Raw genomic sequence first — 72089 nt, 5'->3', positions numbered from 1 at the left:
AAAAGGGGCCTATGTAACATGGCAGGTAAGGAATGATAAAGAGGATGCAAATTGTCAATGCGCAAGTTCATTCACAATGGAGTAAAGCTTGAAGCTACAAGTCTAAGATGGAAATGCCATGGTAGCGAGATCATGAACATGCAAAAACATACGCGAATAGGCTATTGAGGTCCACAAATACCAAGTATGTAAAGAAAAATCAAAGAAACCCAACACAAAAGAAGAATTTTTATGGGAAGACATGGGGATTCCAAGCATAAAGGACATTCCATGAATTCTATAGCCTGTTAAACACAAATCAAGCATAATGCATCACAATGGAATCATTAATTGGAGGAAAGGAGCAAGAAACGAAGAAATCCCCAAATTTGAGAAAAACTAGGGCACGATTGGGTTTTTCTCAAAATGGAGAGATAAATCCTAACAAACTAGAAATAACCACAAGAGAAACATCACCATCACATGGCAACACTATTCTATGGAAAAAAATATGGAAAAAGAACCTAGATTAAAGTCTAGACATGGATTCTACCCCCCAAAATACAAATTCTGAGAAAAAGGGAAGAAAAACTTACTTGGAAGTGGGAGATTTGAATCTTCTCAAAAAGCGCCGAGTTGATGAGTGGAGTCGCGAGTGGAAGCGTCACAGAGCCCTCCAAAATCGCCTGGAAGAGATAGAGAGAGAGAGAGAGAGGAGAATGGAAGGAAATAGGACAGAACAAGGTTTAATGCCCTATTCACGATTTATCACTTGGGTAGGACCGGTGGGCCGACCGGAGGGCCACCCTGCCCGTCGGTGTCACCTACCGATTGAGGATTTGGACCGACGGGCCGACCGGTGGGCCACCTGCCCGCCGGTGCAGCCCACCAGTTGAGGAAACTGAGGAAAATGGAAATTTTTTTGTGTTATTAATATTATTAATATAATTTATTGATTTTGTCATTATTTTTTATAATTGTGTGTTATGGTCAAGTGGGACCATTGACATACTTGTCGGAGCACCGGTCTTGTATCTTGGAATTAAGTTGCGGTTAGTTGTAGACTATCATACACTACAATACCCTATGTGATGGCATATACTTGTGTGCCGAAATCAATTCTACGGTGTTTAACCAATGTGGTGCATGATATATTCCAGGTATAGGGATACGATGGTACGTACTAGATCCGGTAGCAATGCCCGAGGTACCTCGCGTGGTCCTCGTCCGGTCGGTCGATCACCAAATCCCAGGAGGTCCCGCTCTGTGGGGCAAACCTCACCTCCACCACCTCCAGAGACCCTTGGTCAGGGTGGGGCACATGGGGACCCACCTATGACTACACTCCCGGACCCTCCACCGGTTATTACTCCGAGAGATGTTGCTACCATAATTTAACAGTCACAATAGGCTTTTCAGCAACAAATGCTTCAGCAACAGCAAGCATTTATGACTGCTATTCAGCAACAATTGGACCTTTCTCAATCGGGTCAACCTCCCCGGATACTTACTCCACAGGACCCGCCTGTAGGGTCAGGAACGGGACCACAAGTGGGAGGTACACCTCCAATTCTACCATTAAGTGTTCTTCAGTATGGGGTGCCTCCTCCATACTCTTACTATCCGGCTTATGCTCCTAACTTCCTGCCAACGAATAATACGTCAAAGGTAGTGGAGTCATTCAAGAGGAACTTACCACCTGTATTCTCTAAGGTGGGGAGTGATCCTCTGGAACCGAACTAATGGATCCAAGAACTAGAGAAAATATTTGAGGTGATTGAGTGCACAGATGCACAGAAACTCATTTGTCCAGGGTTGCAACTCAAGAAGGAGGCCAAGTCTTGGTGGCAAGCCTCCAAGCCCATATTGTTGGCTGCCCATCTAGAACCCACCTGGGAACAATTCAAGGAGTTGTTCCTGGACAATCATTACCCACGCAGCTTCAGAGACCGCAAGGAGACTGAGTTTATGGCTTTAACTCAAGGAGGTAAGACTATTCTTGAGTACCAACAACAATTTGAGAGCTTGGTCCATTTTTCCCCAAGGCATATGCGGACGGCTAAGGAAAAGGCTACGAGATTTCTAAAAGGCCTAAAAGCATCCATTGGGTCTGTACTTGAGGTCTTGGATTTGACTGACTATGGCCAGATTGTGCAGAAGGCCAAGACCATGGAGGATAAGCAAAAGGGAGAACAGTCCCTCACCCCTGGACTGTGGAAGAGAACAAACCCATTTCCGGATATGGGTAACTCCTCCAAGGCATACCACGGATCGTACAGTTCTGGGCCTATGTATAGGCAGCCCTATAGGCCATCTGGCTACCCTCCTAGACCAGCTGGTGGTTCGGGCTCCACATCCTTTCGCCCGAACACTAGTGCGTCACCTACAGTTCCAAGGCCACCCCGACCTCCATCTGTAACGGGTCAAGTGCAGAGGGGCCCCGCCCCATTTCCGACATCTCAAATTCGTTGCTTTAAGTGCCATCATATGGGCACTATGCAAAAGACTGTCGGGTTAGACCAGCCTTGCCCTCCAGTCAGCCCTCGGCGTACCGACCTCCCTTAACTCGGGGAAATCAACCGTAGGGAAGGATGTATGCTCTATTAGCTGAGGAAGCTGAGGCCAGTACAGAAGTAGTAGCAGATACATTTAAATTAAGAATTTCCTTATGTTAAATATTGATGACCTGCTGAAATTATATGCATTGTTACACTAGGTGTCCTACCCATATCAGGCATACCAGCCTATGTTTTATTCGATTCAGGAGCTACTCATTCATTTGCATCTAAGAGATTTGCCAAGAAACTTGGGATGCCACCCAGGATCCTAGATCACGGAATGATTGTTAGTATGCCTACTGGTAAAGTTACACAGTTGAAGGAGGTGTATGGGCCATGCCCAGTGGAAATTAGTGGGAAGAACTTTGATGCACAACTCATTAAGTTCAATATACAGAATTTTGATGTTATATTGGGCATAGATTGGTTGTCGGCTCATCGAGCTAATGTGATGTGTGCTGAGAAGCTGATTAGGGTGACAGATGATGAAGGAAGAGAATTGGTATACCGAGCAGATAAAACGAAACGAGTGAGGAAGGTCCTTGTCTCCTCTCTTCAAGCGGTAAAATTGTTAGAAAGTGGATGTCAGGGCTACTTAGCATCGGTGCTTGATGTTGATGCAATGATTACACCTCTAGAAGAGGTAAAGGTGGTTAAAGAGTTTCCCGATGTCTTCCCAGATGATCTGATGCATTTACCACCTGATAGAGAGTTGGTGTTTGCCATAGATTTGACTCCTGGAGCAGCTCCAGTATCTAAGGCTCCATGCAGGATGGCACCAGCTGAATTGAAGGAGTTGCAGATGCAGTTGCAGGAATTATTGGAAAAGGGGGTTTATTCGCCCAAGTGTTTCACCTTGGGGAGCCCCAGTGTTGTTTGTCAAGAAGAAAGATGGTAGCTTGCGTATGTGCATCGATTACCAGGAATTGAATAAGCTAACCATTAAGAACCGGTATCCATTGCCACGCATTGATGATTTATTTGACCAGTTGCAGGGAGCCAGGGTATTTTCAAAGATAGACCTTCGGTCAGGCTATTATCAGCTCAAGATAAAGAGCAGCGACATACCCAAGACAGCATTTAGGACTCGGTATGGTCACTATGAGTTCCTAGTGTTATCTTTTGGGTTAACCAATGCACCGGCAGCATTCATGGATTTAATGAATCGAGTATTTCACGATGTCCTCGATAAATGGGTAATTATTTTTATTGATGACATCTTGATCTACTCTAAGACAGAAGAGGAGCACACTCAACACTTGAAAATGGTGTTACAGAGGTTGAGAGAACAACGATTGTTTGCCAAATACAGCAAATGTGAATTTTGGCTTGAGCAAGTTGGATTCCTGGGGCACATAGTGTCTAAGGTCGGAATCGAGGTAGATCCTGATATGATGAAAGCAGTAGTAGAATGGGAAAGCCCCAAGAATGTCACTGAAATTAGAAGCTTCTTGGGTTTGGCTGGATATTACCGGCGCTTCATTGAGAATTTCGCCCGAATCTCAGCACCAATGACTAAATTAACCAAAAAGGGTGTGAAATTTGACTGGGTAGAGGAATGTGAGAAGAGTTTCCAGGAATTGAAGAAGAGGTTGGTGTCGGCCCCTGTGTTGACCATCCCTGAAGGCACAGGTGGAATGACAGTCTACACTGATGCTTTCAAAGTTGGTTTGGGTTGTGTTCTCATGCAATGCAGTAAGGTAATAGCGTATGCATCTCGACAACTAAAGGAGTATGAGAAGAACTACCTCACTCATGACTTAGAATTAGCCGCAGTCATTTTTACCCTTAAGATTTGGTGACATTATTTGTATGGGGAGAAGTGTGAGATAAACAGTGATCACAAAAGCCTGAAGTACTTCTTCACCCAGAAGGATTTGAACATGAGACAGAGGAGATGGCTTGAGCTCATGAAGGATTATGACTGCGACATTCAGTATCATCCCGGCAAGGCAAATGTAGTGGCAGATGCATTGAGTCGAAAGGCACAGACTGTGTCACTCTCATGCTTAGCAGTCAGCCCACCACTCGTGCAAGAGGCGATGCTAATGGACGAAGCTCTCTTATATAAAGGAGCAACCTTAGAATTGGAACGTCAACCAGAAAACCTTAAATGGTTGACTGTATCCTTGACGGCTCTACAGGTGCATCCGACTATTAGGCAAGAGGTAATAATGAAACAACCTTTGGATCCTGAATTGCAGCGGATCAGAGTTAAGGTTCAAGATCAAACGATGAACGACCCAGATTTTGTTTTAGCCAGCGATGGGGCATTGATGTTTCGAGGCAGATTGTGTGTACCTGATGATTTGGATATACAAGACAAGATAGTGCGAGAAGCACATAGCTCCGAGTACTCACTCCACCCAGGAAGTACAAAGATGTACAAAGACCTCAAACAAAATTACTGGTGGCCAAGTATGAAAGTCACAATAGCTCTGTATGTGGCGACTTGTCTTACATGTCAGAAGGTAAAAGCTGAGAGGCATCGACCTTATGGTACTCTTCAACCACTCCCAGTACCAGAATGGAAGTGGGATAGGATTACAATGGACTTCATCACCGGACTACCATGTAGACCTAAGGGGATGGACGCGATATGGGGTGATCGTTGATCGGCTCACTAAGACTGCTCATTTCATTCCCATCAAGACCAAGTTCTCTATGGCCAAATTAGCACAACTTCACATGGATAACATAGTGCGCTTGCATGGAGTGCCAGTGAGCATTGTATCAGATAGGGACCCAAGGTTCACTTCCAGATTTTGGAAAAGCTTCCAGCGTGCCTTGGGATCACAGTTGAATTTGAGTACTGCTTTCCACCCACAGACCGATGGTCAGTCGGAGCGAACCATACAGATATTAGAGGACATGCTCAGGGTATGTACAATGGAAATGTGTGGTAGTTGGGAAGAATATATACCTCTTATGGAGTTTGCCTATAACAACAGTTACCAAGCTACAATTGGGATGGCTCCGTATGAGGCATTATATGGCAGGAAGTACCGAACTCCTTTGTATTGGGATGAGGGAGGTGAACGTCAAATGTTAGGACCTGAGATGATGCAGATGACTTGTGACAAAGTCGACATTATTCGAGAGCGGATTAAAGTAGCCCAGTCCCGTCAAAAGAGCTATACGGACACCCGCAGAAAAGACATTGAATTTCAGCCAGGAGAAAAGGTATTTCTCAAGATCTCTCCTACCAAAGGGTTGCAAAGGTTTCACAGAAAGGGGAAGTTGAGCCCAAGATACATTGGACCATTTGAGATCTTAGCCCGGATTGGCTCAGTAGCCTACAAGCTTGCTCTGCCACCTTCACTCGGGGACGTCCATAATGTATTCCATGTATCCATGTTGAAGCGATACGTTCATGAGCCCTCTCATGTATTACCTGTGGAGCTAGAATACCTTGAAGCTGACATAACCTATACAGAGCAGCCAGCTGAAATTTTGGACCAAAAGGTGAAGACCCTTCGCAACCGCTCCATTTCCTATCTAAAGGTGCGATGGGCTAATCATTCACTTGAAGAAGCATCTTGGGAGAAAGAGGATGAAATGCGAGCCAAGTACCCTCATCTTTTTTATCAACCAGGTACGCAATTTCGAGGATGAAATTTTTCAGAAGGGGGGGAAATGTAATACCCTACTTCTTAAACCCGGTCTGATTACACGGTTGACCCGATTTAACTATGCAGGACCCGAACCGGGGAGAGTTAGAGCGGGTTCCTTATGGACTATGATGGCAAGGGTGACCTTAAACACCAACTGGCCCGACAAGTCCGAGCCAGTGCCAGAAGAGACGGGAATACCCAAGCCGTGTACATGCACCTATCATAAGGCTATATATGGATAAAGTAGGTACGTAGCCGTATATTAAGGTGCATACATATATTACATCGTATGCCAAGGGTGAGGTTCGCGCTGAGGGCCGAATTCTGTCAAAATCCCAAGTTTTGGCCCTCAGGTGGGCGGACAGGTGGGCGCATCCACCCACCTGAGTGACCCACCCATGTGAATTACTTAGTATTTTAAAGAAGTATATATAGCATTTATACTTTTCTTTTCTTTTCTCATTTATGACACTCGTACGTTGGTGAGAGGAGTAAAGAGGAGAGAGAAAAGAAAGGGAAGAAGAAGAGAAGAGAAGGAAGAGAAAGAAGAGATGGATGTCAGCGGCGCCGAGGCTTGATCTTCCCATTCCGGCGCCGGAAGAGTGATCTTCAACACTAGATCTACATTTAGAGGTAAGCAAAGTTTGGGTTCCTTAAACCTTCACCATACCCAAGTAAAACCCTTGGTTGGGTAGGGTTTCTTGAGATCTTGTAAATCCCCCTTGAAATGATGAATCTAAGGTTTAATAGATGATTTATGTGTTGATCTTGAAGGATTTGAAGAAGTATTTACAAGGTTGGAGAAGCATTGTGGATTTGAAGTGATTTTGGGGTTTTGAAGGTGTTCTTGAGCAAAGAAGGTAAGATGGCTTCCAATTCCTTAAATCTAACCTAGATCTAGGTTAGAACCATCCTATAAGACTTTGAAAGTGTGAAGAATGGGTTTGGAAAAGCCTCATTTGAATCCCCAAAGAATGGACGAAGTTGGGAAGAAACAGCAGGTTTCCCGCCAAGACCGGTGGGCCATCTGGCCCGCCTGTGGGCACCTGCCTGAGAGGGTAGGGCCCTCGGGCACAACCGGAGGGCCAGACCGACGGGCTAACCAGTGGGCCACCCTGCCCGCCGATCTTAGCAGACCCCCTGGCCCAACCGACGGGCCAGACCGGTGGGCCAACCGGTGGGCCAGACCGGTGGGCCAGACAGGTGGGCTGTTTGACCCACTTAAAAGACTCTGAATGTGATTTTTCCGTCCGATTGGGCCCAAATCGGACGTGTGACCTTCTTTTAGGATTATAAACATGATCTTGTCATTGGATCATGTTAATTTTGATTCTAAAATGGTGAAATTCTAACCCCGCTCACTCATGTTAGGTTCACCAAATCCTACGCTTCTCGCACCGGATCTCACCCGTACCGAGCAGGAATCCTTGTACACTACAGGTAAGTGGGGAGAGGACGTTTGGCCTTGTTTCAAGGTATTGTTTGGCATTCATTTAATTGTATCTAGTCTAGTCATGCCCTCATGAAAATGCTATGTAGATTAGTCATCCTCACATTGTTATGCATGTGTGCTATGTTTACTTTCTAAATGCCAAGTGATGAGATGCTTATGTGATGAATGTTGACATCATTATGCATGATGCATTACTAGACTAGATGCCATCGTCGGCTTGGAAACGAGTGCATTGGTGGCCCGTGGTATAGGACGCGGTGGCACTATGCAATCGTACTATTGTCATATAGGAGCATGCAGTTTAGGATTTTCACCATCTCGTGCTACAACCCTTCCCAACAGGGGTTAAGGTGTTGGGTTACCATTTGGGGGAAGCAGTGGTCGCGGTTGTTGGGTCACTGTGACGGTTAGACATAACACCCGACGGGTCATTAGGACAATCGGCAACCCCGGTGGTATATTCAAGAGGGCCAATCATACTGCTTTTAAATTGCTGGAGTCAGCACCTTTAATTTTAGTCATTTACTTTTCTGTTGAGAGCCGATGGTCGGCATGTTTTTACTTTTCCAAGTACTCATGGTGGGCCTTCTCCGACAGCCCTATGGGCGTATCATGGGATGGAGTTCGCGGCTCGTACCTGGAGTATACGCGCATTGTGGCTGTAGTAGCACTAAACCAAAGACTTAGTAATGTTGCTTAGGTGGATGTGATTTAAAATGTATTGCATAGTATGTAGTGCATATGATTGTGTTTTGTTTTGTGGACTGCTGTGTGGTCCATCTTTCCACTTACTGAGCTAGTGAGCTCATCCCACTTGTGCACCCCTTTTTAGATGATTTTACAGATCATCCATCTGAAGAGCACGGGTCGGGCCCCACGGTTGAGTTCCCTGAAGAGGACTGGTGGGCCCCTGAGGAGTTAGAGCACGGCACTGATTGCCCGTGCGAGAGTTGTGCTGCGGGACCACAGTTCTAATGCTGAGCTGAGCTCCATTTTGCTGTCGAGCCGTGCTCTACCTTGTGAAGCCGAGCTGGGCTCAACCTTTGATACCGAGCTGAGCTCTAGGTTCTGATACCGAGCCGAGCAGTATACTCTGATTTTGATGATTTCTTTTATGTACTTGATATGTGAATTGTACTTTCATTGTGTAAATATCATGCCTTCAGGCCCACATGTATATAACTATTGTATCACAATTCGGGTATCAAGTATTATGGGGATATTCATAGGTAAACCAAGTCTTCCGCTGATCTGATAAGCTTTTATTAGTTGTGTGTATGCTATGGTGGAATACAGTATCAGATGATCCTGGAAGGTGGGGGTTAACCGGTGTTAACCCGGTCACTGACCCGGTTCGGTGTGAACGGGGTGTGACACTAGTACTCCCCTATCTACACACTTTTCTTTGTTCCCCTTTGTAATTTCCTATCCATAGTTTGAGTAATCCGCAACAACACAAATGCACACACACAACTCCGTAGTATGTTGCTGCCTACATATGAGACAACGGGTTCAACTTGTTTTCATCTCGAGATTTCCCCCCTACTAGGAGCTCAGGCATTAATTGGGGGCAGACAACAACTCATACATCTTCCCTACACCAAATTTCTAATTAACTCCTATAGTGGTTTTACCAGGATTTTGTTTGTAAAAGATCACAAGCAACTTTCGGAGTAGCATATATTCACAGCTTATCTGCTATTGCCAAACAAAATTGTTGATTACTGCAAACATTTTCGTCCAACTTTACACACACACAAAAGAGGAATAGTAAAAGGAAAGCTTCAGCCAGCTTCTAATGACCATACCCAGGAGTAGAACCATCAAATCTAAGCAATTTAATTAATTCCAACAATCAGAAACCTTTATAACTAGAAAAGGTGTCATCTAAATTGAGCAATTTTACATCAAATCTCTAACCCCCCCCCATCTCTTTCCCTCCAACAGTCCCCCAGGGAACAAGTCCATGATCACGTTCGTTGATTCCAATCCCAGTTGCAATTAGAAAGTATCATTACAGTTTCTCATGTGGAGACAAATGCTTCAAATGAGTTTGAATTTTCATTATAATTCGTTTGAGCAAGATTCAAGGAATTTCCTCTTCGTCTCAACATCGCTTGGCTTCTTCTTTTAATCCACCACAGGAAAAAAATAAATTTTCTCAGGCTTTAATCAGAACCCACATCGCTGCCTCTTCGTTTCAAGAATTCTTTGGCTTCTGCTATGTCCTGCATAACAGAATCTATAGTTCTAAGTTTCAAGTATACCGTAGCTTAAAAGTAATGGATAAATTACAAAGCCAAGAAAGGCCTATAACTGTCCTGGTTGCACATAAGGGACAAAAGTATAGTGGAAGCTTCCACCAACCAATGAAGCTTGTCATGGAGATCTCTTAAGAAAATAATGATGCAACTGCTAATTACGACAGCCATTTATCTAGAATTATTTAGGATGATTAGGAAACCGTAATATCATACTAAAAAGGCTCCAACCCCAAGGGGGTAGCCGAGTTGGTAAGGTAACTTCGCCTCAGGAAGCATGTGGTTCTAAGTTTGACTCCTCTTACCTCCTTGGGGCACTCACACGAGGGTGTTATAGCTTTGGTGAAAGTTGAACAGTTCTCATTCAACCCTGGTATGACCCAGTCCATGCGGCTGTGGAGTCAGTATGGACCCACGGGACTAGGCAAGCCGAAGGCTTGGATACCCGTCGTTAGCATTAGTTAAAAAAAATGGTTCTCATTCAACCCCGGTATGACCCGGTCCAAGGCTTGGATACCCGTCGTTATCATTAATTTAAAAAAAAAAAAGGTAATAAAAAGAGGTCATCAAGGGTCTCCTGTTAGGTTTACATTAGAATTCTGAAAGGAAACCATAAAAATGAGTCCTGCATCTGCATTGTATTTTATTTTTTTACTATTTTTTTTTGTTGGGGGGTGGTGGTGTGGTGGGGGGGATGTTTTGCAAAAAATATGTAAGCAAGCAGATATATACTACAGTAGTGGAACATAAGTGCAGACCCTGCACTAGCACCATGGAAGGCCAGATTAACATAGTTAATCTAAAGAAGAGTTGCAATAGAGTCAGTGCACACCACCACCACCACTAAACTCAAGAGGGGGGGGGGGGAAGAGAGAAAAAGAAAATACATAACAGTAATAAAATCAGAATTTGTTTATGGAAGTGAATGTTGATCTGAACAAGCAGTGAATAAACTAATGAGCGAATATATAGGAAAATTAATCATTTCAAATGCATAGAAACAAATACAATCATAGGCTCTGATACAAGATTTGGAGATGGATTCAAAAGTAACAAATTTAATGAGCCAACTAAATATAAAAGGCTTTCATATTTGCTATGGCACTACAGTTCCTAGTGTTTTACCCCTTTATGCTACAAGTATGGTAGTGAAATCATACAATGTTGATAACACTGAGATGGTTAAATTTCCTATGGTCCATATTAATTCTCAACACAACACATGATCTTGCTCTGGTTTTTCACAAACAAATCACCTCACAACAAAACCATCTATGAAACACAATGAAACCCAAAATCATCTATTTTATTAAAAAAACCAAGAAAACAAGACAATCAAACATATAAATTATAATAAATTGTCCGAAACTCTATTAGCTGACCATTTCAACATTCTAATTTGATGTAAGGAAATTAAATGGATGCAAACCAGAACTATAAAGTAGATTTCTGTCCTTAAGTATAGAGGCATGTGTGCACCCAAATTCCAATTAAAAAAAAAAACTTTTTTCAGTTAGAGGACAGAACCCTTCCAAAGGGAGAAAAACAAAGAAAGGGGAAAAGGTTAGGGGAGGAAAGCCCTTAGAACTTGATCAATCAGGAAACCTTAGAATAGGAAACTCTTGAGTTAATTGTCCAGAAAAATGCAAATTTGGAAGGATAACTGGTGTTGTGTGCAGCACAATTTGTTCTTCTTCCACTCTTATCTGGGGTTGAGGTTAATTTACGGTTCCTCTTATACAAGTCAACTCAACTCAACTCGGCCTTATCCCAACTAAATGGGACCAGCCACATGGATCCTTTTTCTCCAATCAGCTCTATCCAAAGCCATACTTGTTACAAGTCCTAAACTGTGCTCGTCTTTCCTCACCAGTTCTACTAGAGGCTTTTAGGACTATGCCTAGTTCTTTTATCTCTTTCCATCTGAATCAAATCACCCCTCTATACTAGATCATTAAAAGACCTTGGTTGCACATGTCCATGCCACCTCAAATGACTTTCTTGCAACTTCTCATGTGTTGGAGCTACTCCTAAATTAGTTCTAATTTGTTCATTCCTTATTGTATCCTTTCGAGTTTTACCACTCATCCTTCTCAACATCCTCATTTTAGTTACACTAAGTTTATTTATATGTTAATTCTTTCCCGCCCAACATTCAATTCCATACATCATTGGTGGTTGTATATCTATCCTATAAAAATTTTCCTTTGACTTTTAAAGGAATATTTCTATTTCACAACTCCGAACACACCACTCACTTTCAGTTTTATTGTTACTAAATTTACGCACCATATGCTTTGTTTTTGATCTACTTATCTTAAAACCTTTTGATACCAAGGTTGATCTCCATAATACCAATTTGGAATTTATTCATGCTTTTGTTTCATCCACCAAAACATTATCATAAAAAGAAAAACATAAGCCAAGAGATTTGATCTTGAATCTCTCTCGTCAACTCATCTATGATTAATGCAAAATGTTGAATAATGGATTATTGTAATAATGGGTTCTATCCAACCAGACCCTTAAGCACTTTTTGGGTTTTATTTTATTATATATAGAGGAGGACTATGCTCATTAAGGCACAAGTCCTAATTCCCCAATTCTTCATGGTATCAGAGCAGGTCTGATCACCAAACCTGAAACCCAAACTCAAATCTACTCCATCATCATCTTCTTCTTCTTCCTCTGACCTACGGTCTCTATCACCATCCACCACCAGCCCGCTGTTGCGCCCCTTCCTGTGCAAGACTCACCTTGCAAGAACCAATTGCATAGGCCCTCCCAGCGCTATTACCACCTGCGATCTCCACCACCAGCCACTGCTGCCTCTCCTATCATAAGATCAACTTGCGATCTCCCCTCCCACTGAAAACCTCCTATCATAAGTCTCACCTAAACCTAAACCTGTGCAACACCCTTCTTCTCCCTAACCTAAACCTAAACCTAAACCTAACCTCACCCAAAAAACTCCACCGCTAACCTAAAACCTAACCCTAAAGCTGCGCTACCCCTTTTCTCCCTCCCTTTTTGCGATAAACCTCCCATTCCCATCCTAAACCTCTACGTACTAAACCCTATTCTGCCCAAACCCTAAATCAAAACCTAATCCTAGCCTATCCCATCACCCTTCCTCTCTCCACTTTCGTCCCACGATTTCTCTTTAAGGGGTGATTTTGCCTGTGTTAGGCTCTCTCCCTTAGTGGTGAGTGTTCTCCCACCAAGGGCTCTTACATGGTTTTTCTCATGATTCAGATCCAAATGATTGTTTAGATCTAGAATGCTGGTTTTCCTTGTGGCTCTGTCATTGATCCACCAAATCCCTATGCTTGTTTAGATATGGATTGGTGGTTTTTCTTGTGATTGATTACTGAATCTGCACTCATAGCGTCTGAAGATTCTAGGGCATCAATTACTCAGGAAGGAGGGGGTCGTTCTTTTAATCATGACTACCCTCTCTTCCTTACTAGTACCATCAAGTTGGATGGGAGCAATTATCTGATATGGTCTCGGTCTTAATACCTATCGATTGCTGGTTGTGGTTATGTCAGATTTCTCACAAGTGATTCAATGCACCCTACTACTGCTGGTTTTTGTCAAGACAAATGGGACAGCGATAGGCTCGAACATCGCACCTTAAATAGCAAGCAAGTAGCTGAATCTGGGTTAGGGCTGAAGAAGGAATCAATGAGGCGAATTGAGCTAGGTTACACTACTTAGAGGAGAAATCCCTTACTGATTGACTGTGCTTTTGAATGTGCTAAGGATGTGGGTAAGGAAATTCCAACTTCCGTAGAGCACATTGTGGACCTGTCGCTTCCTTTATTAGTTTAGCAATGTCAGGGGAGATGTTGTACTTGGCATGGACTAAGAAATCATTCTGTATTCATAAGAAGGAGACAAGAGGTTACCAAAAACTTAGTGTACTCAGTTTAGAACTCTAAAACAAAAAGCAATATGCTTTTCGAAGATGATAATTGGATGGTAATGTCCTACCTTATTAATTCTATGTCTCCTTCTATTGCTTGGACATATCTATTACTTGATTTTGCTGCTAAGATCTGAAAGGCTACTAAGGCCACTTATTCTTATATGGGAAAACATACGCAGTGTTTTGAACTGAGAAAAAAGGTCCATTGGGCTACTCAGAAGGAGCTTTCTGCGGCTCAATATTACTCTGATCTGCAGGGTATGTGGAATGAGATAGATTATTATGAGACCTATCAACCTATTTGTGAGACTAATGTTGTTGGTTTTAAGAAACGTGATGAGGAGCTTCGTGTTTATGATTTTCTAGCAGGTCTCAATGTGGAATATGATCATATTAGGGCTAATATGCTCAATCGTGATTCTTCACCCACCCTTGAGGAGGCCTATTCTATAATTCAGACTAAGGAACAAAGTCGATTGAGATGCTACAACCTATTTCTCAAGATCGATCTGCTCTTGTTTCTGCTACTGGTACATGTTCTCGGGTTACTACTTCATCCTCTCCTGATAAACTGATTGTCAAATGTGACTATTGTGGCAAGGAGCATCATACCAGGGAGACTTGTTGGAAACTCCATGGACATCTCGCCAACTCTCATGGGCGTGGGAAGAACACTCAAGCAAATTAGTCTGAGACTACAACTAATTTTGATGGCTCCACTTCTGTACGATCCTCTTTCTCTACTGACGAAATGGCATACTTCGTCGTATGCTAAATCAGATGGGATCCTCCACTGTTGCTATTGATGCTGCCTCTTATCTACTAACAATCACTACCTCCCACTCAACCCAATCATGTACTATATTTTTTGGTCATAGTGCATCTGTTGCCTCCTAGACTTTGATAATTGACTTTGGGGATATTGATCACATGACTGGTTTGCACACCCTTTTTTTTCCTACCTATTATCCTTTTTCATATAATACCAAAGTTTATGATGCTAATGGTTCCCTTTTGCCTTTTGCTGGGTTGGTTTCGATTCAGTGCTCTCCTTCATTGTCATTGTCCATTGTGTTACATGCTCCTCAGTTTTCTACTAACTTATTTATCTATAGGTAGTCTTGCTAAGGGTTTGAAATGTAAAGTTACTTTCTTTCCTACGCACTGTGTTTTTCAGGACTTAGTGTTGGGAGCAACGATTGGATATGGTAGAATGAGTGGTGGTCTCTATTACCTGGACACTGGTCTTTCATGGGCTCTACACACTTCATCTTATTTGGCACTCTCAGGGCTTTTGGGACGGCATCGTCATCTAGGTCACTACTTAATTTTTCGTGGGGCCAGGAGGGAATATTCTAGGAATATTATAGACGCCAATCTAGCTGTTCACAGCATTTCAGACTTCCAGAGATGATTACGGGAGATTTGGTGGTCCAATTTTAGTGTACCATACATCGTCGAAATCGTGGTTCTGAGCACCATCTTTCCTATGGTTACTTGGATTTGATTCCTCAATATATAATATGCTATAATTGAACCCCTCTTCCCATAGGCTTGGTTTAGGGTTTAGGTTTCTAGGTCTAGGGTTTAGTCTAGGGTTTTTTCGAGCCAAATCTAGATTGCCTTAGAAAGTCCTCTTCTGTTGATTGAAAACAATGATCGTTTCCACAATTTGTGAGTCATCATAACCGGCGGAGGGTGACAAAATTGGGTGTTTACACCTATATGCTGCCGGAAGCATCAGTTAACAGTAGCTCAATGGCGGGTTCTTCTTTATCATACTATGGTGGTGACACATACTCTCAAATAGATTACATTCAGTATGTAGATGACTCAATCTTTTTGGTAGTTGTGGAGGATTACATCCGATTCTTCTCTCACAATATGACGTGGTATGCATTTGTGGTGTAGTTAGAGGAAAATGCACGTTGACTCCATCATACTGGGCGTGGAATCCAGACAAGCCATCACAGTTCTTTCCAGTACATAGTCATTATGATTAATATTGTATAAATAATATGTTTGGGATTTCGGTTATTGCCATTTGGGACTTTGGGACTTCAGATTAAGACAGGAGTGGAGGACTTTAGTTGGGACTTGGGAGTTGCATACAATATTACTCTTGTACTCTAATATTAGTTAATTAATGTTAAAGTATGTTTAGATCATGGCAAGGGTGCAATATTATGTCTTCTAATAATATTTCATAAAATCTCTAGAACAATTCAATGGCATAGTCACACCTTCCTTTGTCTCATCCCCAAGTATGAGGGAGCTATCACTATGAATGATTTTAGGCCAATTTCTTTATACAGTCTTCTATACAAGTTTATTCCCATGATTCTTGGCAATAGCCTAAAGAAAGTGATTGATTCTCTTGTTAGTGATAGCCAATCAACGTTCATCCTAGGAAGAAGCATAGGAGACAACATTCTCCTTTGTAATGAGATTGTTAGAGGCTTTGATAGGAAGGGACACCCCCTGCTACTCTCATGAAGATTGATATCCACAAGGCTTTCGATTCTCTGAGATAAGACTTCATTATTTCAGTTCTCAATAAGATAGGGTTCCCTCCCACTTTTACAAACTAGATTTTTCACTACATTGCTTCCCCCAGATTCTCAGTTTTTGTTAATGGCAACTCAGCTGGGTTCTCTCCTTCAGTAGGAATTAGGTAGGGATGCCTTTTTCTCCTTATATTTTGCCTTGCTATGGAAGTTCTCTTTAGAAGCGTACAAGCTGCCTCGAATCAAAATCTTATTGCTCTCATCCAAAATGCAAAGCCTTAAGGCTCACCGACCTTGCTTTTGTTGATGACCTGATGATCTTCTCCAAAGCAGATGACCTCCCTATTGATACTATTATGCTTTGTCTCGATGTCTGGCCTTCGTATCAACCCGAGGAAATCTCTCATCTTCATGTCTGGGGCTTCAGATGGTGCTAAGGCCTCCCTCCTTGAGAAGACTGGTTTCGAATATGGGCCTCTTCCAGCCAAGTATCTGGGGTTGCCTTTAATTCCAGCAAGGTTCATTGCTCACCACTGCTCTCTTATGTTGGATCTCATAAAAAAAACGCCTTCAGTTATGGGAAGGCAAGATTTTATCCTTTACTGGGTGCCTTGAACGTATTAGATCTATTCTCTAAGCTTCCTACATCTACTAGTCTGGTGTCTATGGGTTGCCCAAGTCCATCTCTTCAAAATTGGAATCCATCTTTGTTGCCTTCCTTTGGAAAGGGTGCGAATTCACTAGATTTCTTTGTCCTCTTAGCTAGGGCACGATTGTCTTCTTAAAAAGGAAGGGGGATTTGGTTTGAGGCGTATCAGGATATTAACTGTGCGGGAACAAGTTGATCTAGAAAGTGGTTTCTAAGAAGAAAAGCATCTGGGTGGATTGGAATTACTCTAATATGTTCAAGCAGGACATCATTTGGACTGTGGGCATCCCCTCGGATGCCTTTTTGGTGTGGCGTAACATGATCTCCCTCGGAATAATGGCTTCTAGAGTTATATCCACTCAGATAGGAGATAACTCCTCTACTTTCCTCTGGCTTGACCGTTGGCACCCTGTGGGGCTCTTATCCCATGTTCTCAGTGCCCGGAGCATCTATAATTCTGGTCTCCCAAAAGGTTCACCAAGGTTGTTGACATATTATCTTCTGGATCTTGCTCCCCAACATTCGCTTCTCTCCTCAGATGGAAGAAATTTAGAATGCTTTTCCTGCTATTCCTTCTACTGGACACTCGAGGAGTGACACTCTTCTTTGGAACCATTCCCCCCATCTGGGGATTTTTGCTGCTAAGGCTGCTTGGGAATTTGTCTGATCTCATGACCCCTCCTTCCCTTGGCACAAGCTCATCTGGTTCAAGCACCATATTCCTAGGCACTTCACGGCCTGGAGAATCTTCACAAAAATGCCTCCCCACTAAATCTTTCCTCATTCAGTGAAGGATTCCCATCTCCCCAGTTTGTTATCTCTGTGGCTTTGAGCCGGAGGACATTGAGCCTCTTCTTTACCTGCACTGTCTCCTCCTCCATTTGGAATTTAGTCCTCTCCAAGTGCTACCCAACATCGAGAAGTCCTTTTCCACGGGGAATGGATCTGGATGAATATGACTTTCTACGGGAAGACCAATTGTGACTTTGAGGGTAAGCTTGCCTTCTGTGTTGCCATCAGCCAAATATGGATGGAGAGGAATCATAGAAAATGGACGTCCAACTCTCGGCCTCTTGGAAAGATTTAGAGCTCAATTTTTTTTACGTCAAAGCTAAGATCTCAAAGTTTCCTCCTCTTGTCCCCCTTCCCCAAGAAATTCTCATATTATAGCATCCTGGGAGCTCCCTAACTTTGTGATTAGGAGCCCGGATCCTCATTGAGATCCTTGTTTTGCCTCTTTTCTACCCCCTCCCCTCTTTAGGGGCTTGAATGTATTTTTTTCTCCTTCAGTAATGAATTAAACTAGTCACCCAAAAAAAAAAAAATTCAAACAATGTCAAATGGTTTTGATTATCGAGTCATATTCAAACTGATTAGGAACCACCACCTGAAGCATAATAAGGAGGGGATCGATAATCATTTATGGGTAGAAATTATTCCAGGTTTGAGTGGGAATGTGCACTAGGGAATATAAGAATTTTTTTCAGAGAGATAGGTAAAGTTTCCCTGCCTGGTCTTGCACTTCGTTTGGTTATATTCGTTTCAAAGTACACAAACTCTATATTGTTCGCTTTCCTCATACATAAGACAACACAAGTTTAAAGCTTTGAAGGAAAGCAACCAAATGGTTAAAGAGGGAAAATTACAGAGTACCTTTTGTAGCAGCCGTGCTCCATGAGGATATGTTGGGAATCTCATCAAACCAACTCCAACCATTAGAAGACCATAGCATCCTAGTGACACAATTAAGTAGATCGGTAGCTGGGAGAAATGGAGAAAGGAAATGTAAGCTTTCAAGTAAAAAAGTGAAAGGATTTTTTTTCCTTTTAATTTTTATTTTTATGTGCATGAATATATAAAAAAGTGAAAGGATTTTTTTTCCTTTTAATTTTTATTTTTATGTGCATGAATATAAGAGAACAAAACCTACTTAAAATGCAAAATGATGTCAAGTAGAAACTTACCAACCAACCATAATTACGTGGAACCACTGATGCCGCCAAGAGGCCAATCCAAAAGGCAGCGATGGCTACTACCAATGACATAATCTTTACAATATGCTTCATTCTGCCTTGACAAGATTGTTCCTAATTCCTATCTGTTCAAGACAAGGATCTATCATGATTCTAAACTGGAAGGGAAAACAAAATCTCATACTCCATTTTATACATGACAACTAAAATTCAAAGAATTCACATAAAATTTCAACGTGTAGTGGCTAGTTATTTTTTGATCTAAAAGTTACATTCAACCTAAAGGCAAAGAATCAGCTTCAATAAAAATGACTATCAAATATGTAAATGAAGACCAGACTCTGAAAATTCTCTATGGGGAGTAATTATTTATTGAAAAAATATCTGTTTTATACTTAAATTGCATATGATTAATTTAGAAAACAAAAACAGTAGGGATAGTGGGATACAATCAAGACTTTTAAGGACTTATCCATCTTTGACCAGAAGCACAAAAAAAAAAAAAAAAAGGGGGGGGGGCACTAGCACTTGATGTGTTTACTGTCATTACTGAAAGGTAAGCAATTAATAAAAATCAATTTTAAGTTATAATGGGATTTGGCGGACAATATAATTTGGGTATGTTGGGAGGATAGAGGATATAGGTAAATTTAAAAGAAAAGTATTCCTCCAAGTCCATCTAATCACAAAGAACTAACATTAAATGAAAAATCTCACAGTGGGCTTTGCCTCCAATAGTAGAAGTTGTCAAACCTCAAGTTAATTGAGAGAATGGTATGGTTCTTTACTTCCTGATATTAAAGCCAGTAGTTATCCACACAATGATGTAGCGATTGGGCTACATTTTGACTAGTGTTCTAACGGTTTTATGGGTCCAAAGAGTATGGACTGCCTCCTCCTCGAATATATTGAAAATGAAATTTACATTACCAGGATCAAACACCTATAGTCCCTTTGACAAAGTCGAAGTTCTAACCGTCCTAAAAATGCCACTTTTTCTTTTGATTAGTAATATTGCCGAAGTCCATAAAATGGGGGATGTGGAATAAAAGAATGTAAACAGAAGTGTCAAAGTAGGAACACGAATTAGCGTATCCTAGCCCAATAAAAAGTCCACAAAGCTAACATTTCATGACCCCAACTGGTTCAGGGCGTATTTTGACATGTTTCCATCATTCACATTGCTTCCAACACATTGGTTTTAAAGATTATCCACATTTTCAAATTATAAATTAGAATGTGAACTTTTGGAGAGAACCTCAACCAGGGTTTACCACCACATGGTGGAGGTGACAACCCAAATAATTGGGTTGTAATCGTTTGCAAATCCGATCTCGTATAATTCCATGAAATACCATCTCCAGAGGGTGACACGTGTATTAATACTAATGCAATGGTTCAGATCTGGTACAACTAATAAAACCTTAAATCAGTGAAGAGTCATTTAAATCAGATCTGAACCATTGCATTGGTATCAATACACGTGTCACCCCTTGAATGTGGTATTTCACGAAATTGTACGAGATCGAAATTACAAACGATTTCAACCCCAAATAATTAGGAAGAGAATGCACCACCAAAATAGTGGGCCGCTGTCAGATGTGGTAGAGCGTTACAGACAATAGTGGTTATCCTATTTTCACATGTTGCAATCAGTCCCACAGCTATTGGGATATGTGTTTAGGTTCTTATCAACTCAGTGAGTAGAGAGGGCTAACTTAGAAAATGATAATCAAATCTCTTCCAACCTCCCCAACTATATAAACTAAAACTTTTCAAAGACCTCCACCTTGCCATAACGGTGGAACAAATGCAAGTTTAATATACCTCGAATCAGCAAAAGGGAGCTTCGAAAAGTATTCGAAAAGTCATCCACATAATTAATTCTAATCAGGGTTCTCTCCAAGTTTAGTATCCCTCCAAAAGCAGCAGCAAAAAGAGAAGAAAATAATACGAAAAATCATCCACATAATTAAGGAAAATTCTAGCCATTGTCCTATAAAAGAATGCATCTTTTTCTCTAATTCCTCTACGATGTCAGACAATGTAGCAAAGAATTTAACTAAATTGAGGCAATTTATAAGAATAATTAGCAGATTTGCATTGAAATTCCATTACAATGCTTTCCTTCACCAGCGGATCGAACAGATTTTGACGAGAGTTGAACAGCCTAAAATAAGCGAAATCAAGTGAGTTCCGAAATGCATACCTTGAAACAGAGAGAGAGAGAGAGAGAGAGAGAGAGAGAGAGGAACGTCAAGCGATTACAAAAGGAACAAATACCCAGAGAAGTAGTGAGGGTGACGGAAGAGTCGTCTTCCGGAAGAACCAAAAGACCAGAAGGCTGAGGCCCTGATTCGAACAAATAGAACCGGGCTCAGATAATTTGGTCCAAGCCGGTCCGTACCAGTTGCATAGACCCATTTATGATTTAACAGTCTACATGAACCCTGATTTTCCTCCAACTTTGTGAGTTGATCTCCCCTCTCTGCTTCCATAGTTCCATTCTTCCAGCTTCATTTCTGCGTTCTCTTTGTATTCTAAATTTTCCAGCTTCTGATTTGGTCGGAGCATTGAGGGTCTCTGGGTAACTATTTTGGCATTATCTCTTTCTTCCTTCACTTTTTCTTTCCTCTGGCTTTGAGTGGAAGTTCTGGGCTCCGTAAAGTGAAGTGGGTCTCATTCGCGAAAGGAAACAGAAAGAATGACTGGGAAGAGTTCAGTAAGAAATTCGAACTAACTATTCTTCGTTTTTCTCCACTTGCGTGTAGTAACACTTGTCATGTTTTGGTGTTTTGACAATGGTGATCCATTTCAAGAAATTCTGAAATTTTGCATTCTGATGAGGGAAGAGTTCAATAAATAAGAGGAAAATAGAATTTTTTGTAGAGCAGTTCTTTCTTCAGTATTGTGGACTTCTTATTTCATTTTTTTTAAGTTGGAAAGATATAAATCATAACAGAACTGATTTAAACTGGGTATGCTTCATTTATTGAGTATGGAAGTCCTTGGATGCTATTTTGACCCTGGATAGCAACTTGTTCTCAGACGTTTTTCATATTTTCTAATTATAGTTAAATGGTGTTTTTTCTATGATGAATATTTATTTTTCTTATTTTCTTCTTTTTCTTCATTTGGGGGATGGGTTGGTATAATCTATAGTCTAAAAAGATGTGCCGAATAAGAGTTTAATGTAAATTTTAATCAGAACTAGATAGCTGCCAATATAAGCCCCCCCAACCCCACCCTTTTTTTTTTCAGTTCTGTCATCTGAAGTGTTCACTATCTCTCAACAGCTGGGAATGCTTAGTCTCTTTACACTATGTTTCATTTCACCTTCTCCATCTAAAGAAATTTTTAATATATCTTACTTGGGAATCAGAGAAGAAGAATTAAGAAACTTATACTCTGGAAGTTCATTCAGTATTACGTTTCCCCCTACCCTCTCACTAGTTATTGGGATATTATATCTCCTTTTAAGCTCCACCACCTTAACTTACGGAAAATATACTCCCCTAACTTATGATTCTACGAAATAAGATACATATCCATGACCATCAGTCTATGTTGAGTGGTTAGTCTCTCCCCAGGTATAACCTTACAATCCTTACAATACACTCTATCGTACCTTCTAGTTAGAAAGAAATCTATTTGGCTGATATGATGCCCACTTTTGTAGGGGAACTAAATGCTCATCTCTCTTATCAAAGAAAGTGTTCACAATGGATAAATCATAAGACATAGAAAAATCTAAAACTGAGATCCCCTTTTGATTCCTCTCTCCAAAACCATAACCTCTATGTACACCGTCATAGTCTCTAAAATCTCCCCTCGCATGTCTATTCATATTACTCCCTGTAATAACATTTTCCCCTTTACTAAAAACACACATTAATCCATCCAGACTTTGATGTAGATATGGCTGCCAAGAGGAGAGCTCGAGCTAACAAGATCATGGTCCAACTCTGCCCTATATCTGGCCTTAGTTCAGTCCATCAAATCAGGCCAGGTGGCATGCTGATCTGGCCCTCTTATTGCCCCATCTAACTGTAGAAACGTAACCCTAAAACGATGCAGAAGATAATGGAAAAACAAAACAAACAATGCACACGGATTTTATGAGGTTCGGCAAGGTTGCCTACGTCCTCGGTGAGATGAGATCCTGCTTCACTATCAATGGAGAATAGGGTTACAGCGCTCGTTCTCACACCTCTCAGTATTGCTTGCATTATAAAGAAAGAAACCCTTGCTACAAATATATAGCGAAAAAACCTTAATCCGGAAAGTACACAATTGCCCTCAAATAAAAAATTTGAGCGGGGGGCTGCGCCCCCTACACCCTCTGCTATGTAAGGAGGCCTCCTGTTCCCCTTGCAACCCCCACGGCCCGTTAATCGGCTAGCAGGACCGCCGTCCTGCCTATCTAGGTGCTGCACCAGTACTCCCTGGATTAAACTGCGACGGAATACAAGACATCATACACCAACACTAACTCGCCCAAAAGCTGGAAAACATTGTTGACGAGTTACTGTTCCTGCAATTCTGCGTCAAAAGAATCTTCTAGAAGACCCCTCCAGCTGTCCCTTACTGTTGAAAAATTAAAGTCAAAGGAGAAGTTCAAACAACCATTGATTGCAGCTACAAGGGAGGAGACTAGCAACCATCCAGTTAGCCAATTGGAGTTTAATTAGTTGCCTTTTTTACTTCTAATTCCTTTTGTCTTATTGACAACTAAGTTTGTTAATTAGATAGTCAGTTAGTTTCCTTTTATTTATCTATTGTTTGACAAAGTAATTAGTAAGTTTCCTAGTTGGTTTCTAAGTTGTTAGTCAGTTTCCTAATTGGTTAGTATGTTGTAATAATGGGTTTTATGGGTTTTAATTACCAAATGGACCCTAAGAGGTTTAATGGTCTTTGTAATTCTCTAGAACCTTCTCTCCATTGTTATAAATAAATAAGGCTGATGTCATTTTAGACATTAGTCATTACCCCATTCAACATGGTATCAAAGCCTTAGGATCCGAAACCCTAAGGGCTCTCCCTCTTCTCCATCTCTTTACCTCTTTGTCATTTCTCTCTCTCTCTCTCTCTCTCTTCCAACGCCTCCTTCATCTGTGCCTCCCTCTATCTCTCCTCATCTGCTTCTCTCTTTTGGTGGGAGCTTCTTAAACCACCAAGAGGGTGTCTAGCCTCCACCCATCCTTCCCTGGGCTTTCAGACTCTCTTCTATAATGATCTGAGAGACCTAGAACCTTTTTTTCCATCACTTTTTCAAGGTTTTATCCCTGAGAACGTTTTTTCATTGCCAGGATGCTTTTTCCCCTCTTGATGCTCTGATCTTCTTGATGTTTGTTGAGATTGGTGTCTCTTATCCTTATGGTGGTGATGCAGTACCGACAAAGGTTTACACAAGAAGAACCAAGACCAAGGTCGACCCAAGTGGCTGACTGGGTCGACCCAGATCTGGTCCAAGTCAGCCCATGATTTGGGCTGCTGATGGGGTTACTAATTAGTTATTTAATTTCTATTTTGAAGTCCGAAATTAGTTTCTAATTTATGTCAATACTAGTTTCTATTTTCATTAGATTCCAATTTTCAGTTTTTAGTAACTTCTTGTAATCAGTTTTTAGTAACTCTGAGTTACTATTATTTGTAAACCCTCCCCATCATTATAAATAAATGATGTGGCTCTTTTTTATGAGCCACGATTTTGACTAATAAGAAATAACTCTCTTGTTGCTGCCGCTGGGTATCCATGGCTATTTTCTTATGTTAGATCGAGGAAGAAGGGTGGGTGTTCGATCCAATGACTCCTTGCGGCGTGAAGTCCAGAAGGGCCCTACAAGTAACTCCATACTGCTCTTTAATTACTCTCAAGTTTTGTTTTCATAGATCTGCTACTGCTTAGAACAGATATGTTAATTTTTTCTACCCAGAAATTCTGAAAAGTACCTCTCGGCCTCTTTTACTGGAGCTAGTTCCAGCCCTCGTTTAGGCCTCAAATTGAGGTCGATTGTTCCTTTGACCTTGTGGATCGACCTTAAGGAGGACTGGTTCTGAGTTGTCATTTGGAAGATATTCAAAATCTCCAGATTTTCGTCTTTTAGTGAACTTAAGTTTTTATTTTCTGCGTTCTGGTTCTGCTGGTTTGAATAGTTTTCTGGACTGCTGTTCTTAGTATTCTGTTAACTTAAATCTGAACGGACTCCCATCTGTTCTTGGTTTAGTTCTAAGAATCATTGTTGGATTGGACTCTGCTGTTATTCTCTTGAGATCGATAACCTGCTGTACTGCTGAGTATTTGTTCTGATTTCTGAAGACTGTTAGCACTTTAATAGTCACTTTATTAGTTCTAAATTGCTACTGGTTTGTTTAATCCCTGTGTTGCTGTTCTGTGGGTTCGGTATTGTTTCTGGGTTGTTGCTGAAGTTAATTTCTGATACATGGATGGGTCTGGTTTGGTTGTCAAATCCATACCTACTGATATTCTTAAACTTGTGGTCTGATTCTGTATTGCTGGAATATAAATCTGCTGTGGATTATTGTGGATATTTTTTTTGGTTGTTCTTGGGTTCAAAGTTCCTGCAGATTGAGACTCGGTTAGACCTCTACCCTAGTCTACATTAGGTGGTATGTACCGACCACTTTTTCGTTTGAGGTCTCTATTTTAGAGCTATCCTAAATTCATTTTCTCAGGGTTTTACCCTTTATCGATTTTTGGGTTTTCTAGCTTTTCCTAGTTATTTGGGTGCTTTCTCTATCTCCGGCTAGTGTCTCTTCTAATTTGCATAGCCCCCGTGAGTAGCAACCATATCTACCATCTCATTTGCTTCTACTGGCAGAGACACCATGACTCTTCCTACCTTTCTTCCTTATGCTATCAAGCTTAATGGCACAAACTACCTTATGTGGTCACGCTCAGTCTGCATCTCCATCAAGTCTCGTGGCTATTACGGGTACCTCATTGGAACCACGAAGCGTCCAACCATCAGTACTAAGATTGACAAGTGGGAGTGTGCCAACTCTCTGGTTATGGCCTTCCTTGTCAACTCTAAGTTGCCACAGCTTTTGCATGGTTATCTCTTCCTTGACTCCTCTACGAAGATCTAGAAGTCTGTACAGGATATCTATTCCCAGGCAGGGAATGATGCTTAGGTCTTTGAGCTTCGCCAGACGGTTCGTGATCTGGGGCAGAGAGGGCTTACTCTGTCACAGTACTACTATGAGTTGCAGTCACTATAGACTGAGTTGGATTTCTATGAGGAGTATACTCCTTCCACTGCTAAAGATTTCACCAAGTTTCAGAGGCGAGAGGACAAAATCAGGGTCTATGACTTTTTGACAGGTTTAAATGTGGAGTTTGATCAGTTGCGGTCCCAGGTTTTGAGTCGTGACCCCTTTCCTAACTTGGATCAAGCCTATGTTGTGATCCAACTTGAGGACAGTCGACGTAGCACTATGCTTCCACAATAAGCTGCCACTCCTACTGAGAGATCTGCACTTCTTTCTGGCACGTAGTCCCTCAGTGTAGCCCCACAGTCTGGTGGCTCCTCTATTAGGACTCCAGTGAAGTACGATTACTGTGAGAAGGAGAGTCACACCAAGGAGCACTACTGGAAGCTTCATGGTCGTCCAGCTGATACATCTGCAAAAGGGCAAGGGAAGGGTCGTGCTGGTACTTCTGGGCAGGCCAATCATACTGAGAGCTCTGACTTTGACTCTGCTCTTAGCTCCTCATTAGCCTCGCTATCATTTGACGAGCTTACTACCCTCCGGCTCCTCTTGACATGTTCAGACTCTCCTTCACCTGCCACTGCAAGCTCTGCTCATTCCACCCCTTTTGGATCAGGTATCTCTTTTTGTGGCCATACTATGTCTATCCCTTCTACCCTTTAGATTATAGACTCTGGGGCTTCTGATCATATGACAGGCCGTTTGTTTCTTTTTTCACAATACATTACTTGTCCTGATAATGGTAAGGTCAAATTGGCTAATGAGACTTACTCTACTATTCTGGGGAAGGGCTCTGTTGGCTGCACCTCCTCTTTATCCCTTTCTACTGTATTGCATGTTCCTTCTTTTCCCACTAACCTTTTGTTTATTAGTAGTCTTACTTTCAGTCTTAATTGCAAAGTCACTTTTTCTCGTCTCATTGTGTTTTTCAGGATCTAGTGACAGGGGCAACAATTGGCTCTAGTAGGGTACGTAGTGGTTTGTATCTGCTTGATGACTCGGCGTTGGTCTCTGGTCAGGCTCTTCAGACATCTTCTATGTCACCTCCCATCTTCGAGTTACTACAGTGGCATTGTCGGTTGGGACATCCCCCTTTGGGAACTTTAGCTAGAGTTTTTCCTTTAAAAATTATAATTCGAGTCAGTTTTTTTGTGAGCCATGTGTTTTGGCCAAACAAATTCGAGTCACTTATTTTGTTTCTGGAAATAAAAATGCCACTCCTTTTTTCATTGATACATTCTGGTATTTGGGGTCCATCCCGCTATGTGTCTGTCAATGGTTATCGGTGGTTTGTCTCTTTTATTAATTGTCATTCTCGAACTACTTGGGTTTATATGATGCGAACTAAGGGTGAGACCTTTTATTGCTTTTAGCAGTTTCACCGTATGGTTCAGACTCAGTTCGGTGCTACCATTAAGATCCTTCGAAGCGACAATGGCCGGGAATACTATGAAGGGTCTTTTCAAGCTTACTTTTCCGATTATGGGATGATTTATCAGACTAATTGTGTGGATACTCCGGCTCAGAATGGGGTTGCTGAGCGAAAGAATCACCACCTTTGTGAGGTAGCACGCTCTCTTATGTTTGAGATGCATGTTCCTCCCTAGTACTGGAGTGACGCAATTCTCACTGCTGCCTATCTTATTAACCGAATGCCTTCTCGGGTCCATGCCTTCCACTCCCCTTTGGATCTTCTCCAAGGTTCTGTTGCTTTTCCTATTCCTCCTAAGGTATTCGGTAATGTTTGTTATGCTCGCGATCATCATCCTTATAGAAAGTTTGATCCTTGTGGTCTCCGATGCATTTTTTTGGGGTATGCTCCTACTCAAAAGGCTATCGGTATTTTCATCCTCCTACTCGCTGTTGGTTTGTGACTATGGATGTTGTCTTTCATGAATCTGCATTATACTACACTGCGACACCTCTTCACAAGGAGTCTTCTTCCATTGTGGAAGATGTGCCGTCGTCTCTTGAAATTGCTATCCCTGTTAGTATCCCATTTTAGGGGGAGAGTGACACTCTTACTTCTACTGCACCTTGGCCAAAGATACGAGTGTATAGTCGCAGAGCGCAGACTCAGACCACTACACATCCAGCATCTACCCTACCATGCCAGTCGTCTCCTCTCGAGCTTGATCTTGTCCCCTTGGACCCTGGTAATTCTCCTTCTCCTTCTGTTGATCAGTCTCTTGAGTTGCCTATTGCTGTTCGTAAAGGCATTAGGTCTTGTACTTTACATCCTATTACTAAAATTATTTCTTATAACTCACTCTCTCCTTCCTACTATAGTTTTGTGTCTTCTTTTTCCTCTGTTTCCATTCCTCATACCTGGCAGGAAGTGAGTGCAGACTCACAATGGCAGGTAGCTATGAATCAATGATTGAAGAGATGCAGGCTCTGAAGAAGAATGACACATGGGATCTGGTGTCTTCCCTCACAAAAGAAGATAGTTGGGTGCAAATAGGTCTTCACAGTAAAACAGAAGGCTGATGGTACAGTGGATCGGTACAAGGCCAGACTTGTTGCCAAAGGCTTGACACAGACTTATGGGATTGACTGCGAGGAGACTTTTGCTCTAGTTGCTAGGATGAACACAATTCGTGTTATCTTGGCTTGTGCCGCCAACTTAGATTGGGATCTCCAGCAGTTAGATGTGAAGAATGCCTTCCTTCATGGGGAACTTGAGGAGGAAGTGTATATGGACATTCCTTCTGGGTTCACTTGCTCCAAAACCCAAGGGAAGGTATGCAAGCTGAAGCGTGCTCTGTATGGGCTGAAGCAATCCCCTCGTGCTTGGTTCGGACGTTTCCATAAGGCTATAGTTGCTGCAGGTTACTCTCAATGCCGACCACACTATATTTATCGAGGGATCTGGTGGGAAGATTGCTATTCTAATAGCTTATGTAGATGATATTGTTGTTACTGGTGATGATCTGGAAAAAATCTCTCGCCTCAAGAGATACTTGAGTGAAGAATTCGAGATCAATGACCTAGGACAACTTCGATACTTCCTCAGCATTAAAGTTGCCAGGTCTTCGTGTGGGATCTACTTGTCTCAGTGGAAGTATATACTTGATCTTCTCTTTGAGACAGGAATGTTAGGGTGCAAGCCGGCACACATTCCTATTGAAGCTAATGGTCACCTGAGTAGCAAGGAAGGTGATCAGGTAGATAAGGGGAGATATCAGAGATTAGTGAGGCAGTTGATCTATCTCTCATACACGCCCTGACATAGCATTTGCCGTCAACTTGGTTAGTCAGTACATGCATGATCCCTACTCGACTCACATGGAAGTTGTGCTACGTATTCTCCGGTACTTGAAATCTGCCCCAAGACGTGACATCCCTTTTTCTCCTCATGATCACCTTAGGATGGAGGCCTTCATAGATGCGGATTGGGCAAGTTCCCTTGATGACTGTAGGTTTACTACTGGTTATTGCACCTTTGTTGGTGGTAACCTTGTTACATGGCGTAGCAAGATGCAAGCCGTGGTTGCCCATTCAAGTGCTGAAGCAGAGTTCCGTGCTATGGCACATGGCATTTGTGAGCTCTTATGACTTCATGGTCTTCTCACTGATTTGGTTGTTCCTGCTACCCTTCCTATGAAGTTTTTTTGTGACAGTAAATCTGCCATTAGCATTACTCACAACCCTGTCTAGCATGATCGAACTAAGCATGTGAAGATCAATCGACACTTCATCAAAGAGAAGCTGGATATAGGCCTTATCACTGTGCCTTTTGTTCCCAGTAATGAACAACTGGCTGATGTATTTACTAAAAGTCTTAGTAGTAAGATGTTTCATCCTATTATCTGCAAGTTGGGCATATGTGATATCAATGCACCAACTTGAGGGGGAATGTTGTAATAATGGATTTTATGAGTTTTAGGGAAAGTGTTAGTTACCAAACGGACCCTAAGGGGTTTAATGGTCTTTATAATTCTTTAGAACCTTCTCTCCATTGTTATAAATAAAGAGGGTTGGTGTCATATTAGACACAAGTCATTACCCCATTCAACAGTTTCCTTTTTTCATTCAACTTTGTGACTAATGCCTATAAAGAGGCGGATCGAGATCTTCTATAGTTCTCATATGGTGTAGTGCGATGCAGTGCTGCCTGCAGATTTTGACACCTGTCCCATATTACTTGGAGGGTGAGGATGAGGAGAGAAAAAGAGACATGCATCCATTCTACCAGACCCGGTTTTTGATCCAGGTCCATTTTGGTGAAACCTTCTTCTCCGGCTACGGTTGCACGTAATATTGGCTGCTTTACCTTCTTCTCAGGCAGTTCCAGAGTTGCAGGTTCAATCTTTTCACTGTCTCCATCTCTCTATCTTCTCCAGCCCATTCCAAAGGTGATAGACTTCCCTTCCCTTGAGTTCCTTTCCTTCAATTTACTCACGGGGACCAAGAGAGTGAGTGTCAAATTAATAAATCCAGACAGATGATTTGAGCCACATAAACACCCACTGGAGCCGACGATCTCACTGAACTAAACACCACCGGATTCCGGCAGATATAACAAACAAGTGAAACAAGCACTGGAATTCCAATGTCTGAGAAAGTAATGAAGATAAAAGAAAAGAAAAAAGATTTGTTTTTGACGCACCTCTTCTGGGCTTAACAGTGGCTTAAGTGGTGGTAAGAGTATTGTTTTGAACCAATTTCGTATCAGATTTTGTCTTTTCTTCAATGGGGAACAAAACACCATCCGTACCCTGAACTGAAATTCGACTGTCGGAGTGGATATCGAGATTGAACAGATAAGCCAATTGATCTCCAAATTTCACAAACTTATTGACTTCTTTGGTCACAACCTTGTGAGGAACCTTCTCACTGCATTTATATACTCTCCTCCGTTTGATACTCCAGGACGAGATGGTAATATATGATCTGCTCCGGATCACGTGGTTCACTCAACTGGTCCATTAACAGCTTCGACATAGCTTCATTGTTTGGATCCAAAACAATTAGAATGTAACCATCAGGCACTAAGGCATCATTTGACAACGTTCCGTTTCTGCCGTTTCTGTGTTTTCTTGTTCCCAGAAACGGAGAAACAGCCCAAAAGACGTTTGATAAAGTTGCTCCTTTTCACCCGTTTCTAGAAACATAAATCAAAATTTATGCCTATTTACAATTCTAGAAACGACTTTGACGAAACAAGTCGGACTTGTTTCGTCGTTTCTAGAAACGAATTTGAGAGAAAAAAAAAGGCTGTTGTGCCCCGATAAATCTCTCAACTATTTAAACCTAAAAAGAGGCAACCGAACCCTCTCTCCCTTTTGGGCATCCGATAATATCATTGGGTATTTTAGTGGCATTATGTCTGCAAAAAACGTTTCGAGAAACAAGTTTTTCAAACACCAAAAAATCTGTTTTTGTTTCCGGAAATGTGAAAAGCCATTTCTGCTGTTTCTAGACACAGAAACAGCAGAAACGTTGTCAAATGGTGCCTAAGAGATAGATAGAGAGAGAGAAGCTTAAATCTGGAACCGCCTGCGAAGGTGTAGCAGCCGAGCAATGACCTAAGTTCCCTCCTTCCTTTTTCGGTTTCACGATTTGAGATGTAAAAGGGGATAGATCACCGAACAGACCTGAGCAAAAAACCGAGTCGGGTAGAGAGGATACAAGTCTCTTTCTCTCTTCTCATCCTCAACCTCAACCTCCATGTGGCATGGGATAGGTGTCCAGCGATGCAGGTAGCACTGCACCATCTAAGAATTGTAGAGGATCTGAATCCATAAAGAGGCCATTGATTGAATAGAATAAAAAAAAGTTGATTTCAGACAGATTGAGTGTTAATTCCTAGGCTGAGAAAGCTGTCACTTGGGAGGTGGGATGCCTAACATAGAGGGGTGAGATACCCATTCCAACCACCTCCATTCCCCCTTTTAATCTTCCATCGAATTGTCATTTTTGTTACTCAATTAGAGGTTGTTGAGGTTGTTACAAAGTACAGCCAAATGTGTTTGAAGAACAGCTTCCATTAAAGGCTCTAGATCAAGCAAGAACTCTAACATCAGTTTCAAAAATCAGGGTTTCTGGGCAGGAATCGATCACAAGGATCTCCCCCATCTGAACTCAACTCAATCAGCCCCTTTGGGGTTTTGTTCCTATCCTCAAGGGAAACAGTCAACCAGGGTTTGATGTTTAGCAGCAGCTTACATCTATTCCAGAAGATCAACTTCAGTTTCCTGTTTTAGGTCAGAACCTTTGGATCTCAGCTTTCAGAAACCTGATTGAAGATCACTTTTGGGGTTTTATTGGACATCCTAAATGATGGATTTGACCGGAAGAAGGGCCCCATCTGTTGCTGGATTCTCCTCTACAGGTTCTTCTTTAAGTTTCCTATTTTAAACTTCTGAAATCAAGAATCCTTGCATCTCCCAATCTGACCATCAACTTCCAAAGATATTTGGGGGTTTCCATTAGCATCCTAGGGCTGACGATCGCTTTGGGGCTTACCATCCAGGTGGGTCAACAGTCCCAACTCCTTTTGTCCGCAGATTGCTGCTGCTTGATGATTCAAGGATGGGAAAGTGGGTGTATAGGGTCGGGGGTAAGGAAAGAGAGTCAGGGGTGGGAAGAAAGAGCATAGAGAGGCAGGGATGGGGCGAGGAAGATTCAGAGATGGGGAAAGTGAGCGAGAGAGAATCGGGATGTGGGAGGTGTGTGGGAGGGTGTCAGGGCTGGGGGAGGTGAGCGAGAGAGTGTCGGCTATGGGGAAATGGGGCAAGAGTGGATTGGGGATGGGGGAGAGAGAGTTGGGGATGTGGACTGATATTTGTCGATGGAGAAAGTGAGCACGAGAGAAATCCATTTCTGTTTCTTGTTGTCTATCCGTTGTATTGAGTCTTGACAAGGTTATTGATGAATATGAAAAAAAAAATAAAAAATCAATAAGGTCATGTAGAACGTAACTGGTCAGTATAGAATATCTTTGTTTAGATTATTTATTTATTATATTATTATTATTGTTGTTATTATGCTTTCTCATTTGTTTGTGTGTGTATTTGAGAACGATTCAGTTTAGAACTCTGTCTGCCTGCATCACAAAGTTCTGAAAATAGTTTAATTATAATAAGTAAAAGGGAAGAATCTCTCCTCCCCTCCCCCCCCCAAAAAAAAAAAAAAAAAAAAAAAAAATTAGAAAGGGTAAACGAAAGAATTTTCTTTGAAATTTGTGAACTTATTCATTTTTTAAGTTCATTGTGATTATTATGACTAATGGGAAAAAAAAAATTCTATGCAGCCACATTTATCTGTTGAGACAAAAAGTGACGATGGCTATTCATTAGTTTTTAAACTCTCTGAGGATGATCCTTTGGTTGAGAAGAAGAAGGTAAGATTACATATGGTTGCTGTATTTTGTTTTATGCATCCAAATTTTCTAGATTATAGATGTAGTTCTATAAACTGTTATGATAAATTAACCACTTAAAATGTATGGGATTTTTCTTAAAATGTATGGAGTTAAAAGCTAATGTGTTTGCAGGAAATGTTCCACTGTCAACTTATTGTACAATATTGTTATGCAATGAATGATGAATCAAGCATTTATGGTTGGACAACATTTGTACAATGGATGGGAAGGATGACTTCCCCTTTCTTAATTGTCTCTCATCATGAAAATTCAACTCGAGATAAATGGTTATATCATAAATGACCATGTAACCAGGGTAATCAGTAAATGTATCAGGCATGAAACTCCTTCCAGGCTTAATCAGCAATCTTGGCTTGTGTTTTCGTTCTTCTTTTCCTAATTTAACATATCTTTTCCCATATATATAATGTTCAAAGAAGTAATGTTTATGTCTCCTTTTTTACTTTCTAATAAATTCTTTTAGTTCTCTTTACTCCAACCAATTGGTTTTTTCTTGTCTTTTAACTGCAGCTAAACCTTGCATTTTCTATCTGTCGACAGAGATTACTACCAAAGAATGGTTATGAATCTGAGATAAGGGTATTCCTTTCAAGGTTCGAATCATCAGAATGGGCAAAATATACATTGCAAGAAGCTCTTCGGTTTGCAAGAATCATACACTTGGATGAGGTAGACTGCAGTCTTCTGCTACCGCATGTGGTTTTAGACACTAGAGACATGTTCTGAAACTGTCTACAAGCCTGGGTCCATTATATAAAATTTGTATGCCATTGTGTTAGTAAGTTTCACTGTTGTTGCAGACTGAACTTTACTTTGGTAGAGTTGATCAACCACTGGAATATTACAGCCCTAAGAATGAGCTGGAGTCACTCAACTCAATCCTCTCACAAATTGATAACTTACTTTCAAGTTCTGCGCATAAGAGAACTGGTAATCTCCATGAATTACATGATGTAACTGTTGATATGATAAGAGATTTTGGGGACAAGAACTGTGAAGAAGTAAAGACTGAAAAGTGTAGCTGTGGTCCCGAGGAGACATTATTAGAGTGGGGTAAAAAAAATGGTGCGAGAACGAGGTTGCAGATTGCTCGTAAGTTTTCACCTGGATATTTGTCAATGTAAATTTTCTTCTTTTCTTGTTTGTGTGAGTACTTGGCCTTTTAAGGTGGCACTGTTATTATTTCTCTGTTTAAGTGGGCTGGAAAATAATAGGGGAAAGAGAATGTAATTATTGATCACTTGTGTTTCCTTGATTCATTTGTAATATAGATGTTGAAGGAGCGGGAAGAGGAGTGGTAGCATCAGAAGATCTAAAAATTGGTGATTCTTCTTTAGAAATCCCTGAATCTATGATCATCTGTGAGGAGGTTGTTTATGAATCTGACATGGTATGTTCCAAATTTCAGAAGCCAATTTAATAGTATTCACCTATTCCTTTACCTTAATCTTTGAACAAACTTAAAACACTTAAGTTTTTTCCCTTTTGAATGTATTATCTGAATGAGACTCTAAGTGGTACAGTCATCAACAAAAGGAGATGAAATAATTTGTGTTACCAAGTCTCGTCTTGTTTCAATTAAATATTTTCCAGGATTTAGTGCAAACTGATTAAAATTTGTACAAGGATTAAAAAAGGGGAAAATATTTTACTGAAATCCAATACAAAAAGTTAGAAAACAACTTCCACTTCTAAATTCTAAGATATTGTTTTCCCAAAAAGGTGGATATCTTGTTCATTGACAGATATGGCCAGTAGCAGTGTAGCACCGATGGAGGACTTTGCCCCCATAATATGACTGGATTCTTTCCCTCACTCAACCATACCTAAACATGCTTATGCTTCCTTGTCACGGCCAAAAAAATGGCAAATGGCTAAAATATATAAAATAAATAATTTTCCAGTAAAGCATTTTTTGATAAACAAAACAAGCCTCAAGGATCATTCCTGGGGCAGAAGGATGTATCTCTGAGCATATCAAAAAGAGAAAAACTCAATCCCAAACCATAAGCCATTGTTATCTATTCTACAATCTTCAGTGGATCAGCAGGCTGGATCTTTGGCACATGTGGCCTTGCACCTGGTTGATACTGTTTGGAAAACTGGCCAAGATATTTGCTTTGAGGCCAAAAGGTTTTGTAGAAGGCGCTTATTGCAAACAAGTTCACCAACCTATTAATTGGAAGCCTTGTTCCCAAGATTCTATGCTAGGTCAGTTCGTCACTCTGAACTTTGAGCAATTTGGATTACATGCCTAATACTCATAAAGTACAGAAATTAGGTTCTATGCTGCAATTCTTCAGTGTATTTCTTTTTGTTGGTTTATTGATACACGGATGTCTTACTTTAGGAGCTAGTGAGGTTTCCATTAATATGAACATCCGTCACCTTCTCTCTTCTTCATCATGCTTGAGGTCCTTAGGAGGTTGGTTGTAGGGCAGTGGAAAGTGGTATATTGGAGGCTTTGATTAATTTTAGTTGGCACATGAACTCTCAGTTTATTTATGCTTTCTCCCCATTCAGTTTGCAAATGGCCTTTTGTTTTTTCTCGGCATATTGTCTAGATGCACAATGGCTGCTCCAAGGTGGCATCTTTTTTTTTTTTGGATGAATAATAAATTCATTATCGCAAAGAAGAAGAATATACAAAAGAGGAAGGGGGGAGCCTAGAGGAACAAACCCAAAAGGGAAAAAGCCCTGGAAGGAAAAAAGAAACATCAAAAAGGTGGAGGGGGGGGGGAGGAAACTAGAAAGCAAAAAAGGGGGAAACATCATCAGGGGGGAATCAAGTATCAAGTAGAGGAAGGTAAGCCCTAGGAGACAACAATGAGTCTGTTCCTTAGGGAGTCTCACTTAACAGTGCTTAAGAGAGGCAAGTTTGGGCTTGACGTAAAAGTAGATGGCTTTCCAAATCATATCATCAGATCGGGAGTTAAGCAGATTTTGCTCCATCTAGATGTGGTTGATAGTAGCACAAAAACCAAGTTTTCCGGTAGTGTCAGAGATGGTAGAACCCCCAAAAGTCATCAATCCAAATCCAATCTCTACTGAATGGAAGGCAGTTCTAGCGGAAGGCCAACAAATATAGAGCACCCTCTTCCAAATGGAGGCTGAAAAGCGACAAGCAAAGAATTGGCGGTTGATGTCTTCAGTTCCATTCCAACAGAGACAATAGATGGAGGTACTTGAATGTGTCGGTCGATAAGGAAGGACTAAGTAGGAAGGTAGTCGGAGATGGTACGTCAAGCAGTGAAACACTGTGGCAAGGAATGTGACCTTTGAACCAAATAATGTTACACCAAGGAACAAAGGGGGCTAAAGGATCGAACAAAATCCCAAGCAGAGGTAGAGGAGAAAGAACCAATAGGAGGGGAGCCAAGTGATCTTGTCATCTCTACCACCGTGGCCAGGAGGAAGGGGAGGAAGAGAGGACCAGATGTCAAGTAAGGGGGGAGGGGGAGACTAGGAGTAACTAGAGATAATAGAGGAAACCATAGTTGCTTTACCCAACCTAGAGGAATAAGTGATCCTAGGACTAAGAACGGAGAGAACACCTGGGGTTTGCTAGGGATCAAGCCAAAGAGAGGTCAAAAAGCCATTCCCTATTAAATTAGTAATGGCTCCAAGGGCTTGAGATCTGAAGGAAAGGATATTGCACCAAACTTAGGATGAATCAAAGGTAGGAGTGGCAGACCAAAGGGTGTCATTCTTGAGAGGGGAGGAATAGACCCAAGAAACCCAAATGCTATTGTGTTTGGATGCAATCTTCCAAATGAGTTTGAGAATGCCAAGTTGCCAACTGAATCAACTTTTTAATTATTCTTAGACCAAGACCGTCTGATTTGGGCTGGCAGACTGAAGCCCATTTGATGGGATACAAGAATTTGGACGCATCGGATGCTTTCCAGAGGAAGGAACAGAGGAGGGATTCAACAGCTTTGATAATAGACATAGGGATGACAAAGATGCCTGCCCAGTATAGGTACATAGATTGGAGTACAGATCTGGTGAGTTATAGATGACCAGCATAGGAGAGGAGCTTGCCTTTCCAAATTTGGAGCATTTTCTTCATGAGGTCAAGAACTAGGGTGCATTGATGAGCAGTAAGCCTAGCAGTGATGAGGGGGAGACCCAGATACTTAACAGGAAAGGAACTAGGGGAGAATCCAGTAAACTGAAGGAGGTGGACTTTGGAAGACTCAGAGACTTCCGAGAGGAAGATGTAAGACTTTAGAAGGTTGATGTGGAGGCCAAAGAGGTTATCAAAGAGGTTTAGAGAAGACATAATGGAGGAAATGGAGAGGGGGTCTGCCTTGGAGAAGATCATAGGGTCATCCGTAAAGGCTATTTAGGTAAGATTGAGGGACTTGCATTTGGGAATGGGTACATAGTTATTAATGCGGTGAGGCGATGGAGGCGTTTGAGTCTTTCGGAGCGCCTTAGCAATAAAGCCGGCATAAGGCATCGCCTTATTGACTAAAACGTTCCTGTGTAATTTTTTTATAAAACCATTCTATTTGACTCAATTCCTAGTTGAATCCTACTACTCATATGTTGAATCCTATTAAATAAATACCAGCAAACATAAGTAAAAATTGATATCAAAATTGGGCAGATTAAGAACAAAATGCAATTCAGCAACTGTCCAACTGATGACCAACTTAATGGAAATCTAACAGAATAAACTAGGTAGTAATAAACTAATATATAGCTGCATATGAGAGGCTATAAGCATATTGAAATATTGAATTAATTAATTAAAAACAGAACCACAGCCCACAGGAATAACAAAAGAAAATGAAAAAAAAAAAAAAAAAAAAAGGAAGGTATCGTATGTAGAAGTTGCAGAATAGAAGAAGAATGAAGATCATAATAAGAAAGAGAAATAAGGGAGAAGGGAGAAGAAAGAAGAAGGGAAAAAAAGAAGAAAAAAGAGATAGGAACAAAAAAATTAGGGTACAGAGCTCAATAGCTCATCCGCTCAGTGAAGAACAGAAGAAAATGAAGAAGAAAGAAGAAAAAAAAAATCAGGTGAATTGTGTTTCACTGTTTTGGTTTTTTTGTGGAGTAACTTTAGTTGCTAGAAGCCAATCCCATGCATCTCAAGTGTTAACAAGACGATACACCAACTAATGAAAAATCTATACTTAGAATCTACTTAAAGTAATTTTTAAGAAGTATAAAATTATAAAATGATTATAAGGCGTCGCCTTATAGCGCCTTATCTCATAAGGCGGCAGCCTTACGTGATACACTTAAGGCGTACTACTGCCTTACGGCTTTTGGACCGCCTCAACGCTTGGGCGTCGCCTCAACAACGTCTTACCAACGCCATAATAACTATGAATGGGTGAGATAAGTTGTTGGTCAGTGGAGGATTGGATGAGTCAAGGGAGGACTTTCATGGATAGGGTAAAGTGAAAAGGGGATAGAGGTCAGCTTTGGTGAATGCCAATAGAGGAGGGAAAGTATCCTGCCGGGCTACAATTGATAAGAACAGAGAACTGAGGAGATGATATATAAGAATGAATCCAGTCGACAAAAATGGGAGGGAAAGACATCTAAAGCTGGACTCCGGAGATTAAGTCTCACTTGATAGTGTCAAAGGCTTTATAGATGTCAATCTTGAGAAGGGCAGCAGAGGGATGGGATTTTCTGTCAAATCCACAAATGATCTCATGACATAAGATGATATTATTGGCTATGATTCTCCCTGCAATAAAGGCCGATTGGTTTGGGCTGACTAGGTTACCAACAACCAATTGGATCCGGTTAGCAAGGATCTTAGCAATAAATTCATACAGAAGATTGCAAAGAGAGATAAGTCTGAAGTCTGACATGGAAGAAGCCCCATCAGTCTTGGTGATGGGGCAAAGGAAGATATGGTTGAGCCTTTTTATTTGGCTAGGGTTAAAGAAGAAGATTCTAATGGCAGAGATGAGATCAACATGAATGATGCTCTAGCAAGAGGAGAAAAAACACATGCTAAGGCCATCAAGCCAAGGGGCCTTAATGGCTTTGTGGGATAAGATGGCAAACAAGATCTCATCCTCAAAAGGGATGACTTGGAGAGCAAGAAGGAGATGATTAGGGATGAATTTGTTGAGGAGGCTAGGGGGAAGGGGGTCCAAAAAGGAGAGGGATGGAGGATAGAAGAAATCAGAGAAATAAGAGACAACTTCTGCTTTGGTGGCCTCAGGGTTAAGAAGCATAGATCCAACTCTGGAGGCGAGAGAGGGAATGGAGTTGATGTTGTTTCTGGCTTTGAGGGAACGATGGAAAAAAAATTATGTTGGAATCTCCAAGCTCAAGCCATTTAATTTTGGATTTTTGCCCAAGGAAGCTCTCTTCCTGGGCAAAAAGGGAAGATAGTTTAGAAGAAGCCATCTTCTCATCTTAAGCAAGGGAAAGATTATGAATGTCAGATTAGAGCCTGAGCTGAATGATTTCCAGCTTTTCTTTGTTGGATACTCTGGAAGAGATTTTCCCAAAGGAAGAGAAATTCCATCTTTTTAAGGCAGTTTTTTACATTCTCGAGCTTCTTGGCGAAGGCAATGAGTGGGGAGGAGAATTCCTAGACCGAAATGTTTCATGCATCAGTGACAATAAGGGAGAAGTCCTGATGGAGCGTCCACATGTCAAAGAACTTGAACGGCTTAGGACTGAAAGAAATAAGTCAGCGGACATGGAGGGAGATGGGGCTATGGTCGGAGATACAAGGGAGGTTGAAATTGGAATTGGGAGGAAGGGAAGGAGGACAGCCAAGCTTCATTGACTAGGGCTCTGTCGAGATTACAAAATCACGGTAGGGACCACAACGGGGTTATGCCAAGTGAGTTTTACGCTCAACCATCTTAAATCATTCATGCCAATATCATCAATGCAAAGTGTAAACGTTGCAAGACTCAACAGATGAAAGGTTAATGTGCTCACCACCCTTTTTTTAGTGGCTAGATTTGAAGACATTAAAATCCCCTGCCAAAGCCTAAGGGAGAGCCAGCCATGGGGGTAAAAAAGAGTGGAGATCATACTAGAGAGAGCCTATCATGTGCACGGTTAAAGGCATAACTGGTAGAGAAGAAACAAGGGTTGGATCCAGAGGGATCCGAGATTGAGAGATGGATGGCTTGGGAAGTGAAAGAGATGGCAACTACATGGAGCTTTTGAGGGGGTTCCAGAGGATCCAAATATGCCCATTGGGGCAATGGGATTAGTTGGAGGAAAAAGACCAATTTGGGGTAATGGAAGCCACTATGTGAGAATCATTGGGCTTGAGAACTCTTGTTTCCGAAAGGCAGCAAAATTATGCATGGGAGGAGACAATGCAGAAGCAAATGACACTGCTTGGCTGAGGAGTTCAAGCCTCGAACATTCCAAATGGTCCAAGTGATTATTGAGAATGGGGGGTGTGACACTGAGAGCTCTTGGGAGCTGGAAGAGCATTTGCATTTTTTCCAGTGATGATACTCCCAAAGGGGGGAAGCTGAGGCATATTTGGAAGACGGGACTTTTTTTGTGGAGCTCTTGGCCAGGGGAGCAGAGCTTCTGGTCTTGATTACGGAAGAGCTACTTTAGGTGGAAGAAGCTTCTTGGAAGATGGCTTGGCATAGCTAGAAACAAGGGCAGAACCAGAATGGTTAGGAGCAGCAACAGTTATTCCTGAGAAAATCTGAGTTGTGGCAGAGAACATCAGTTGTGGAGGAGGCGTTATGGCAGTAAACTGCAACAAATAGAACTCATCAAGAGCGGGAAGACAGTGGGCAAGAGGGGCCTGCACTGACCTAAGAGCCAAAGAGGAGCCATCCAAGATGGCGGAAACATCTAAAGAGCAGTGCACAGGAGGGACTTGCACGAACCCTAGAGGAGGAGCACCTTTCAAGGTATCGAGAGGTGGAGATGTCCCTATGGATGGAGGGGCAAGGGACCCGATACCATCAGGAGGTCCAAGCCCAAGCGAGAGGCCTGGAGAAGACAGGTGTGAGACAGAAGAGAAACAGTGGGAGCTGACAGAGTGGACGATGGTGGAGCAGACAAGTGAAGGGGATTAACTAGGTGGGTTCAAGAGGGAATCCCCAGAAGAAAATGGGTCAGGTAAGTGGGATGTGGATTGAGGGGTTTGGTTAAGAGGAAAGGTCAGGTTAGGCGTCGGGTTACAGTGAGGATGGATGGATGGGTTGCAATGAAGCTGAGCCGGGTTAGTTTGGTGGATGGAGTGGGTGGTGGAGGATGGTTCAGAGGGCCGGTTTAGTTGGGCCAGGAGAGAAGAGTCCATGCTAGAGGAGGTAGGACGAGATGGGGCCAGGCCGAGAGAAGTTCTCTGAAGGAGGGCGGCATCCTTCTTAGAAGTAACCTCAATCAAAGCAATTCCTTGTGGTAATCTAGGTGAACATGCCAAATCATTATATTTATTGACTTTCTGATTAAGATGGGGAAGCTTTCTACATCTTCTCTATGACTTTAGGATAATCCTATTGGGTTAAGGCTGCTAGGCTATAGGGGGAATATTTTGAGAAAAGACTCACTGCATGGGAAATAAATCAATCTCTCTAAGAGGGGAATAATCACTCTCTTTCAGGGAGCCCTTTTTTTAAATAATTTACTTGTTAATTTCCTCTAGCTATCTCTTTTTTGAGGAGGGCACAGTGGGGGTGGGGGAGGGGAGATATAGAAGCTTTACAAGTCATGATAATTCAGCTCCCTCTGTATCAACAAACCAGATATTTTATTTATTTATTTATTTATATAAATAGTCACATTGCTATTGCATTCTTTGTGTTTTCCTATCATTACATGTTGAGTTTATAAGTTAATAGTGTAATGGATCAAGTCCTACCATCAAAATTGCAAGCATTAGAAGTTGTTTTTAAGTGGCATGTTGGATGGTCACATTGCTAAAAATACTGTATTAGGTTGAGTGTTTGTATCTCTGTTCTAGAATAAAGACTTGTATGCATGCATATTAGATACATGTACATGTATTTGGTTTCTGCGAGTGGCATATGTTAGTCAAAAATCTGCTTCCTCTCAGACCCACGGGACAAGGTTTTTTACTCTAGGCAGGAGTTGAGTTATCCTTCTGCCTGGCAAGCGCTTACGGGACAGTTTGATTGGTGGGTGACATCGTAATTGGTGCATAGTCCAAGAATGAAAAGGCCTGATCCGTGTTTTCCTTCCTTTCAGTTTCATATATTGAAAAACATCGACAACATCACAACTGAGAAAATGTTATTGTTGTGGAGCATGAAGGAGAGGTACTATTCTGATTCCAAATTCAAGATATATTTTGAGACATTACCTGGAGCATTTAATACAGGTATGACATTTTGCTATGATCCCTAGCTCCCCCCCCCCCCCCCCACATTGCTCCTCTCTCCAGACACCTCAACTGCTAAATTTGGCTTCAGAATATTATAAATCAAGGCTTGACTGACCTCTTTGGTCATCCAAGCATTCTTCCGTAGTTTTGCTGTTAACACATATAGAAATTCAAACAAAAACTCAAATTCAAAAAAGGTAAGGCCTAAACCAATCATCCTGAACTGATAAGGTAACTTGAATTAACTAAATCAATGTAATAATAATGAAAAGATACTAAAATAAGGCTGGACTTTTAGGCTACGTTTGGTTGCACTCCCACTTCTTGGGAATCAATCTTAAATAGAATTAATATTTCTTGATTCTGTTTCGATAGAATGAGAAACAGCATGTGGTCAACCTATTCTAGGATCAATTTCGGAACATAAAAAGAGCGGAAATGGCATTTGGAAGGCCTTTTAACAGAATCAATTTGAGATTTCCAGCAAGTCACATAGCAGTAGGACTCTACCATAACAGCACACAGAATTGTATCCGACTACAAATATGAAATCAGCTTTGGAATCACAGGAGGAAACAATGAAGATTTTGAAATTCCTGCAATTATGGTATGCACAAGAAGAGGATAGAAACCAAAATACTGATCTGATTCGATAGTGAACAAGATGAAGAAGAATTGAATACAAGTAGAAGAATATGGACCAAGCATCTCACAGAACATATGGAGGCAAATCCCAACTTTATTCAACTAGCAAAACTGTGAGGCTTATGAAACCTTACAATACTTTTATTGACTTTGGAATTGGTAGCTCTATCCAAAGTAGGAATTGGTGTCCCACATGACTAAAACTGTATCTTTATCTACTTACTTAGAGTAGGTGTCCCACACAACTAAAACTCTATCCATACTAGGAGAAAGAGTTCTATTCAGGCAATACTCTATCTAAACTTTGCAAGTACGAACAAGATAAGCACTAAGATAATGAAATAAAAAAAACCCAAACTAAACTAAGAAATTAAATACCATATTCCTACCATAGTTGTCACGGCATCTAGGCCAAGGCGTTGATGGGGGTCCAAACTTAAGGCAACACCAACAAGGGCGCCCACCTAGGCAACCAAGGCGTCGCCTTGAAAACTAAGATACCTACCACCCATATTTTAGGCCCATTAAAGTGGTTTATTGCAAAGAAAACCCATTGGACTAAAGGTCCAGCCCATATATAACCTCCCATGTGATTTCGGCATCTCTTAAAAGCAGAAGATTCTTTCATCTTTTCAAGGCCATGTCCCCCTTTACAAAGTTGTTTGTTGCTTAGTTCCGTCTCTCTTCTATATATAGCTAGGTTGTTTCCTCATCTAGGATCATCAATTGTTCAGTTTACAATTCTAGAGTGTGAGATTGTTGAGTGTTTTGAGTACTGTTTGAGTGTTCAAGTCTACTGTTTGTGTTTAAGTCTATGTGATCTTTGCCTGTATTATGTAAGTGCTATTTACTAGATCCAAATAAAACATCAAGGTTGCATAGTTTGTATCAAGTTTGTTAGTTTGTATCTCTTTCGATTTTGCTATTATTGATCCCACTATTTGGTTGGTTAAGGGTATTTTGTGTAATGACCTTATGTCAGGGGTGTTCTTGTCTTATTTTGCTTTCATAAATTCGAAATATACTATAGAGCTCATGGTTAGAATGTTCGGCCAAACTGTGAGCCTAGTTATTCTTCAAGGCTTGTGGCACCTTTCTTTCTCTTCTCTCTATCTCTTGAATAAGGCTGATAACCTGCCTTTGATATTGTTTCAAGATTTAAAATAAGTAACCCAAACAAAGTCAACTAGAAGTAGTCTCACTCTAGTTGGGTCCATGATTTCCTGTTTTCAAGTGCTCTGCTATTTTTTCCTTTATGTGCATGTACTTTTGTTGCTTTTGATCTCTATCCTTGGGCGAATGAATCCCATGCATGATTCCAGCCTGCGAATGGATAATCAGGAAAGAAATTGGGTGGTTTTCTTTCCAATTGTTGGGATTCTCAACTTGTTGGTTATGATGCTTCCAGCAATGTTCCATTGCCAGGTGCTTTTTTAGTCAATGATGTTGGTTCCTAGTTATTTTCCATAAATATAACTTTTGATGTTGCTCTCAATCTGTTGGAATACTAAGACTATTGAATTCTCACCATTTGGAAACAAAAGAACAAAAGATCATTTCTTTTCATTATTTTCTACATATAGCAACTTGTTTGAAGAAAGTAACCTATAATCCCTCTGTTTTAACTTTTTAACTAATTTATATTTTATCTTTCAAACACTGATATCCAAATAAAAGAAGCTTCATCTATTTCTCTGAAACTTGGGAGTCATATTCTAGCCTGGGAGACAATCATTTATAGAAGTAGATTGAACCACACCAGCTGGCTTATTAGGGTGACCTTTGGCCTTCAATTTTTCTTCTTCAGATACATAGACATCTCTGGTTCCCCTGTGTTACAATCCCAGATTCCTGTAACCAAACCAGTAAAACCAGAAAAAGGGAGAATGAAAAGAGAAAAAGGAATGGAAGAGAGAGACTGGAGAAACCGCAAAGAACCTCAATGAGAGAGCAGCCTGCGATCAGTCCAGAATGAGGCTCATCGCAGGAATCCTTAGCTTATAAAAGAATAATAATAATAAAGTGTACAAGGACTAGAATGCCCCCATTACAAGAGAACAAGTCCTAAAGCACATATAGGGACCCGATAAGACAGAATTGCCCCTATCAGGTCCAGCAGCTAACGCTAATCTCAACACTCCCCCTCAAGCTGGAGCATACACATCACCCATGTTTAGCTTGGTACAACCACTGCTAAAGCTAGGAGTAAACAAAGACTTAGTAAACATGTCAGCTAACTGATCCGTTGAAGGAACAAACGGAGTCACAATCAGCTTCTTCAGAATAGCATCACGAACAAAATGACACTCCACCTCTATGTGTTTGGTCCTCTCATGGAAGACCGGGTTACTAACAATGTAAATTGCAGCTTGGTTGTCACAATACATCTTCATTGGCTTGGTCATTGGAAATCCCAACTCCAAGAGTAACGACCGTAGCCACATCAACTCAACCGTGGTATGAACCATAGCTCTGTACTCTGCCTTAGCACTGGACCGGGCAATAGTAGTCTGCTTCTTGCTACGCCACGTAATAAGATTCCCTCCAACAAAGATACAGTATCCAGTGGTAGATCTCCAATCACTGGCAAAGCCAGCCCAATCAGCATCAGAGTAACCAACTAGATCCATATGCCGATTAGGACAGTAAATCAACCTTTTCCAAGAGCACCTTTCAGATAACGAAGAACACGGACAACAACATCCCAATGTGCTTTCTGAGGAGACTGCATGAACTTACTAAGAACTCCAACAACATAAGAAATGTCAGGGCGAATCATAGTCAAGTAAATCAGCTTGCCAATCAAACACCTATACTGATGCACATCCTGAAATGGTTCACCATCAACACCGAACTTTTGGTGAGGATCCATAGGAATATCAACAGGTCTAGATGCAAGCATCCTAGTATCAAATAGAAGATCCACAACATCCTCCCTTTGAGATAGACTGATCCCTTTTTTGCAGCGGATCACCTCAATCCCGAGAAAATAATGGAGATGACTAAGATCCTTGGTCTGAAAATGGTGCTGGAGATGAGTCTTTACTTCAGAAATACCTGCCTCATCATTGCCAGTAAGAATAATGTCATCAACATATACCACCAAGACCATCAGCTTGTCACCTCTGCGACGAACAAATATTGAATGATCAGAATAGCACTGAGAAAAACCACACCTGACAATGGTGGAACTGAACTTGTCAAACCATGCACGAGGGGACTGTTTAAACCCATAAATAGCCTTGTGCAAGTGACACACACGATCTGTACTTTCCCCCTGAGCAACATAACCAGGAGGTTGCTCCATATACACCTCTTCCTGGAGATCACCATACAGAAAAGAATTCTTGATGTCCAACTGAAATAGCAGCCAATCAAAGTTAACAGCAAGAGAATTAAGAAGGCGAACAGAGTTCAGTCTTGCAACCGGAGAGAATGTCTCAAAGTAATCCACACCATAAGTTTAAGTATACCCTCTAGCAACCAGATGGGCCTTTAACCGCTCAACAGAGCCATTAGAATGATACTTAACAGTGTACACCCAGCGACACTTAACCAGATCCTTACCAGGAGCTAAATCTACCAGGTTCCAGATACCATGACTCACGAGAACATCCATTTCTACATCCATAGCAGCCTTCCTCCAGGGATACGGAGGGCATCATTGTGGGAACGGGGAACGAGGTTAGTGGAAAGGGATAGTGCAAGGCCATGGATGGGAGAAGGAAGATGAGATAATGACATAAAGTTATCAATAGGGTACACAACCATGGATTTCTGAGTGTAGGAACGCGTACCTTTACGATGTGCAATCGGTAAGTCATTAGGCGAAGGAGGAAGAGGAACTTCACCAACGGAAGACGGTAGTGGAAGGAGTGAATCGTCAGGAGTAATGACCTCGCAACCGGGCTGTCCAATCTTCTGCCTGCGTTGATAAACCTGTAGGGGAGGTGAGGCATTAGTACTAGGAGCATCAGGGAGGGGATAAGGGTGGGTATGGGTGAAGGAGAGGGGGAAGACCACTCCGGATTAGACTAGGACACCTGAGGAGAGTAAAATAATGTACCTTAAAAAAAGGTCACATCAGCACTTACAGAATTACGATGAGTAATGGGGTCATAACACTTATATCCTTTCTGGGTATGAGAGTAACCCAGAAAGATGCACTTAGTAGACCTCGGGGATAACTTGTCAACCTTGCATATGCAGATTATGGACGAAACATACACACCCAAAGACACGGGGTGGAACAGTAAAACTTGGTGAATTAGGGAACAGGACAAAAAATGGAGACTTATCCTACAGAACAGAGGATGGCATGCGATTAATCAAATAACAAGTGGTTAAAACATCATCACACCAAAAATGTTTAGGAATATGCATTTGAAGCATAATGGCACGGGCAACCTCGAGGAGATGCCGGTTCTTGCGCTCTGCTACCCCATTTTGCTATGGGGTAGAGGCACAACTAGTTTGGTGTATCATTCCATAGGTATCACAAAACTCAGATATTTCAGTTTGAGCATATTCTAAAGCATTGTCAGAACGAAAAATTTTAATAGGAATGCCAAACTGAGTCTTTATTTCATTATAAAATTTGTGAAACACATGTAAAAATTCAGATCCTTCCTTTAACATGTACAGCCATGTAAGGCAAGAATGATCATCCACAAATGTCACAAAATAGCAGAAACCAAATCTGTTACTGACTCTGCAAGGACCCCATACATCAGAATGGACTAAAGAAAATAAAGACGGACTACGAGACACAGAGCGAGATGGGAAAGACACATAATGATGTTTACCCAACTCACATGCCTCACACTCTAACCTAGGGACAGACTTAAAATGAGGAAATAAAAGCTGTAACCTAGAAAGCAACAAATGACCTAAACGACAGTGCCATTGGAAAGGAATCACGTCCCCAACAGCCGTAGCAGCAGCAGTAGGACAACCACTATTGAGGTAGTATAACCCATCTTTTTCACGCCCTCCACCAATCGTCTTCCTTGTGTGAAGATCCTGAAATACACAGTAGGAAGGAAAGAAGGTTGCTGAGCAATTTAAAGAATGGGTTAATTGACTTACAGAGAGAAGACTTAGTGGAAATTAAGGGACATGTAAGACAGAAGATAAATTAATGGATGGGGTCGGTGAAATAGTACCATGTCCAAGGACTGGTGTGTAAGTGCCATTAGCAAGGATAACAGAATTGGAACTAGCATTAGTAGAAAAATTCTTAAAAAGTGATGACTTACCGGTCATATGGGCAGAGGCACTTGAATCAATGATCCAAGGAGTAAATGTAGTAGTAAGAAGGGCTGAAGTACCTGTGTGAGCTAGAGTAGCAGCGGATGTAGATGCACCATTAGATGTATAAGAGGATGCCTCAAGAGTTTGCAAGTGCCGGAGCAACTGATTGATGTCATCGCTTAGACCGGTAGCTGAATCTCCTGAAGAAGGTGTTGGTTTAGGATCAACTGGAGCCATTGTGTCAATACCATCGTCTGACACTGCATGATTAGCTAATTGTGTTGCCCATTCTAGTTTGTCATGCTTTTCCCAACAAGTCTCAACAGTATGGTTGGGCTTTCCACAAAAAGTGCACTGACGAGCTGTACGATCAGAGGGCTGTCCACCAGATCCTCGACCAGTCGACCCACGACCACGATCACATCCACGTCCACAATTGGCATAAAAGGCAGAACTATCTTTGATAAACTGATTAGGTTTAGTAGAAGTAATTCGCTGCAGTCGTGAGTAGGTATCATTCAGAGTAGGCACAATATCCCTCGCAAGTAAGTGACCCTTCACTGCCTTCGAGTCATTGTTCAAACCAACTAAGAATTTAGAGACAAAGAACTCGTTACGTTGAGCCTTCAATTTGTCAATGTCAGTGGTCAAGGGTTGGAAGACATTGAGTTCTTTAGCCATACTTTTAAAAGTACTGTAATATTCGGAAAGTGGCTTGTCCGACTGGCTAAACTGAAACAGTTTTTCATAGATATCATAGATACGGATCATGTTCTTCTCCTGAGAGTAGGTCTCCTTTAAGTCATTCTAACTCCCTTGGCAATAGAATGAAACATGACATTGGTAGCCACATCTGGTTCCATACTGTTCCATAACCAAATTAAAATTATTGCATTCTCTTTTGCCATTGAGCGTAACCAGTGTTAGATTCTTTGGTGAGGATCAGAGGTGGTGTAATCAAGTTTATCCTTCGCCATCAGATAAACTTTGACTGACTGAGCCCAAAGTAGGAAATTTGAGCTTCCCGTAAGCTTGATAGAAGTAATCTGGACATTCACATTGTCCGATGCAGAGGAGGTAGTGGTAGGGGTAGTAGTAGTCTTGGTCTCAGCCATGAGAGCAAGAATTAATGAAAAGTATGTATTGCAGAGACAACCAAATAAGGAGAACTCACCAACCAGACCTTGATGGGAGCAGCAAAGGTGGCTTCAAAAGCCTAGTAGAGTATGTAGAGTAGTAGTAAAACAACAGCACATTAAACCGTGAAGTAGTAGAGCTTCACACATAGGGCAGCAGCCAAACACATCACACATAGGGGCGGCAGCCATTAAAAACCTGCAGAATTATGTATCGCCTTCAGCGATTCCAGAGAACAAGGGCTGAATCCATGTAGTAGTGGTAGGAAGGCCTGATTGTGTTTTATATCATTATAATCAAGTCAAAGAATTAACGTAGGAGCAGCTATAGGTGGCTGCGCACCAAAGAGGAGTAGCGCAGGGATGAGATCAGCAGAGAATGATGATGTAAATCCTTGATTTGATTACAGAAGCTTTGATACCATGTTACAATCCCAGATTCCTGTAACCAAACCAGTAAAACCAGAAAAAGGGAGAAAGAAAAGAGAAAAAGGAAGGGAAGAGAGACAGGAGAAACCGCAAAGAGCCTCAATGAGAGACCAGCCTGCGATCAGTCCAGAATGAGGCGGATCGCAGGAATCCTTAGCTTATAAAAGAATAATAATAAAGTGTACAAGGACTAGAATCCCCCCATTACAAGAGAACAAGCCCTAAAGCACATATAGGGACCCGATAGGACAGAATTGCCCCTATTGGGTCCAACAGGTGACGCTAATCCCGATATCGGGATTAGCTCTCTCAACACCCTGAAACAGCATTTGAGATATTATATTATCGGAATTTTTGCGTACACTATTAATTGATTCTCATTTAAAATTATTTGAGGTACCATCATGCTTAGCACTCGTCATACTCCTTTGCATTTTAAACTGTAGCTACTACACATTGGGGCTTTCTTTGATTTACAGTTTTTGCCTACATTTTCCAGGTTTAAACTTTGGAATCGATGCACTTACTGCATTAGAGGGAACAATGTTGTTTGACGAGATAATGCACGCAAAAGAGGTTTTCTAGCTTCCTTTATGCTCTTTGAAAGTTCTGACCTGTGTAATTTGGTGCATGGAACTAACTTCTTTAGAAAAGCATTGAGGTTAAAATCCTCCCTTAAATGTTTGAAATAATGAAATACTTTGGGCAGTTTGAAGGGTTCTTCATGGAGGTAAAATGGGCCTCATAATCTACTCAAGAGAGTTGGAAGAATTCCTTTCTGGAACTTACTCTGACATGTTTTGTGGTTACTAAAAGAAGGTTGACCACCTCCTGAACTTGTTTTTGTTGTTATTTTGTTGCAGCACTTGCGCATACAATATGAGGATTTGTTTCCCATCTTAAGCAGTTTCCATCCTGATGTATTTCCTCCAGAACTATATACATGGGAGCAATTCCTTTGGGCCTGTGAGCTCTGGTACTCAAATGGCATGGAAGTTATTTTTACTGATGGAAAGTTGAGGACATGCTTGGTTCCTCTTGCAGGCCTTTTTAATCATTCGGTTTGCTACTCTCTCTCTCTCTCTCTCTCTCTCATAATGAACAAGGGAATGCTGGTGGTACTGAAATATAGTTATGCCCACCATTCAATTCTGCCTCAGCTTTCAATCATCCTAATATTAAAATTGTGCACATTCAGCAGTTTTCTGAATCACTTGATGCGCACAATTTTAGTGATTTACCAAAATTGTGGAAAAGATCAGATTCTTGGAGTCATTTTGATCAGGTAATGGGAGGCTTACAATTTCTTGTATACAACTGGGGCCCAATGAGTTGATGTATTTTGAGATAAAATTGAAGTATATTATATATATATATATTTATTTTTTTGATGAATAAATAAATTTATTATCAATAAAGAAGAATAAACAAGGGGGGAGGAGAGGGGTGGGGGAGAATCACAAGCTACAAAGCACAGGGCAAGGGCCCAAGACCACACAAAGAGGATACATCAGTGGGGGGGAGCTAGTGATAATAGAGAGAGGGAGACCCCAGGAAGTAAGTCTGTTCTTTGGGGTGTCGGCGACAAATCTATGGGACAAGCATCCAAGCTTAGAGCTTACATCAAAGTAGATGGCTTTCCAAATCTGATCAAAGGAGCGAGAGTTGGAAGTCCATCTACGCAGATTGTGCTCCATCCAAATATGATTGATTGTAGCACAAAACGCGAGCTTCCCACTTGTGTCACAAATAGAGGGCCCACGGAAGGTCATGTCAACCCATATCCATTCTCTACTAAAGGGAAGGATAGGTCTGTGGGAGGGCTAGCAGTTACTAAGAACTCTCTTCCAGATGCTGGAACAGAAGGGGCAGGAGAAGAAAAGGTGATCATGCCATTCCAGAAAAGGCAGCAAGCACAGGAGGCCTGGATGTGCTGGTGGAGGAGAAAAGACTGCATAGGGAGGCAGTTGGAGAGGGCGCGCCACACAATGAAGCTGTGGTGAGGAATTCAGCCTTTAAACTAGATGATGTTTCTCCAGGGAATGAGAAGGGTTTGAATCGGATGAGATCCCAGGCAGAAGCCGAAGAGAACCGCCCCAAGTTGGATGGGGTCCAAACAATGAGGTCATCCCTTCCTCTGTGGCCCGAGGGAATTGGGGGGAGGGAGGCCCAGAAATCAGCGAGGGGAGGAGAGGATGAAGGGAGGGACCAAATACCCTGGGACAGGATGGAGGAGACTTTGGCATTATGGCTCAAGTCAGAGGAGTATTTGATCCTAGGGGTAACCAGAGGCAGGAGGATGCCCAAGGGGTGCCAAGGGTCAAGCCAGAGAGAGGTTCTGGTCCCGGTACCATTACCTATGGACCAAGAGATAGAACCCATGGCAATAGGCCCGCAGGATAGGATATTGTGCCAGAGCGAAAAAGTGTCTGAGTGGGGAGAAACAGTCTAGATTGAGTTATTCTTGAGGGAGGAATCAACCCAAGAGACCCAGATATTGTTGCTCTTGGAGGAAATTTTTCAAATGAGCTTTAGAATGCCAGCACATTTAAAATCCTTATTTCTTTTGACACTAAGCCCTCGTTGAACTTTAGGAAGGCAAACTTGCTCCTAGGACAAAGTGTGAAGGAATCAAGGTGTGTCAAAACCTTTCCAAATGAAGGAGCAATTGAAGTATGTTTTCTTTATGGTTCACAAAGTCTGTATTCTTTAACAGAATTTATGATGCACACTAATTGATCTGCCATTTCTATTTGTTTTGTGAGAATAATTTTTAAATTTTCCCAACCATCGAGGATGATTTTTAGCTGTTGTATGTGAAAATCCTTATGAGATCTAATGTCAAATTCTATTGTAACATGGGTGCAGTTTTGGAATGTTTTTTGGAAGCATTCGAGACATTCTAATTCTCCATCATTGGAGCTTTCCACTGCTGGGAATATTAGGATCATTCGGAATGCTTCTATGAAGAGTTTCAAGACTACAAGATGTGTTCCTAAAATCTCCAAAGCCTTAAGGACCCATGAGAACCAATACATCATTTTTTTCCATAGTTTTTAAGGCGCTGCTAAGGCAACTAGAGATGGTAAGGCAGTGCTTCGCCTTATGTGAAGTGGCTCCTTATGGGGTTTTTTTTTTTTCTTAAACACATTTTAAAATTACTTGATGAAGATTCCAAATATAGATTTTTTATTGGTATGTGTGGTTTTGTTAACACTTGAGATGTATGGGATCAACTTTACTCCACCAAAAATAACCAAAACAAACAAAACAAACACACGATCACAAACAGGGTTTGGATTTTGTCAAAGGTTTTAAGAAAGGGCTTTGAGAAGGAATCAAGGAACAAGGAAGAACCACTGATCCAGGTGACCATTTTGCTCCGGCAGCGGTGAGCTTCATTCTTCTTTGACAGGAGTAGAAATATAGTGGATTACCTTAGGGCTTAGGCACTCATTTTGGCATCATAGAGGTAAGTATAATAAATACTGGTATTTTTTATGTCTTTTTTTCTTTATATTTATAATTTTTTTTCATAATTATGTATTTATATTATATGTTAATATATCATGATGATTGATGATTGATGATTGATGAAGATGAACTTAGTTTATTCACTTTATTGATTTGTTTTTTTGATGAATATTTTACATTGGTATGAATATGAACCTTTAATAATTATTTAACATATGAGTAATAGGATTCAACTAGGATTTGAGCCAAATTGATTGGTTTTATAAAAAAATTACACAGGAACGCTTTAGTCGATAAGGCGACGCTTTATGCCCGCCTTATCGCTAAGGCACTCCGAAAGACCCTCAAACGCCTCCGTCGCCTTACCGCCTTAAAAACTATGTTTTTTTCTACTACATTATTGGAGATGTTTCTGATTGCTTTTTTCACCCTCTCTTTGCAGCTGTGCCCACATATACTGCATTATGGAAAAGTAGATTCAGCAACAAAATCCTTAAAATTTTCTCTTTCAAGACCTTGTAGAGAAGGAGAACAATGCTATCTTAGCTATGGGAACTTTTCTAGTTCTCATCTTCTTACTTTCTATGGTTTTCTTCCAAATAGTGACAACCCCAATGATGTCATTCAACTGGGTAATTTTCTTGCTGTTGTGTGTTTTATCATAAATAATTTGAATTTGTCTTGCAAGATCTACTAAACCTTGTGTTTTGTTTTGGTCCTTATAATTATGTGATTGATCCTTTCTATTAGTTCAGTAACAGTTTGTTGATTTTGCCATAAGAAAGCTGAATAGGATGAAAATATATGTTAACAGCTCCAGTTCCCTTCCATAAATTTGGTCTGTGTGTAGTTGATCAGCCACCCCCTAATTCATACAGGAAGTGGAACTTCGGTTAAAGTACAATAAAAACTGAACATAATGAAATTCTTATTAGGTAGCTTATTATGTTGTACCACAAGGTTCTCCTCATCATACCCTTGTGGTTTAGTTCATTATTATGTGTTTGGTACATTAAGTAGGAGTACATGTGTGTTACATTAAGGTTATACTTGTCATTGTAGCTTGTTTTCATTATAAATATACATATCTACCGATTGGAGATTCATTCTATTCTCTCCAATCGGTAGTGCTTCTTGTTGCTGCCTTATCTTCTCGTCTTCTCATCTTTTCTTCCATTCTTCTCTCTACGGTTCTTCTTCTTCTTGATTGTTCCAGATCTGAAACTGTAACAATTCTATTTGGACTCTGGTTATAAGACATTGGGTTGAGCTTCTGCTGAAAAATCTGAAACCAGTCTTAATATTTATTGGGCTTAGATCAAGTTCTTTGGCAATCCAACCCAGCTTGAGCTAAAAAAATGAAATTTAATAGTTTTGTCTTTTAATGTGTCTTGAGTTTCACATGAGCTCTTATTAAGGTTAAAATCGGTTGTCTTGTTTATTTAGATACCAATCCAAGTTTCTAGAGTTGAGAACTAGCATGTTGAGTCGACCTAAATTGCGGCAGCTCAGGTAGCATTGTGATTGGGTAGGTTGCAAACTGTGTTAGATTATAAAGCATACCAAGAATGAATATCCTACCTGTCTGCTAAGTGGTGAAATGGATTAATATCCTAGCTTGAATGTTTAATATACTCATGAACAGATGTCCAATAAGTCTTGTCTACTGTACCCATCAGGTTATTCGGAACACATCAAGAACTGAGTTATTACCTTCAAATGGTGATCAAATTCAAGATGTCTATAAATAAGTCATCATTTTTCAATGAATTGATCCAGTAGGTCCAGGGTTCCACTTTTTTCATTCCTAGTCCCGAAATTTGTTCTTTTTTTTTTTTTTTTTTTTTTTTTTTTTTTTTTTTAATGATGTGATTTTAGCCATTCCTTCAAAGTTCGTAACAATATTTGGTTTTCCTTTGTTTCACTGTAGATATTGATGACCAAAATGCAGATGATTCCAGGCGCCTTTTGTCTGATTGGACCACTCATATGGTGCGGGGGACATGGTTGTCAACTATTCATGATTTCTTCTATTATGGGTTGCCACCTCCATTGTTAGATCATCTTCGTGGGACTATTGATGATGATAAGATGCATCCAAAGGCCTATGTAAGTCTCCTTTCATTCTTCACACTTTCTGTTTTCTGTTTATCTTGCCGAATTTTTTAATGGCTGACTTGATCTTTTTTCTGCCTTGATCTTCTTGATCCATATCCTAGAGTTCCTTCTGGAGAACCAAGATACCATATTTGTAAGAGGATTTGAATAATGCTATACCATTGGCATATCTATTAATTAGCTCATCTCTTATTTATTGGACCACTACACGAGTCACATTCTGTATCATGGCCGAATGCCCAGCAATGCTAGGGATGGATATGGGGCAGGACAGGGTAGAGTTTGGCCGATACATGTACGGCCTTATGAATTATGCAGGGGCCCTATGGTTTCTGTAACATGGTAGAGATAAGAGAATCAATCATTCGAGGGAAGAAGAATAGAAGATAGAGAAGAGGAGACAATGGAGAGAGGAAACTGAAACGGTGATAGATTGAGAGAGTAATCCTATCGCTGGTCAGTAGCCTTTAATTATAATAATCCAAACCCAATTACAATCAAACAACTAAAAAGAAAAGTATCCTAAACAGTAACTACTAACTACTAACCAATATAAAATAGGACTCTCTCACGATAAGGACATTCCCCCTATCGTAACACACTACAAAATCAACTGCAACAGTAGAGGTTCCAATAGGAGTCCATGACTCCTATAGGACCACACTTTTAACAGTTTTTAAAACCAGACCCAACCATAACCCAATATTTGTCATATTAGGGCCAAACCTGTCTAGTCAGGGAACTATATATTATATAACCTGCAAGCATAGTTGTCAAGGGGTCGCCTAGGCGCTTGGTTCCATTGTTGGTTTCGCCTTGCATCTAGGCCCCCTGTAATGCCTTTGGTTGCCTAGACGCCATGACAGTTGTGCCTGTAACCGATGCTATTGGTAAAACATACTTGTAGTGTACCCTGATCAATATTGTCAATCATCCTGCACTCTAGATTGGCTGAGGAGATTGTTGTTACTAGTTAGCATTCTTGTACATCATGTGATATCCAATAACAAACTCTTTCCATTCAAATTTTGTGCACACAGAAAAACTTGAGGAATGAGGTGGAAGTCCTCAACATGCTCATATCCATCTTCAGTCCGATGATGGACGAATTCGCTGATCCGGAAGATATCATTAGGTAAACATAACATTTTGTAGTTTTTTTCTTGTACAAGATATATTTTTTCCTCTGTTTTTCATTTTTACAGAGAGAATCTGAACTGGGATTTAAAGCTGGCATTGGATTATAAAGATCTCCAGAGGAGGATCATATCTTCAGTTTTGGACTCGTGTTCTGCTGGTCTTGAATTGTTGAACAACCAATTAAGTAAGAGACCCAATCCGAACTAGCTGAGGAGAGAAGTCAGTAAGATGTTTAAGTATGTGGCCCCCACTCCAGAGCTGAAAAACTGATCTTCCCAATGTAAATCAATGCTTTTTGTATTGCATCTTCCCCTATCATCCGTAAACTAACCCACCCCCACCCCACCACCCAAAAAAAAAAATGAATAGTACATGAGGCAAGAGATTGCTGTCTGGTCTTATGGTCCCCGCATCAGCATGGAGCCAATGAAAACACAAGCAGGGTCATCAACATGAATGAGGATTTTTTATTTCACAAGGGTTGAGGTGGTAATTTTGAACATAAGGCGAAGTTTATTTATTCCCTTATATTTTATGCTTCTGTAATGATACGCCTTGTGGGGCACATAAACAAAAATAGTCTTTTAAGGAACAGATCTTTGGTAGTAATATGCTTTGTAGGCCACATTTAAAAAGAAATAAATAAAATAGTAATATTAAAGGAACAGAAGAGCCACGGAATGGAATATGCGAAAATGAAAATAGCATGTAAGAAAGCGTGCACCGTTTATTTAAAGGTGTGGACAACATGTCTTCTCAATATGATGAGCGTTTTTTGCACATTAAAAGAATGAGGTCTTGCGTCAACATATAGAGGCCCAAATTGACCCATTCTGTTTGATGGATGAGATTATTCAACCCTCCTCATATATGCTGTCCGCTGCCCAAGTTTGACTGTGAACACTCGTACAATCCTCTAGAAGGTCCAAGCAAGACTCAAAACAGTCTTAAATCATATATTCCATTAAAATAAAAAAAAAAAATAAAAATCTAAGCCCTTGTAATATTAAAAAAACGATTTGGAAGGTATGTGCTACGTGTCTAGGGATATGAGGATGTTAAGAAGTGTCATATAGAGAAACTATGTGTAAGTAGAGATGAGGATGTTAAGATAGATATGCAGTAAAGCTAGGATAAAATTAGTAATGATCGCATCAGAGTTGATTTGGGAGTTGCTATGATCAATGAAAAGCTTTGAAAATTGTTTTATGTGGTATAGACATGTTCAACAAAGCCTAGGGATACCCTAAAGGAGTGATTTGATTCCGATTGAAGCGGCTATAAGAATTAGAGGCAGACCTAAAATAACCATAAGAGAAGTAGTGAGGAATGATATGCATAGTCTAAGTTTTGTTCCAAGTATGACATTAGATAGAGCAGATTGGAAGGCAAGACCATGTGGTCTTTTGCTGGTCCAAACGATCTAGTAACTTCTCCAAGATCTCCTCTACATCAGTCCCTCCCACTTGTGAAGAACTTGTCCCCGAGTTACAGTTCGAATAAAGTGGTGCTCCTGAAGAGAAGTACTCGAATAGGTCCGCAACATTGAAATCCGCAACATTGAAAATCTTCAAGATGGCCATGTCATCGGGCAGGTTCAATACATAGGCATTATCGTTAATATTCTGCAGGATCTTGTAAGACCCATACTTCCTAGGTTTCAACTTGTTGTAAGAGCCTACTAGGAATAGCTCCTTCCGCAAGAAACCTATGACTTGTCTTCCTCTTGGAAGACTGTAGACCGGTGGTGCTGATCAACAACTACCATGTACTTGGCATTAGATGCTTCCAATCTCTCTTGAAGCTCCTCTTGGACAGAACAAGCTTGCTCTGCCATTTGTTTTGTGGCTGTGCTCGAACCATGGAATTTTCATAGTTGAGCTTGATCAAGTGCATGTCATGGAAATTGCTTTAGAGGAATATGCGATCACATAACACTCCAGACACCCATCTTCACTTCATCCATCATACTAAAATTCTATGGGAAACATCATCATCAATCTCACATTTCTTGTTTAAGGTAGAGCCCAAATATCTAAAATAGTCACTTTGCGGGATCTCTCCTCTCAATTTTCACCCCTTTGCTATCAATCCTCAATCGATTAAAGTTTCATATCATATATTTCGTCTTCTACTTATCTTAAGACCTTTCGATTCCAAAGTATATCACCATAGCTCCAACTTATTATTAAGCTCTACCACCGTTTCATCGACCAAAACAATATCATCCACAAAAAGCATACACCACGGGATCTCTCCTTGAATATTCCTAGTTAAATCATCAATGATAAATATAAACAGGTAAGGGCTCAATGCGGACCCTTGATGTAACCCGATAGTAATTGGGAACTCATCACCTTGGCCTCCTATAGATCTCACACTAGTCACCACATCTCCATACATGTTTTTAATTATATCCATGTATTTACTTGACACCCCCTCTTCTCTAATACATGTTAGATTAAATCTCTGGAGACTCTGTCTTCGGCCTTTTCTAGGTCGATGAGACTATATAGAGATCCCTCTTGTAAGTTCTGGATTTTTCCATAAGCCTCCTAAGAAGGTAAATCACTTCTATCATGGATCTCCTAGGCATAAAATCAGATTGGTTCCCTGAGATATTAGTTTCTCTTCTTATATGAACTTTTTTATTACCTTCTCCCATAGTTTCATAGTATAACTCATAAGTTTTATACCTCTATAGTTGTTGCAGCTTTGGATATTACCTTTATTTTTGTAGATTGAGATCATAATACTTCTCCTCCACTCATTAGTGTTTTTTTTTTTTTTTTTTTTTTTTTTTTTTTTTTTTTTTTTTTTTTTTTTTTTTTTTTTTTTTTTTNGGTTTCGCCTTGCATCTAGGCCCCCTGTAATGCCTTTGGTTGCCTAGACGCCGTGACAGTTGTGCCTGTAACCGATGCTATTGGTAAAACATACTTGTAGTGTACCCTGATCAATATTGTCAATCATCCTGCACTCTAGATTGGCTGAGGAGATTGTTGTTACTAGTTAGCATTCTTGTACATCATGTGATATCCAATAACAAACTCTTTCCATTCAAATTTTGTGCACACAGAAAAACTTGAGGAATGAGGTGGAAGTCCTCAACATGCTCATATCCATCTTCAGTCCGATGATGGACGAATTCGCTGATCCGGAAGATATCATTAGGTAAACATAACATTTTGTAGTTTTTTTCTTGTACAAGATATATTTTTTCCTCTGTTTTTCATTTTTACAGAGAGAATCTGAACTGGGATTTAAAGCTGGCATTGGATTATAAAGATCTCCAGAGGAGGATCATATCTTCAGTTTTGGACTCGTGTTCTGCTGGTCTTGAATTGTTGAACAACCAATTAAGTAAGAGACCCAATCCGAACTAGCTGAGGAGAGAAGTCAGTAAGATGTTTAAGTATGTGGCCCCCACTCCAGAGCTGGAAAACTGATCTTCCCAATGTAAATCAATGCTTTTTGTATTGCATCTTCCCCTATCATCCGTAAACTAACCCACCCCCACCCCAAAAAAAAAAAAAAAAAATGAATAGTACATGAGGCAAGAGATTGCTGTCTGGTCTTATGGTCCCCGCATCAGCATGGAGCCAATGAAAACACAAGCAGGGTCATCAACATGAATGAGGATTTTTTATTTCACAAGGGTTGAGGTGGTAATTTTGAGCATAAGGCGAAGTTTATTTATTCCCTTATATTTTATGCTTCTGTAATGATATGCCTCGTGGGGCACATAAACAAAAATAGTCTTTTAAGGAACAGATCTTTGGTAGTGATATGCTTTGTAGGCCACATTTAAAAAGAAATAAATAAAATAGTAATATTAAAGGAACAGAAGAGCCACGGAATGGAATATGCGAAAATGAAAATAGCATGTAAGAAAGCGTGCACCGTTTATTTAAAGGTGTGGACAACATGTCTTCTCAATATGATGAGCGTTTTTTGCACATTAAAAGAATGAGGTCTTGCGTCAACATATAGAGGCCCAAATTGACCCATTCTGTTTGATGGATGAGATTATTCAACCCTCCTCATATATGCTGTCCGCTGCCCAAGTTTAACTGTGAACACTCGTACAATCCTCTAGAAGGTCCAAGCAAGACTCAAAACAGTCTTAAATCATATGTTTCATTAAAATACAAAAAATAAATAAATAAATCGCAGCCCTTGTAATATTAAAAAAACGATTTGCAAGGTATGTGCTACCTGTCTAGGGATATGAGGATGTTAAGAAGTGTTATATAGAGAAACTATGTGTAAGTAGAGATGAGGATGTTAAGATAGATATGCAGTAAAACTAGGATAAAATTAGTAATGATCGCATTAGAGTTGATTTGGGAGTTGCTATGATCAATGAAAAGCTTTGAAAATTGTTTTATGTGGTATAGACATGTTCAACAAAGCCTAGGGATACCCTAAAGGAGTGATTGGATTCCGATTGAAGCAACTAAAAGAATTAGAGGTAGGCCTAAAATAACCATAAGAGAAGTAGTGAGGAATGATATGCCTAGTCTAAGTCTTGTTCCAAGTATGACATTAGATAGAGCCGATTGGAAGGCAAGACCATGTGGTCTTTTGCTGGTCCAAACGATCTAGTAACTTCTCCGAGATCTCCTCTACATCAGTCCCTCCCACTTGTGAAGAACTTCTCCCCGAGTTATAGTCTGAATAAAGTGGTGCTCCTGAAGAGAAGTACTCGAATAGGTCCGCAACATTGAAAATCTTCAAGATAGCCATGTCATCGGGCAGGTTCAATACATAGGCATTATCGTTAATCTTTTGCAGGATCTTGTAAGACCCATACTTCCTAGGTTTCAACTTGTTGTAAGAGCCTACTAGGAATAGCTCCTTCTGCAAGAAACCTATGACTTGTCTTCCTCTTGGAAGACTGTAGACCGGTGGTGCTGATCAACAGCTACCATGTACTTGGCATTAGATGCTTCCAATCTCTCTTGAAGCTCCTCTTGGACAGAACAAGCTTGCTCTGCCATTTGTTTTGTGGCTGTGCTCGAACCATGGAGTTTTCATAGTTGAGCTTGATCAAGTGCATGTCATGGAAACTGCTTTAGAGGAATATGCGATCACATAACACTCCAGACACCCCTCTTCACTTCATCCATCATACTAAAATTCTATGGGAAACATCATCATCAATCTCACATTTCTTGTTTAAGGTAGAGCCCAAATATCTAAAATAGTCACTTTGCGGGATCTCTCCTCTCAATTTTCACCCCTTTGCTATCAATCCTCAATCGATTAAAGTTACATATCATATATTTCGTCTTCTACTTATCTTAAAACCTTTCGATTCCAAAATATATCACCATAGCTCCAACTTATTATTAAGCTCTACCACTGTTTCATCGACCAGAACAATATCATCCACAAAAAGCATACACCACGGGATCTCTCCTTGAATATTCCTAGTTAAATCATCAATGATAAGTATAAACAGGTAAGGGCTCAATGCGGACCCTTGATGTAACCTGATAGTAATTGGGAACTCATCACCTTGGCCTCCCATAGATCTCACACTAGTCACCACATCTCCATACATGTTTTTAATTATATCCATGTATTTACTTGACACCCCCTCTTCTCTAATACATGTTAGATTAAATCTCTGGAGACTCTGTCTTCGGCCTTTTCTAGGTCGATGAGACCATATGGAGATCCCTCTTGTAAGTTCTGGATTTTTCCATAAGCCTCCTAAGAAGGTAAATCACTTCTATTATGGATCTCCTAGGCATAAAATCAGATTGGTTCCCTGAGATATTAATTTCTCTTCTTATATGAACTTTTTTATTACCTTCTCCCATAGTTTCATAGTATAACTCATAAGTTTTATACCTCTATAGTTGTTGCAGCTTTGGATATTACCTTTATTTTTGTAGATTGAGATTATAATACTTCTCCTCAACTCATTAGTTTTTTTTTTTTTTGCTCATAATCTTGTTAAACAACTTGGTTAACCAAACAATCCCACGTGGTCCCAAACCCTTCCACACTTCAATTGGGACCTCATCCAGACCTGATGTCTTCCCTACTTTCATCTTTCTTAGGCCTTAACCTCGGTCACTCCTATCTTGTGTACATATCTATGATTCCTGTTATCGAGCATGATTCTCGAACCACTCCTGTTAGGGCTATCTCCATTAAGTAAGTCACAAAATACTCATCCCATCTTCTCTTTATGTGTTCATCCTTCACAAGCACCTTACCATCCTCATTCTTAATACATTGAGCATAGTCGAGATCCCTGCTCTTTCTTTCTCTAATTTTAGCTATCTTATAAATAGCCTTTTTCCCTTCCTTGGTATTTAAATTGATGTAGAAATCATCATATTTTTTCGACCTTACTTTCTCCTCAATCATCCTTGCCTCGTTTCTAGTGGCTTTATATCTCTCTTACCTCCACATCCCACTACCAAGTCTCTCTAGGGGCCAGCTGAGTACCCCTAGACACCCCTAGAACCTCCTTAACAACTTTCTTAATGCAATTCATCATCTCATTCCACATTGTGTTGACGACTCCTTCACTATACCACTTCCTATGCTTCACCACATTATCTGTAAAAGACCCCACTGACTCTCCTTTCAATCTCCACCACCTAACCTTAGGGAAAACATGTTTCCTTAGTTTACTCTTCAGTAAACAGAAGCACAAGTCCAAGATCGACAATCTATGTTAAGAAGTTAAGCTATCCCCAGGGATAACCTTACAATCTTTACACATCCATCTATTAGACCTTCTAGTGAGAAAGAAGTCTATTTGACTAGAACGCTGCCCACTTTTGTATGTAATTAAGTGTTCTTCTGTAATACCCTACTTCTTAAACCCGGTCTGATTATACGGTTGACCCGGTTTAACCATGCAGGACCCGAACCGGAGAGGGTTAAGGCCGGTTCCTTATGGACTATGATGGCAAGGGTGACTTTGAACACCGGCTGGCCAGACAAGTCCGAGTCAGTGCCAGAGGAGACGGGTGTACCCAAGCCGTGTACATGCACATATCATAAGGCCATGTTTGGATAAAGCAGGTATGTAGCCATATCTTAAAGCGCATACGTATATTATCTCTTATGCCGAGAGTGAGATTCATGCCGAGAGTCGAATTCCATCAAAATCCCACTTGTTGGCCAATTTTTGGCCCTCAGGTGGGCGGTCACAGGTGGGTGCATCCGCCCACCTAAGTGACCCACCCATGACGTTACAAGATGTCTAAAAAGGTATAAATAGCTATCATTATGCTTTTCTTTTTTTTTTCTTTTCTCATTTATGACACTCGGGCGTTTGGTGAGAAGAGTAAAGAGGAGAGAGAAAAAAAGGGAAAGAAGAGGAAAAGGGAAGGAAGAGGAAGAAGAAATGGATTTCAGCGGCGCCGAGGTTTGATCTTTCCATTCCAACGCCGGAAGAGTGATCTCCAATACGAGATCTACGTTTAGAGGTGAGCAAAGGATGGGTTCCTTAAACTTTCACCATACCCAAATGAAACCCTTGATTTGGGTAGAGTTTCTTGAGGTCTTGTAAATCCCCCTTGAGATGATGAATCTAAGGTTTAATAGATGGTTTATGTGTTGATTTTGAAGGATTTGAAGAGGTGTTTACAAGGTCAAAGAAGCATTGGTGATTTGAAGTGATTTGAGGTCTTTGAACGAATTTTTGAGCAAAGAAGGTAAGATGGCTTCCATTCCTTAAATCTAACCTAGATCTAGGTTAGAACCATCTTATGAGACCTTGAATGTGTGGAGAATGGATTTGGAAAAGCCCCATTTGATTTCCCAAAGGTTGGGGAAGGTTTGGGGAAAAATGGCATTTTCCCGCTAAGACCGGTGGGCCAAGCCGATGGGCCAATGGCCCGCCTTAGGGCACCCGCCTGAGAGGGCAGGCCCTCAGGGCCAACCGGCGGGCCCAACCGGTGGGCCGACCGACGGGCCAACCTGCCCGTCGGTCCTAGCAGGGCCCTCGGGGCCAACCGACGGGCCCAACCGGTGGGGCGACCTGCCCGCCGGTCAGGACCAGTGGGTCAAGATAGGTGGGCTGTTTGATCCACCCGAGAGACTCCCAATGTGATTTCTATGTCCGAACGGACCCAAAACGGACGTACGACCTTCTTGTAGAATTCTAAACATGATTTTGCCACCAAATCTTATTAGTTTTGACCCCAAAGTGGTGGAATGCTAACCCCCCATTCACTCATGATAGGTTCACCAAATCTTACGCTTCTCGCACCGGATCTCACTTGTACCAGGCGTGAGTCTTTGTACACTACAAGTAAGTGGGGAGAGGACGTTTGGCCTTATGTTAAGGCTGGTTTGGCATTCATTTAATTGTATCTAGACTAGTCATGCCATCATGCGAATTATGTATAACTTAGCCATCCTCATATTATTATGACTTGTGTGTTGTGTTTATTTTCTTAATGTCAAATGATGATGTGAATATGTGATGAATGATGACATCATTGTGCATAATGCATTAGTAGACTAGATGCCATAGTTGGCTTGAAAACGAGTGCATTGGTGGCCCGTGGAATGGGACGCGAAGGCACTATGCAATCGTACTGTCATATAGGAGCATGCGGTGTAGGATTATCATCTTCCCGTGCTACGACCCTTCCCAACAGGGGTTGAGGTGTTGGGTTACCATTTGGGGGGAAGTAGTGGTCGCGGTTGTCGGGTCACTGTGGCGGTTAGACATACGCGTCGGCTAGTCATTTGGACAGTCGGCAATCCCGGTGGTATATTCAAGAGGGCCAATCGTACTGTTTTTAAATTGTTGGAGTCAGCACCTTTAATTTCTGTCATTTATTTTATGTTGAGAGCCAGTGGTTGGCATGTTTTACTTTTTCGAGTACTCACGGTGGGCCTTCTCCGACAGCCCTATGGGTGTATCGCTGGATGGAGTTCATGGCTCGTACCCAAAGTATACGCGCACTGTGGTTGTAGTAGCACTAAACCAAGGATTTAGTAATGTTGTTTAGGTGGATGTGATTTAAAATGAATTGCATAGCATATAGTGCATATGGTTGTGATTTGTTGTATGGACTGCTGTGTGGTCCTTCTTTTCACTTACTGAGCTAGTGAGCTCATCCCACGTGTGCACCACTTTTAGATGATTTTGCAGGTCATCAACCTGAAGAGCACGGGTTTGGCCCCACAGTTGAATTCCCTGAAGAGGATTGGTGGGTCCCCGAGGAATTAGAGCACGGCACGGATTGTTCGTGCGAGGGCTGTGCTATGGGACCGCAGCTTTGATACCGAGCTGAGCTTACTGTTGATACCTAGCTGAGCTTTTCTTCTTATGCCGAGCTGAGCTTTACCTTTTGATACCGAGCTGAGCTTTACTTTTTGATACCGAGCTGAGCTCTACTTGTGATACCGAGTTGAGCTGTACCCTTTGTGTTTTTGATGATCCCTTTTGTGTACTTGATATGTAAATTGTATTCTTTTGTGTAAATATCATGCCTACGGGCCCATATGTACTAAACTATGTATTACAATTTGGGTATCAAGTATAATGGGAATATTTACAGGTAAATTAAGTCTTCCGCTGAACTGACGAACACTTTCCTAGTTGCATGTATGCTGTGGTGGGATACTGTATCAGATGATCCTGACAGGTTTGGGTTAACCAGTGTTAACCCGGTCACCGGTCCGGTTCTGTGTGAACGGGGTGTGACATCTTCCCTATTAGCGAAAAGAGAGTTAGTAATAGATAGAATATAGGTTGTTGCAAAGTCCAAAACTAAGGTTGCCTCCTCATTCTTCTCTCGAACTCCATAACCTCCATACACCTCTACATAACCTCTCTTATCCTTACCAAATGAGAAGGCTATACAGAGTTCTTTTCCTTTAAATTAATGGGACATTATTGGAATGTGTAGTGGGGAATTACAAGTTGCAAGACTATTAGAAAAAACACGTTTAAAACTCTGTTTTAGACACATTCTCACTTTTTACCATTTAAAACATGTTTTTTCGTATGCTTCCCAAAGATACTAGAAAAAACTACAAACGGAAAGCATTCATGTTCTAAACACGTTTAAAACACATTTAAACACGTTCCCATTTTTTAGCCTTTTTTAAGACTTAACTTGTTGAACATAATGTCTACTTAATTGAACATATCTCTCTCTCCTGAACTCTAATTGACCTAATTCTTTTGCTGACTTGAAGTTAACTCAATGGCTTATATTTCTCATGATGCCACCTTCAACTCAATATCAATGCATGGAGCCTGAAATTGAAATATAAAATGATGTGTTTGCTGAAAAATGTTTCTAATTAAAGTGATGACTCCCAACTCAAACTGAACATACATGTGTTGACTATGTTGACAACAATGAACAACATCATAGCCAAGCCACATTGCTCAATAAAACTTGGACATGTGTGGTGTATGAATTTAGAATTAATGTTGGATGATATTCAGTTATATGTCATAAAACTTATAATGATACATAAGATATATATGCATTAGTGTTGGATACTGTAGTTGTTTTGAACATTAGATGCAGGTATTCATGTAATAATTCCTTAATTTATATGAGTATACTACCCTTTTTTTGTCCCATTTGTTTAAAATCTACAAGTTTAAAACCCGTACTGTCCGTTTTCCATTTTTTGTCATTCTCTGTTTTTTTTACCGTATCATTCGAAAAATTTTACTATTTACAACCTGTACCGTCCATTTCTGTTTTTTTGCCATTCCCCTTTTTGCTAACTATACTTGCAAGCAAGAGGGAAAAAAGAAAAAAAAGAAGAGGAAATTATTCTCCCCTCCCCTGTATGTTTTAAGTATTACACAACTCTCTCCTACGAAGTTTATAACTACAAAAGTACCCTGTGGTGTTAACGCTATTAGAATCAAGTGTTAAATGTCATTTTTACCCCCATCCCCTCTATTTAAAACTCAAGGCTTTCAACTTCTCCATCTTCGTTCCCCACGAAAAAACAGTATTCCTCTTTTTCTTCTCCGTCTCCATTCGGTAGCAGTGAAAACACATGCTGTCACACCCCGTTCACACAGAACCGGACCGGTGACCGGGTTAACTCCAGTTAACCTAAACCTGCCAGGATCATCTGATACAGTACCCCACTACAGCATACCCACATCTAAGATAAGTGTTCAAAAGTTCAACAGAACACTTAAATTACCTGTAATTATCCCCAATATACTTGATACCCAAATTGTAGTATATAGCAAAGTACATGTGGGCCCACAGGCATGATATTTACACAAAAAGAATAACAATTTACGTATCAAGTACACAAAAGGGGAGGTCATCAAAAGAATTGAAAAGTAAAATCTTGTACGGTGTCATTACTATGGTCCTGCAGCACAGCCCTCGTACATACAATCAGCACCGCGCTCATACTTCTCGGGGACCCACCAATCCTCAATGGAAAATTCGATAGTGGGGGCCCGACTCCTGATCTTCAGGCGGATGTCCTGCAAAATCATCTAAAAGAGGTGTACACGTGGGATGAGCTCACTAGCTCAGTAAGTGAAAAAAAGGACCACACAAATAGCCACATCCAATGCACTGTATGCCATGCAATTCATTTTAAATCTTATCCACCTAAACAACATTACTAAGTCTTTGGTTATGTGCTACTTATAACCACAGTGCGCGTATGCCCCGGGTACGAGCTGCGAACTCCATCCCGCGATACACCCATAGGATTATCGGAGAAGGCCCACCATGAGTACTCAGAAAAATAAAGCATGTCGACTACCGACTCTCAACATAAAAGTAAATGACAGAAAAGTAAAGGTGCTAGCCCCAGCAATTTAAAACCAATACGATTGGCCCTCTTAAATATACCACTGAGGTTGCCGATTGTCCTAATGACCATCCAAGCGTATGTCTAACCGCCACAGTGACCCAATAACCGCGACCACTGCTTCCCCCCAAATGATAACCCAACACCTCAACCCCTGTTGGGAAGGGTCGTAGCACAGGGAATGATAATCCTAATCCGTATGCTCCTATATGACAAAGTACGATTATATAGTGTCATCGCATCCCATACCACAGGCCACTAATGTACTCGTTTCCAAGCTGACTACGGCGTCTAGTCTAATAATGCATCATGCACAGTAATCCAACCATTCATCACATAAGCACATCAATCATTTAGCATTGATAATGTAAAGCACAACACACATATCATAAATCATTTGTTTAGAATGCACAAGCAATGCGTGCGAACAACATACGAGGATGACTAATCTACATATAATTTGCATAATGACATGGCTAGTCTAGAGACAATTTAATGATGCAAAAACAAGCTTAAAATAAAGTCAAATGTCCTCTCCCCACTTACCTGTTGGGTACAAAAACTCACGTTTGGTACGGGTGAGATCCGACGTGAGAAACATAAATTCTAGTGGAACCTATCATAAGCGAATGGGGTTAGCATTTCACTACCTTGGGTCAAAACTAATGAGGTTTGATGTTTAAATCATGTTTAAAATCATAAAAGAGGGTTGCCCGTCCGTTTTGGACCTATTTGAGCTCAAAAATCTGACTGGGGGGCCAACAGGTGGGCCAGATAACCCACCTGTCGTCGCCCACCGGTCTTCACAGGCGGACTGGATAGCCCACCAGTTCAACTGGTGGGCCCCCTCAGGTGGGCGGCTTCGCCCGCCTGTCCCTGCCCGCCGGTGGGGACTGAGGTGCTGCCTCAACAGGCGGGTGCCCTCAAGCGGGCGGCTTCGCTCACCGATCTTCGCCCACCTGTGGGGGTAGAAATTTGCTTTCTTCTTTGAAACATTCCTCAACCTTGGGAAAACCAAGTGGGGCTATTCTAATCACATTTTCCACACATCTAAGGTCTTATAAGATGGTTCTAACCTAGATCTAAGTTAGATTTAAGGATTGAAAAGAATCTTACCTTCTTTGCTCAAGAACTCTTCCAAAACCCCAAACTCTTCTCAAATCTTGTAAATACTTCTTTAAACCTTCAAAATCAACACATAGACCATCTATCAAACCTTAGATTCATCATCTCAAGTGGGATTTACAAGATCTCAAGGAACTCTACCCAAATCAAGGGTTTCACTTGGGGTTTGGTGAAAGTTTAAGAAGTATAGCTTTCGCTCACCTCAAATTGTAGGTCTCGTGTTGGGGATCACTTTTCCGATGCCGGAATGAGAAGATCAAACCTTGGCGTCGCTTAAAATCATTTCTTCCTCCTCTTTCTTTCCCTTTCTTCTTCTTCGTTCTCTTTTCTTCCTTTCTTTTCTCTCTCCTCTTTACTCTTCTCACCAACTCTTTAATGCATTAAATGAGAAAAAGGAGAAACACAATAAGTACTATTTATACTTAGAGAATATCTAGTAATCTCATGGGTGTGTCACACAGGTGGGCGGGTTCGCCCGCCTGTGACCGCCCACCTGTTGGTCAAAACTTAGCCAAACAATTGAGATTTTGATGGAATTCGACTCTCGGCATGTATCTCTCTTGGTACGAGATATATAATACGTATACACTTTAGGATATGGCTACATACCAACATTACTCGTACATGGCCTTATGATACGTGTATATACACGGCTTGGGTACACCCGTCTTCTCTGGCACTGACTCAGACTTGTCTGGCCAACCTGTGTTCAAAGTCACCCTTGCCATCATGGTCCATAGGGAACCTGCCTTAACCCTCTCTGGTTCGGGTCCTGCATGGTTAAACTGGGTCATCCGTGTAAGTAAACCAGGTTTTAAAAGTAGGATATCACATTAACCCCCCCTTTTTGAAAATTTCATCCTCAAAATTGGCGTACCTGGTTGTTTGAAAAGATGAGGGTACTTGGCTTGGATTTCATCTTTTTTCTCCGAAGATGCTTCTTCAAGTGAATGATTTGCCCATCGCACCTTTACGAAGGGAATGGAGCGATTGCGAGGGGTTTTCACTTTTCAGTCCAAGATTTCGGCTGGTTTTTCTCTATAGGTCATATCAGCTTCTAGATATTCTGGTTCCACGAGTAACACATGCGATGGATCGTGAACGTATCGCTTCAGCATGGATACATGGAATACATTATGAACATTTTCGAGCGAAGGTGGAAGAGCAAGCATGTAGGCTACTGAGCCAACTCGAGTCAAAATCTCAAATGGGCCAATGTATCTCAGGCTCAACTTACCCTTTCTATGGAACCTATGCAACCCTTTAGTAGGAGAAATCTTGAGAAACATCTTTTTTCCTGCTTGAAACTCAATGTATTTCATGCAGGTATTTGCATAGCTCTTTTGACATGACTGAGCTGCCTTAATCCTTTCTCGAATAACATCGACCTTGTCACATGTCATCTGTATCATTTTGGGTCCTAACATTCGGCGTTCGCCTACCTCATTCCAATACAGAGGAGTTCTACACTTCCTACCATGTAACGCCTCATATGGAGCCATACTAATTGTAGCTTGATAACTGTTGTTATAGGCAAACTCCATAAGCGGTATATATTCTTCCCAACTACCACACATTTCCATTGCACATGCCCTGAGCATGTCCTCTAATATCTGTATGGTTCGCTTTGACTGACCATCAGTCTGTGCGTGGAAAACAGTACTCAAGTTCACTTGTGATCCCAAAGCATGCTGAAAACTTTTTCAAAATCTAGAAGTAAACCTTGGGTCCCTATCTGACACAATGCTCACTGGCACTCCATGCAAGCGCACTATGTTATCCATATAAAGTTGTGCTCACTTGGCCATAGAGAATTTGGTCTTGATGGGAATGAAATGAGCAGTCTTAGTAAGCCGATCAACTATCACCCATATCGCATCCATCCCCTTAGGTGTGCGTGGTAGTCCGGTGACAAAGTCCATCGTAATCCTATCCCACTTCCAGTTCGGTATTGGGAGTGACTGAAGAGTACCATAAGGTTGATGCCTCTCAGCTTTTACTTTTTTGGCATGTAAGGCAAGTCGCCACATATAGGGCTATGTTTTCATGCTTGGCCACCAGTAGTTTTGTCTGAGGTCCTTATACATCTTTGTTCTTCCTGGGTGG

At 41.0% G+C, this 72089-nt stretch overlaps 2 protein-coding genes across 2 annotated transcripts; one reads left to right on the top strand and one right to left on the bottom strand.

Annotated features, from left to right (window-relative positions):
• Positions 1-9584: 9584 nt before the first annotated feature.
• LOC122069128 (dolichol-phosphate mannose synthase subunit 3-like) lies at positions 9585-19036 on the bottom strand. Its single transcript, XM_042633059.1, has 3 exons — positions 18917-19036; positions 18606-18713; positions 9585-9832 (listed from the first exon to the last, which is right to left on the bottom strand). The coding sequence occupies exons 1-3, from the start codon at positions 19016-19018 to the stop codon at positions 9773-9775; spliced, it is 270 nt and encodes an 89-aa protein (XP_042488993.1). The 5' UTR covers positions 19019-19036; the 3' UTR covers positions 9585-9772.
• Positions 19037-21202: 2166 nt separating this feature from the next.
• Positions 21203-60829, top strand: LOC122069136. Its single transcript, XM_042633069.1, has 14 exons — positions 21203-21647; positions 33417-33506; positions 34089-34217; positions 34349-34640; positions 34820-34938; positions 42729-42861; positions 50827-50903; positions 51191-51388; positions 54244-54433; positions 55732-55910; positions 56960-57054; positions 57125-57265; positions 60123-60230; positions 60301-60829. The coding sequence occupies exons 1-14, from the start codon at positions 21630-21632 to the stop codon at positions 60440-60442; spliced, it is 1911 nt and encodes a 636-aa protein (XP_042489003.1). The 5' UTR covers positions 21203-21629; the 3' UTR covers positions 60443-60829.
• Positions 60830-72089: the final 11260 nt, after the last annotated feature.

This window comes from Macadamia integrifolia, unplaced genomic scaffold (genome assembly GCF_013358625.1).
Source record: "Macadamia integrifolia cultivar HAES 741 unplaced genomic scaffold, SCU_Mint_v3 scaffold537, whole genome shotgun sequence".
In the NCBI taxonomy this organism is placed as follows: Eukaryota; Viridiplantae; Streptophyta; class Magnoliopsida; order Proteales; family Proteaceae; genus Macadamia; species Macadamia integrifolia.
The sequence above is the reverse complement of the archived record's forward strand: the minus strand, read 5'-3'. Positions and strand labels throughout refer to the sequence as shown.

What these genes read in the sequence shown, in the direction of transcription:
- LOC122069128 (XM_042633059.1), bottom strand. Translation starts at nt 19,018, where the DNA reads ATGAAGCATATTGTAAAGATTATGTCATTGGTAGTAGCCATCGCTGCC. An exon ending in CACGTAATTATGGTTGGTTG is followed by an intron (nt 18,714 to 18,916) that starts GTAAGTTTCTAC and finishes CATTTCTCCCAG; the next exon opens with CTACCGATCTACTTAATTGT. An exon ending in GAGCACGGCTGCTACAAAAG is followed by an intron (nt 9,833 to 18,605) that starts GTACTCTGTAAT and finishes TCTGTTATGCAG; the next exon opens with GACATAGCAGAAGCCAAAGA.
- LOC122069136 (XM_042633069.1), top strand. An exon ending in GAATCATACACTTGGATGAG is followed by an intron (nt 34,218 to 34,348) that starts GTAGACTGCAGT and finishes CTGTTGTTGCAG; the next exon opens with ACTGAACTTTACTTTGGTAG. An exon ending in ACCTGGAGCATTTAATACAG is followed by an intron (nt 42,862 to 50,826) that starts GTATGACATTTT and finishes TACATTTTCCAG; the next exon opens with GTTTAAACTTTGGAATCGAT.